The following is a 65,107-nucleotide window of genomic DNA, read 5'->3' as shown; positions in this document are numbered from 1 at the left end:
CTCGGATTCACTTCTCCGCACGTCCTACCTTCCAGTAAGTGGTCGCTTCTCTGTTCAGAGAGTTGTTGCTACTCTCCTCTTCGGTCTCCTGTTGAGTTCGTAGGTGTTCAGAATGGTTTGATCCCTATTCAGCCGAATTCCTGAGACCAGACGAAATCCAGGTCTGCTACTCCTCCGCCATCTTGCTCCACCTCCAATGCAATATTTTTCTAATCTATACATTTTATGCAATTCAATAAAATTACATGGAAATTGACAAGTTGATCATTACAATCCTGTAGAAAAATGAAGCAACAAAGTCAGCCAGGAGAAATGAAGAAACATTTCCATCTAATCAGAATTAAAGGATAAATTGTATTTTTCAAGAGCATATGTGTGTGTGGATACAGAAATAGAGATTGACAAAGTAGAGATGCTCAACAGTCCATGTATATGTGAACATTTTGAGTGAAAGATGAAATAAAAATATTCAGAAGAGCAGAATATTTTTAAAAAACAACTTTTCACTTGTGGAAAAATATAAAATTAATCATTCGATAACATCAAATAGTAAATAAGTCCCAGATGAATTAAAGATATGATTAAAATGTAAAGGTACAAATTTTCAGTAGATGACCAAAAAAATATCCATCCCACATCAGTGTAGGGTGGTACTTCTTAAATAGATCTTAAAAAACCAACATCATCCTCTCAAGTCATTGTTCATTTTGACTACGTTAACATTAAAACACTTTTGTTACAAAAGGCTCCATTAATGATAATGATAACAAACATTTATATAGTGCTTATTACGTGTCTCTCCTTGTTCTCATCACTGTGCATATATTAACCCCCTTAATCCTCAAGATATCAATTAGGTAGATAATATTGTCATCATAAATTTTCCAATGACAATTTGAGCCATACCATAATTATGTAACTTCTTCAAGATCAAATAGCTAGTAACATTAGAAGTGTACCAAAGACTTGGAACAGTCATTTAGAGGGGAGGGGGTGGGGGGATGGTGGTGATGGGTATTAAGGAGGGCAGCCACAGCACGGAGCACTGGGTGTTCTGCACAAACAAGGAATCATGGAACACTACATCAAAAACTAATGATGTAATGTATGGTGATTAACATAACGATAAAAAATTTAAAAAAACTAATGATGTACTGTATGGTGACTAACATAACATAATAAAATTAAATTTAATTTAATTTAAAAAATAAATAAATGAACAAAGAACAAACAGCACAACAGGCAAACCAAGAGAATAGTTTCCATAATATATTAAAATCCCAGCAAATTAATAAGAAACATTTAAAAATTGAAACAGTAGAGCAATAGGCAGAGGTATGCTTTTATTGTCATTTGGTGGATATAAACATGTATCAGAAACAGCGGATGTGATGTGTCATTAGGGAAAGACTAGAAACCTCCATCTGAAACAGAGCAGAAGGAGAAAGGGCGGCGTACTTGTAGTCAAGGTAGCCAGGCTTCCTCCAGGGACACACAACTACTGGTAATGTACCTGGAACCTGCTGATGATCTGGCTGGTTTCAGAAGCTCGACTCGGTGTTCTCACGGAGATTTTTATACTCTCCTGCTCATCAGCCTCTCCCCAAATGCTTTGGAGACCTTGGCTACATGTCTACTGGCTCATGGACTTAAGCAACTGGAAAAACAAAAGAAAAGAAACAACTGCACTATGTTCGTACATGTTTCCCAAAGAATACATGAACGATAAATCGCCTCTGCCATCACCCCAGCACAACCAGACTCTAGGTCTGCTCCAGTACCTTCTTGCACACAAGTGCAGGTAATTCACACAAGAATAAACTCAAGTCTCCAATAAACATAGAAACATACACGACTCTGTCTTAAAAAGGGACAATAAATTGTAACTACAATGAGATGTCATTGATAAAAAATTAAGAAGTCCGATGAGGGCATACGTGGGATGGGGTTATGGGAAATTTGCGCTACTGCTGGGAGTACATAGGGACCCAACCACTTGGGAAAACACCTGGGCAATGCCTAGTCCATGTGAAGATGTTCACACCTAAGTATGCAGCTTATTCTAAATACATATTCTATGTCAGACAGAGAATGACAAGCACTCTATGGTCTCACCTATGGAATCCCAACAGGCCAATCTCATAGAAACAGAGCAGAATGGTGGTTGCCAGGGGCTGGCAGGTGGTGAAAATGGGAAGATGTTGGTCCAAGAATACAAGCTTCTCATTGTAGGATGAATATGTTCTGGGGATCTAATGCATAGCATCAGGATCATAGATAGTACTATACTATAGGGTTGAAGGTTGCTGGGAGACTAGATCTTAGAGCTTCCCACCACAAAAATGAAATGATAATTATGTGATATTTTGTGTTAGCTGACACTATGGTGGTAATCATATTGCAGTATGGAAGTGTAGCAAGTCAACTGGTCATACACCATTGACTTACGCAATATGTCAATTATATCTCAATAAATCTGAAGAAAATTATTGAATATATATATTATAGACCACAGAAGTATGCTCACGAGGTCACATAAGAATTCTTATGGCAGCATTGTTTGTAATAATAAAAAAAATCCCAACATAAGATCTTGTGACTTTCATTTGGATAAGGATGTTTTAGATGACACCAGAAGCCCAGTTCATAAAACAAAAAATTAAAAAACAGCAAATTGTCCTTGATAAAGATTAAAAACTTCTGTTCTTCAAAAGATGTTTTTAAAGAGAATGAAAACACAATGGTAGGCTGAGTAAAATGCTTGCAAATACTATATCAATAAGAATTTTTACCAAGAACATAAACCCAGAAATGTAATAATAGGAAAACAGAAAGTTCAGTTTAAAAATGAGCAAATGAAAAAATAAAATAAAAATGAGCAAATGATGTGAGCAAACACATCACCAAAGTATGGATGGCGAATAAGCACATTAAAAATACTCAACATCATGTGTCATTAGGGAAATGCAAAATGAAACTATAGTGAGATACCACCATATCCCTGGTAGAATGATTAACATGAGAAGAAGGAAGGAAGGAAGGAAGGAGGGAAAGAAAGGAAAGAAAGAAAGAGAGAGAGAGGGAGAGGAGAGAAAGAGAGAAAGAGAGAAAGAAAAGAAAGAAAGAAAGAAAGAAAGAAAGAAAGAAAGAAAGAAAGAAAGAAAAAGAAAGAAAGAAAGAAAGAAAGACAAAGAAAAAGACTAACCTTAAAAATTTACAAAGTGTTAGAGAAGATTTGGAGGAAGTCAAACATTCAGGACTGCTGATAGGAATGTAAAATATTACAGTAACTTCGGAAAAGCGTTTGGGCTTCTACAAATGTTAAACCGGCTTCTCCCATCTGATCTAGTCATTCTGTTCCTAGAGATTTACCCTGCAGAAATGAAGGCATGTGTCCACAAAATACCCCCATGTATGTTTGTAACAGCTTTATTGGTATTAGCCAACAACAAAAACAACTCAAATGTTCATCAAAATGTGATGGATCCACTATGGTACAACCATACAATGAAATACCACTCAGCAATAAAAACAATGAACTATTTATATATGGTACCACATGGATGGTTATCAAGAGAAGTACTCTGAGTGGAAGGAAGCAGGAAAAAGTACTTATGGTATGATTCATACTTCTGTAAAATGCAAACTCATTTCTAGCAATAGCAAGTAGATCAGTGGTTGTCTAAGGAAGAGAGAGGGGGTGGAGGGTGGTTTATGAGAAAACTTGAAAATGAATGATGCATTCATTATTTTGACTGTGGGGATGGTTCCCGGGGGAAGAATTAATATATCAAAGCGTATAAAATTGAACACTTTATATATGCGCAGTCAACTGTATGTTAAATATACCTCAACAGAGCTGACTTTCAAAAACATCCTATTAAGACTATCACATCAGTGAGCTCACCACCCATTTCCGCTGCGGAAATGGATGGTGAGCTCACTGATGTGATATATATAGAAATAGATAGAAAGGACACAGATTTTTCTTTTCATTCTCTCCTGCATGCAAGTCTGCAGGAGGCTACTGAATCAGTAGTTTTGCCTTGACTCTGTTCTTGCTTTTCTACTGGCACACTATGGTGGTCTTTTCTACTGTAGAAGCCCGCCAGCGAGGAGTATGTCCACAGGCCCGCGAAGCACTGCCACATGCTTACACTTGAGGAGAACGTGGAACCAGATCAAGGGCACCAGCACATTTTATGTGGGCAAGGCGCGGAGTAACATGCAGATTGCTTGTAACTGTGTGTGTGTGTGTGTTCATTCCGATAACAAAGAGAAAGAGGCTGCTAATAGTGCAGTGGTTTCAATCTCCAAAAGGAACCTAGGCAGCATTTTTCAGAGTGGACATGTGGTTACAAAAGCAGGTTTACTCCAGAAATATGCAAAAAAAAAAAAAAAAACACTTCTGTGGGGGGTATTTTTTCCTCAGTCATCGGAGTGCCTTTTAAACATCAAATCACCTTTATGTGTTTTGCATGTTTCCAATTTGGGAAGCACCTCGGCGTTCCTTTGCTGGGTTCTGCCCGGTGGGTCTGCTGCGGGACTCCTTCCTACCTTGTCCCGCTTTGCAGCCCAGCTGATTGCCCTTAGCCACAGCTCTGCAGCACCTGGAACTTTCCTGCTCGTCAGGGCCGGCTCCTCTTGCGTTAGGGAGCCTCGCTGCTTCACGACAGTGTGGTGAGACCCGAGGAGTCATGTCCTGTTTGCAGGGCAGGGACTGCAGTTAATTGGCGGTGTGTATGCTTTCAGCTCCCCTGGCCCCAGGTCAAGACTGGTTTGAGAGTTACAACAGACAGTTCATGAGGGGGCTGCTTAAACAGTCTGAGTTGCAGCGTCCACATCTTTAAAATTGTGGGTGTTTACGCTCCAGTATTGCTGCAATGCTTAGATGGGATCTCGTGTGTACGTGCAAATATTCTGTGCAGGGCTCAGGGAATTTCTGGCTCCCCAGAAGTGTGAGTTGCCGGCTCAATAATCAGCCTTACCATCTGACTGCTAGATCAGAAGGTATTCACTTAGCAGTAATTAAGAGGAAAAGCTGATTTTTATCGGTGGCAATTGTTCAGGAAGATTTGATTCACACACAGGCAGCTGCCCAGCTCGTTAACGGGGCAAATGTTGTCTTATACCGCCACCCACTGGCTGTTCCTGGGAATCGGAGGCTGGGCTACTGTCTGAAGACCCCATGTAAACCAGATTCACCCCAACCTCTTTCGTCCCTTCACCCCAACCTCTTTCGTCCCTTAATAGTGATTGTGAAATGCATGCAACTTACAGAGAAAGTGATTCCTCTAAAAGACGTAATGGTTCTGAACATCTCTGGCCGAGAGCCAAGTTATATTTACAATGGCAAAACAGGCAAGGGAAGAAAATGGAATGTTCCTTGCGTTTATGTATCATTATTAGATACATTTCAGAAGATAGGTTTTAACTAAACCCCTGAGCAGGGATGAGCTGACAGATTTTCTTTTTTTTTAAATTCTATTCATCAATAAAAGTTAAATGTAAAGCAATATGTTTCAAGGAAATCGTGAATCACGAGAGTATTGGAGGGTTAGTTTTTCTTCAATTACAACGGCTAAAATAAGCAGTAAAAGAACTGCGTTGGACATTTTCATTTCATCGTGTTAGTTCCACTTTCTCCATTGAAATATAGGAATATCATGCCACTCAAAGGAAAATTAAGACAAGAAAAGATACACTAGGAAAAACCCTTCAAAATACTCTGAAACACCTAATAAAACCAAAGAAATTGCTCTTTAATAGGCCATGGAAAATGTTGCAATTATTACCCAGTGAACCACATAAATTCTTTCAAGTTACATTTTAACTGTAGAGTTTCATTTCCATTCCCTAGCAATAGGGGAGGGAAACAATCCAGCTTAATGCTTAAACTGAAGGGGAAAAAAGGTTTTCCTTGATTCAGCTGCCTCCCAGAACTGTACCAGTGAAAGAGTCTGACTTCAACATAACCCGTGTGTGCCTCATCCTGAAATAGGAGTTTGGAAAAACCCTCAAACCTTCTTTCCGTATTTCCTGCTGAAGAACACCGCAGCTCAGAGGAGCTGATACTGCATGCAGGCAGATTATGCAGCGGGGAAGTGAGGAGACCCAGGTCCCTAGTCCAGTGGTCTTTCCCCTTCACCAAACTCCTCTCAAACAAATAATAATATTGATGTGCTCGTTTTCATGAGCATATTATAATTTATGCAAAGTAAAACATACTCTTTACAATAATTTTTGGAGAAAATTAATGTTCTGATGAAATCAAAGGTAAATAAAATATTTGGGGTTATAAAATTTAGTTCTAGATTTACAGTGGTCTGTTTACATCACTCTACAAATGATATTTTTCTAAAATCTTTTAAAATGAATGGACTTCTTGTCTCTGACTGATGGATTTCAAACTCCTAGCACTCAGAGGTTTAGCACTATTGTTCACCAAAGGAATTACAGGATACTAGAATAAAGTGCACTGTGACAAACGATTAATTGATTCCTATTCTCACGATGATAGCAATACCTGTTCACTGAAATATATTTAGTAGGCAAAAATACTAAAAAGTGTAAAAAAAATAACAAAAGCAATCCATAATTCTGTGAGCATATCCAAATGAACAATAATTCCAATTTTGAAGTACCTCCCCCCATCTCTAGATAGATGATACATAGAAAAATAGGTACATAGATGGATAAACAGGTAGATGATAAATAGATGATAGAGATCTCGATAGATAGCTCTTTCTCCATATCCCCCATATTGCTTTTCTCATAGGAAATAAAATAAGCTTATGGTGACGGTTCCTGAAAACCTTATTTCAGAGTTTCTCCTCTCTTAACATAGGACCGTTAAAAGCAAATAGACACAGTCTCCAAACAAAAGGGCATGAGAGGGGACAGTCTCACACATTTCCTGGTCAGGCACAGACTGTGGATTTGAAGGGAGTGGGATTCTCAGAGTCTCTTCACTTAAATAATCTCAAGAGCAAGAGAGATCTTTACGGGCATGGGGTGCGTGTGTGTGTGTGTGTGTGTGTGTGTGTGTGTCCAAGTGTGCGGTAGGGGGTCTCAGACCCGAGGACTCAGGATTTACTAAAGTCTTTAACAAGAGATTCTTTGCATTTTCCTTTTTTAGTTTGCATAATATTTTATATAGTACTGATTTTATCTTTGATTTATTCTTTTGTGTAAATATTGATGCTGACTTTTGACTACAATGTCTTTTTTGAGGTTCAGAAATTAAAAGTTGTATAGACAAATCTATCAAAATATTTTCATCTTTTTTTTTTTCCTTTGGCTTTTGGATTAGCAAATTCCTCTTGACCCTGGTTGCTGTGTATGCATCTGTCCTTGTGGCTAATTAATAATTGTATTAAATATACATTACAGCTGAAACTTATTTTGGGGAACTATAAAAACAAATAATCTAAACTTATTTTTTCTAAAGAGTTAACCTGTTTTTTTCAGTGCAAATTTTTCACTGCATTGTTAGAAAACCATAAACAAGCATAAAAATAGATTTAAAAGTATTAAAATGGTAAGAATATATTTTTTGTTTTGTTTCACTGATTTCTTCTGTTCCCTCCACTGTTTTTTCTTATATCAGTTATCTACTATTTGATAAGTACCATACTGTCAAGAGCTCTTGATGGTCATTTGTATTTTATTTTTAATTTTTTTAGTATAGTTGGCACACAATGGCACATTAGTTTCAGACATACACATGGTTGATTGTTATTTTTAAAATGTTGCTTTCTGACAGTCTATTTTACAGATGTTTTATATAGTCACATCTAAATGGACAACAATAAAAAAAGGTTTTGTTGGAAATTGTATCTATATACAAACCTATATAAACCTATATAACATTTTGAAGCATATTTTTTAATATTTTAAAGCACGTCATGCCTATCTATTTAAACCATACATAGCCTTCAGATAAGATTTGAAATTGTCTTCAGGCAGACCTTATGCAATTTTTGGTTAAATATATTTATGAGTATTTTTTTAATTTATGGGTATTTTCTACTTTCGTGGCTATTATAAGGGGATTATGACCACTGCTTTATTTGCATAAATTGTAATATCCAGTATTAAAGAATGTTCAATTTTGTCAAATTATTTTGCACAATAGATCATCTGGTTGAATTTTACATTATTTTGAATTTTGTGGGGCCATTTTTCTTTTCTTTTTGTAGATTTGAAGAATCTCAAGGTATCTGCATGCACTGACATGCTCTTTTCATCTGTATGGAAAGTTGCGCTTTATTTGCTTTTTGGATCGTATATGGTTATCTAAAAAAATTCGAAAAGTGATCAGTGATAAAGAGGACAGTTGACATTCTTAGTTTTTGCTTTCATAGAAAGTAACCAAATTCTGCAGTAAGATGTTGGTACTTTGCATAAATGGAGGTGATTTACAGTTTTGAGGAACTGTCGTCTTCTAGCTTCATAGACGATTTTCATTTGTTTGTTGCTTGTTTTAATCATGAAGGAATATTGAATATGATCAACTGTCTTCTTGAGCTTCATCGGGATGGTCTCGGGCAAGCATGGAGTCACATAAGGGGCTTTTTGACTATTGACTCATCTCATGGTTGGTACTGTGTCTACAGGGTTAGAATGTCCTTCCTTTTTCAATTTTTATACATATGTTTTAATCTCTTGACTTTACTCTATCAGTGTTTTAGTTGAGCATTTTAGATCAGTATTATAAATCTATTATCATTTATATTTTACTTCACTTTTTCCTGAAACTGGCCTTGTTAAATGTATCTCATTCCCTCTTTAGGTTTGTCTTCTCCAATAGAAATTCTTTGTACATTTCATTTAATTATTTCTTGTTTAATCATGAAACTAATACAAACTGTAAGTTTGCCTCTGATACAACAACAACTATGAGTTTGGTTTTTATAAGACATTTGTGTCTGGAAAAAATGTTGCCTCTGTATTCTATATTAGCCACATCTTATAAAGATATTTCGTAGATAGAATTTTTCTTGTTTTAAATGTAATTAATAGATGTTATATAAGTTTTAGAAAATGGATAATTCGGGTGATTCCAGCATGTGTTTTGCCAGAGAGTCCCAGCAATAAAATTATTTGCATTTGGGGTGTGTGATGCTACATAAGAAAGTCAGTGACTTAATCACTACAATATGCTTGTTTTCTGGGTTGACTGAGCTCGGCTGGATAGTTCTCTGCTCCAAGTGATGTTGGCTGGAGTCAGAATCATCAAGAGAACCACTTGGCACTGCCTTGTATATTTACACTCCCTACCACAATACGGTATCATTTCTTATTTCTAGAGAAACATCTCACATGAGGACCAGGAAATATGCACAAAGATGTTTATAGGCGTAATATCTGACAGGTACAACCAGTGAGAATGCAAGTGCCCAGTTAAGGAGAATGGATAACCGTATGTTCTGACGATGGAAAATCAAATAACAGCATAGTGCACGAACGACAATTACATGCAAAAATATGCATGAATATTAGTAATGTAATTTGAGTGAAAAACAAGTCCCATGGCATAATGTTTAATATATATTTCCATTAAGTCCAAAATGAGGTATAGAGTAATATGGAATAAAACTTTTTTAAAGTGAGGGAATGACGAACCCAATGTTCAGGACAGGGTTGATTTGACTAGTTGGGGAGTTTAAGTGGGTAGATGGGGAACACCTTCAGAGCTGCTATATTATTGCTGATGTTCTACTGGTTGAGTTGAGCAGTGGGCTCATGATATTATTAAATCAACTGATTACTTAATTTCAGAGAGAGTCACGAATCATGTGCCAAGGAAGACTCTGTGCCACCTTATTGGATACCTGTCAGGTTTCCCCTCACATACTCTCCATCCAGATTTTCACTGTAGCTGGACCTACAACAACCAGGTGGACACACTCATCCATCCCTTTCCACAGGCGCATCTCTGCCCTTCCTCCGTGGGACTCTGTCTACTCACTCAGCCATTCTAATGCATGAACAACCTGGAAGAGCAAGGGAGTCGACACCTTATAGAGCATCCCTGGACCAAGAGAGGGTGGATGAATATGGAGCTCCTGATGTCTCCTTTTCACGTGGCTCTCAGTACTCCGTGGGAATTGAGCTCCTCTTGTCTCTATGGTGGTGGTCAGCTCCCCAACACACACTCAGTTTAACCTCACTTGCCTCCCGGTTTCTTGCTTCTTGGTGCCCAAGCATACAAGTTCTTTTTCTAGGCTATGCTTTTGGGAGAAAAATAAATGAACCAGTTAAAGATAAAATTATTAATCCAATCATATACACATGAGGGACCCAATTTTTTTCTACATCTTCTCAGTTTATAGTATATATTTTTCAGCATATTTGATACACAATAAACTACACATAAAGTACACAGTCTAATGAGTGGTGGCATATGAATACAACAATGAAACTGTAATCACAACCAAGAATATGAACCCCCAAATTTTCATCTTCCTTTGCCCCCACTGGAACCACTGATCTCCTCTCTGTTGTTGTAGATTAGTTTACATTTTCTATAATTTTTATATTAGTGGATTTGTACCATATATACTTTTTTGGGGGGCTGTCCTCTTTCACTTTGTATAATTATTTAGAGATTCATCCTGTTGATCTCTATTCTATCTCTTTATCAGTATCACACCGCGTTAGTTTTTGCAGCTTTATAGTAGATCTTGAAGCCAAGTCATACGAGTCATCCAATTCTGTATTTCTTTTTCAAAATTGTTTGGCTTTTCTTTTTTTTTTTTAAGATTTTATTTATTCGACAGACAGACACAGTGAGAGAGGAAATGCAAGCAGGGGAGTAGGAGAGGGAGAAGCAGACTCCTGGCTGAGCAGGGAGCCCGATGCTGGGCTCAATCCCAGGACCCTGGGATCATGACCTGAGCCGAAGGCAGACACTCAACGACTGAGCCACCCAGGAGCCCCTGTTTGAATTTTCTAATCTTTCATATTCCTATGTAAATTTTAGAATCAGCTTGGTCATTTCAACAAAAGGAAGTCTCCTGGAATTTTGGTTGGGATTTTATTGAACCTATATATGAGTTTGATAAGAGTGGAAATCGTAATATTACTCAGCATATCTAATACAGCATATCTCTCCATTTATGTCTTCTTTGATTTATTTCAACACTCTATTTTCACTTTCAATATAAAGATCTTGCACATAGTTTTTTAGATTTATATCTACATATTTAAGATTTTTTGTAAATGATGTAAATATCACTTTTAAATTTAAATTCAAATTTGATTTTTTTAGTACATTGATCAGCGTTCTTTGACTTTACTAAACCCTATTATTAATTTCATCAGTTTTTATATTCTTTGGAATTGTCCACATAGATGATCATATCACCTGTGAATAGATACAGGTTAATTACTTATTTTACAATATTTGTACTGTTTTCTCCCTTACCTTACTCTGCTGGCTTGGACCTTAATTAGGATATTGAACAAAAGGGTGAGAATAGACACCATTTTTTTTTCCAGTCTTAGGGGAAAGCTTCATACTGTAATTTAAATAAAAATGTAGGGCTCCTCAGTAGCTCAGTCAGTTAAGCGTCTGCCTTCGGCTCAGGTCATGATCCCAGGGTCCTGGGATCGAGCCCCACATCGGGCTCCCTGCTCGGCAGGGAGTCTGTTTCTCCCTCTGCCCTTCCGCCTACTTGTGATCTCTCTCACTCTCTCCATCTAATTCAAATAAATAAATAAAACCACAAATAAATAAATAAGTTTAATTGTAGGTTTTATATGAATGCTTATATCAGTTTAAGGAAATTCCTTTATATTCCCAGTTTTCTAAGAGATTTCAGCATGAACAGACTTTAATTTGGTCAGTTTGAAGTTTGTTTGTTGTTGTTTTGGGGTTTTTTTTGCATTTACTGAGATGTTTATATTGTTTGAATTCTTTGGTTTGATGATATGATAAAGTGCAGCGACTGATTTTCAAATGTTGAATAGACTCTGTGTTCTTAGATTTTTCTTTATTTATTCATTTGAGACACACAGATACAGAGAGAGAGAGAGCATGAGCAGAGGGAGAGGCAGAGGGAGAGGGAGACGCAGGCTCCCTGCGGAGCCAGGAGCCCGATGCGGGGCTTGATTCCAGGACCCCGGGATCAGGACCCCAGCCGAAGGCAGATGCTTAACCATCTGAGCCACCCAGGCGCCCCCAGGCTGTGTGTTCTTAAGGTAAAGCAACATGTATGTGTTGTATTATCCTTATTAGATATTTCTGGCTTTGATTTGTGAATATTTTGTTGAATATTTTTGCATCTATGTTCATGAGAGATATTGGTTTGTAGTATTTTTTTGCAACGTCTTTTTCTGGTTTACATATTAGGATGATATTCTCATAAATCATTTAGGAAATGTTCCCTCCTCATTTTTTGTGTGAGAGTTTGTGTAGCATTGATATTATTTTTTCATTAAATTGTAGAACTTTCCAATGAACACCTGGCCTTGGAGTTCTCATGCTGGAGGTTTGTAAATTGCCAATTCCATTTTTTTTTAAATCTGTGACTAATATTTATCTATTTCATTTTTAATTATCATGATAATTTATTTGTGGAAGATATTCTGTTTATGTAGTCTAAGCTGGCCCATTCTTAGGCATAAAGTTTCCTGTAATACTTCTTTGCTGGCATCTCAGTGCCTGTAGGGTCTATGACGGCTTTTCTTCATTCCTGGTCTTGGGAGTTTGTGGCTCTTCTCTCATTTCCCTGATCAATCTACCTAGAGACTTCTCCAAGAACCAGGCTTTTGCTTCATTGATTGTCTCTATTGCTTTCCTTTTCGCAGTTTAACTGAGTTCTCATCTTTATTATTTCTTTGCTTTAGCTGGTTTTGGCTTTAATTTGCACTACTTTGTCTGGTTTCTTAGGGTGGAATAGGCCCGCGGTCAGACTAGAAAAGAGTGAATGTTGTCACATGTTCCCAGGTGGCCAACAAAAGATTCTCCTGCTATCCCTTTAACCAAGGCTGAGGATTTAATGAGCTCAAGCTTTTAGAAGAATGCTTTACTCAAAGAGAGGACTGCATTACCATTTCTCTTATACTTATTTTTACTTTGTCTGTAGAATTTTTACTTTGTAAAATTAAAAATTAAATTTTAATTTTCCCTTCTTTTTATGGTTGAAATAATACAAATCCTTTTATACTCTTGCTTTCATTTTTTTTTCCAGTTCTCTGATTCCACAATATGTATCTCATGAATTAACAATTTACTTGATGTCTTTCCTGCCCATTCTAGAATAGATTGGTCTATATTATCAACTCAACATATAATTCTGAGTCAATTTCTTGTTATCCTTGAAATTATAACATAAACTTCTGCTGCTAACAGCACAGTAACATATCCACATACATTGGAATTTCAAAATCCTCCTTCATTCCGGGTATTTGATAAGGGCTTTTCATCTGCACGTTAGTTCTGTCTTCAAATGGAGAAACTATAGTGTGTAACTTTATATTTTTAACTTTATTTGAATGTTGTTCCTAAAGAAACCAATCTGTCATTCATGGATCTGCATCTCTACCTTCCAACTGCAAACCTCTCGTTCATCATGGTTCCCACGCTTTACTACCCAACGTATGTGTCACCATTTCAATGTTCTGCAATGTGGATTCTACTCTTCCCTACACCTATTAAGTTATTTTAATTCCATCAGCAAATTTTAATCTCTTTTTAGACTCTTACATGTTCTCTGTGATTCTTGCCTTCTCTTCAGCTAGGTCGCATTACTCTTTTTTGTTGTTTTGTTTTTTAATTTTATTTTCTTATGTTATGTTCAACACATCATTAGTTTTTGATGTAGTCATCCACGATTCATTGTTTTCATATACCACCCAGTGCTCCATGCAGTACGTGCCCTCCTTAGTACCCATCACCGGGCTAACCCATCCCCCCTCCCCCCTCCCCTCTAGAACCCTCAGTTTGTTTCTCAGAGTCCATCGTCTCTCATGGTTCATCTCTCCCTCCAATTCCCCCCCTTCATTTTCCCCTTCCTTCTCCTAACGTCCTCCATGGTATTCCTTATGTTCCACAAATAAGTGAAACCATATGATAATTGACTTTCTCTGCTTGACTTATTTCACTTAGCATCATCTCCTCCAGTCCCATCCATGTTGATGTAAAAGCTGGGTATTCATCCTTTCTGATGGCTGAGTCATATTCCATTGTAGATATGGACCACATCTTCTTTATCCATTCATCTGCTGAAGGGCATCTCGGCGGACATTGCTGCTATGAACATTGGGGTGCATATGGCCCTTCTTTTCACTACATCTGTGCCACATCTAAGCCACATGCAGAAGAATGAATCTCGACCATTCTCTAGGTCACTTTACTCATGGTCTTCTATTTTGTTATTCACTGAGTCAATATTTCTATGTATTTTCAAGTTCCTGGTATTTTCAGTTGGTCTTTTATTCTTAAAAAAATTTCTTCTTTTGAAATTTTTAAATTTAAGAAGTAATGCCTATTTATTGTACAGATAAGATAATACAAATAAATATAAAGGAAAAACTAACGTTCTTTTTTATCCCCATCTAAGGAAAATCAGGTTAGCGACCTGGTATGTTCGGATGTAGGAGACTGTATTTTCCCCTAAGCAACCACTGCAATATATCTGGTCCTATATGTCCTTCCAGAATGTTGCTGATCTCTGTACGAGATCATTTTACTTTACTCTCTCTGTAAGAAGCCATTTACCATGGCTTCCATTTTACCTTTTTTTTTTTTTTAATTTGGCAGGTATTTGTGATTGCTTCAATTATTAGAATGTGGTAAAAGGAATGAACTTGACTTCCAGGTTTAGCTCATGGAGCAATATGATTTCCACACAGTGTGTTCTCTCTCTCTCTCTCTCTCTCTCTCTCTCTCTCCCTCCCTTTCCTGCCTTTGGAACCCACCCACATAAAGAAAAAGTGAAAAGTAGCCCCAGACAGTAGCCAGAAGCCAGAAGCCAGACATGTGAATAAATGAGACTTTTGATGATTCTAGAATCCAGACTTCTAGTCTCTAGCTGAGATTCCAATCATCATGGAACAGAGATGAGATTGCAGCTTTGCCATGTCTACATTCCTCAGTCCGTAAATCCATGAAAGTAAAAAATGGTTGTTACGTCACTATTTGGGGATGATTTGAGGGAGATTTATGAATTTAGTTTAGTCTTTTGTTTTCTTTTAACTAAAGCCATACTGATCATATTTCTCCACGGTTTACCTTTTTTTTCCTGAACAAAGTCTCAAAGGCCACTAATATGGATGCAATTCTGATTTAAGAACCCCAGGAGGCACCATTTTCATAGTCCCTCCACAAAATTATCCTGGGGCAGGTGAGCCCAGAATCAATCACTGACAACTAATCACTTTCTTCTTTACTTTTCTCCATGTTCATATATGCACAAATGCAATACATTCATTGATATGAAGACATTTTTGTGCCATTGTCCATTTTATAAAAACAAGGTCATATTTTATTTATTTTTCACATTTTATGTTTTACTTTTCATTATAATTTTATTGCCTAGTGTAGCGCTAGGAAACATTACATCTTTACTATATAACTGTGCACTTATGAAAGCACAAAGACAGAGAGTACTATTACCAAAGGCATTATTCGAGCAAGTTTATCTGGTAAGAGAAACACAACTCTGATATTTGCAATGGTAGAGATTTCTGAAATAGCAAAGATAACCCCACAACAAGAACAACGATAGAAATATGGTTCAGAGAATTTGTGCCACTGGGGTCAAAGATACTGTGTAATCCCCAAGATAAATTCTGTATGACTTCGTTGACCAAACTGAGGAACAAGTGCCAGCCACATGGATAAGTCCCTCTGAAATAAGCTTATAGTTCCAGTTTGGGAAGGAGACCATCAGCTCCTTCCCTGAGCAAACAGCAGTGAGGCAGGACCAGAATAATGAGCCAGAATGAGAACCACAAATTATCCCAGCCTCACCGACAACTGACTACGCAGTGATCATCTTGTCCATGTATTGGCATGGTCATTGTCATCATGATTATGCCTCTTATTTGATGTTAGACCATGCCCAAGGCATCAAGGAAAATGTAACAATGTTGATGTGTCTCTTCACGTTACCATGCTTCTCCTTTGCGATGGAATGCCAGGGAATTGGTGTTCCAAGATGGCCATGTTTTGCCAACATCCTGCATAGCTGTTGAACGCCTTGCACAGTTTTGTGAGCAATGCAATCAGGTTGAAGCAATGGATATGCTACCGAAACCTAAATTTTCTTCAGTCCCAAATGATTTTATGAAGCCTCTTTGAATCTCTCGCTGCCACAGCTAAACAAAACAAACCACACGCAGAGAATCGTTTGTGTAGACACATGTTCTGGGGGGCATGCCTTGTTTTGCGTCTGAGAGCAAAGAAAGGAGATGGAAATAGCAAACTGGCCAGCCCAACCCCACCCCTTTCACTTCCTATCTTTCTACTCAACTAAATTCTTCTCGGTTGCATTTTGCAAGAAATCATGTTAAGTTTTGGTTTTTCATTCTTTCTTCCCATATCAGAACATATGGTTCATGAGGCTATTCAAAGCAAGCATTTTCTTTTTCATCATTATATCTTCAGTATCTAGAACCTCTTAGACACTTAGCAAATGTTTCTTAAATAAATAAATGAGTGACCCAAGAAGTCGGGGCCACTGCTGAATGATGAAGTGAGTTATAATACCATCGACATCTCTACTAATTCCTGGTAGCAGGTCACAGGACAAATGACAGCAATATCACTTCCCTCCAGGTTATGACTGAGAAGACTGTTGAGTTGAGTGGACCGACTCCTGCTTTTCATTTATTAAAGAAACTCAAGTGGCATCAAAGACAAATTCTTATATTTTGAAAAGTTCACATATGTTAATATCTTACAAACTAAGAAAAGTTTTTTCGCCAGGAAAATATCAGGTTAGTGAAAAATCAAGCTACTCGAAGCCTCAATACAGAGCCAAGGGTGTCTACCACAGACTCCTAGATTTGCCTCTTTGGTGAGGATAGATGCCTCACACCCTACAGCAAATCTTTGCCTGCTACATCCACACATGTTGTTGAGAAGGACTCGGCCAGAAATCTCCAAAGCGGTGCTTTTAATGTTGTATAAAAATAGTGAACTTCATCAAAGCGAGTACGTCAAGCCACCACTTTTTGAAGACACTTACTGAGAGAATGGAACATCCCAGAGAATGTCTTCAAGCGTTTGACTGAAATTCTAAGCAATAAAAAGAATAGAAAAAAAAAAATTGTGAACAATTGAACAGGCAAGAGGCCATTCACAAACTGAGATACTTCAAGTATTTATTTCTGGATGAATGAATACAGTAAACACTTAGATCCAAAGGCTCTGCAGTCTAATCATACACAAACTTTGGCCTAGATGACAATTTAGGAGATATTTGGAAGAAGATAACCATGTGAACTCTTCAGGCCTCAGGACAATCCTGCTTGAAAAAGGAAAGATTTGATCATTTTTCTGGTGGTGGAAATCTTCAGCCTCTTTGAAACTATGGAGACTTATTTTCTAAATCTGTCTCCTTGTAGAAGATTTATTTTTGATTATAATGTGAGTCTGCATTAAAGACAAAACATCACCAAAGGTAAACAAATGAAGTTGAGGACAAAGGAAATGACATGACATGGTTTACTCCAGAGTCTTAGAAAATTCAGATATTGCTTGAGTTAGCTTACCACTTTCTGGCCAAGAAATTTACACATTTATAGCTTCATAAAATATGACCTTAGGAATTTACCTGTGTGTTACCATCAAAAAGAAAATTTGAAATTGATTGGATGACACAGAGAACACTCAGAGATCTTTCTAAAGCATTGCTACATTTTAATCTTATTTAATCCAAATATCAGCATTCTTCTTATTTATTTGGACATAACTTTATGCAGAAGTAAATTTAATTCGGGTTTTTACGGCACAATTTGTTTTTAGTATTTTTTAATTAAGGAAGACTGCATTACATTTTCTCATGAAAAAGTGGCACCTAATTTATATAATTACGTTTATTTCCACTTAAGGACTCAAAATAATACTGTTCAAATTAGTTGAGAATAGAAACATTCTGTATTTTCCCACAGTTTTTATACATATGTATATAAAATAAGTTTATCATAGCTTATTGCAAAATCTAAGCTCAGTTCTGTTCAGGAATTTGTTTTATTATTTCTACAAAGAACAAAGTGTAAAGGTCTTTTTTACATATTGTTGAAAAAAGGTATCTGACCCAGAGGAATTTAGTGAATGTTCAATTAGTGAAAATCTTCATGCCAAATGTTGCATATGCTAGATACTGTGAAGCAAGATTCAGTGAAAAATGCTATTCTAATTTATATGCACCGTCCCGAGTACAGTGAAGCTTGGGACCACAGTTTAATGAGTCAGATGCACTCACTAAGTAACTACTGTTTCAAGCATTGCCTTACATCACCTGTTTAAGAATCTCCATTTAAGTTCTCATTGTGAGCTGGGCTTTCCCTTTGCATTTGCAACAGATGATAGATAGACCGTCATCCAGCCACATGCAAAAACAGGCCGACAGTAACACAGGAAGGTCATCGTGATTGTTTCTTCCCACTTAAGCATTTTCTTATTTCTTGGTTCATTTTAGTTTAAAATCGACGCCGAGGACTCAAGGCACAAGCAATCTTTTGCCTTTGCACCAGCAGACATCAGTCCTACTTCTGAGCCATACAAAGCAGCAGTGCTTAATGAAAAAATATAAAAAAATATAAAAATGAAAAAAATATAAAGAACCCATTTAAAAATATAAAGAAGACGGGCGCAAATACTGGTGATAAAAATCTGTTAAAGAACAGAAAGGAGAGCATGTGTGTTTTCTTAGGTACCTGACTGAAAGTACAGATGAGTCAGAGGCTGGGAGGAAGCAGAGACTGGATGATATTCATCACAGAAAAAAATGAGTTTCTTTGGCTGCGCTCAGCAGGGAAAACACAAATTACACATTTAGGTCAGTCTTGAGGGACTTCTGAGATTGTTTCAGGCTTAATATTTCTCCCTCTAACTCAACATTATACTGAATTAATCTGCCCTTGTCCAGAAGTAGAGAGAGATCTTAAACAGTCTCATTGTTTCTTGCTGTGAGGAACTTTTTCCTTGGAGAATACGGCACACAAATTGCAAGATTAAACCTTCTCTTTTGGCTTTGAAACCTAAGCTAATATAGTAAGACCTTGCAACATGTTACAGAGGAAAATAGGTAGAGTAAGATCAGGAAACATAAATTATAGTGACTGAAAGAGCATTCACAGTCGATCCACAGGGCTTGGTGAGACGTTTCCTACTTAAGAGAACTTACCAAGAAGAACAGGTCCTGTGAATTCAATGCCAGCATGGTCTAGGAAAAGAATAACAAGCTTGAGGACGGTTAACATATCGACAGTTCCAAACACCGCTGGTCTTAGAAGTCGTAATCAGAACTCCCCAATGTCCCAGACAACTTATCTTTCTCTGGACTCTGACCACTAGGGGCAAGTGTATTGGTTGAAAGACACAGAGTAACTACACACATCAGGGTGAACAATTTGAAATGTATACAGCTGTGGAAACATGCTGTTATTCGCCTGAAACTAATATAATATTGCATGTCAATTACACTCCCACAAAAATAAACACATAAATTTTTAAAAACTCCAATAAGAAAAGGAAAGCAACAGAACAAAGAGTACTGAAAAAAATAAAGAACCAATTAAAAAAGACAAAGCTAAAAATTCCCCTGGATAAGTGCTCAGAAGTGATTGATACAAAAGCATATACAGAAGGAAATACCAAGAACAAAGAGCAACACTTAAAAAGAAGGTGTAAGCCTCATAAACAATCAAAAATGAAAATGGAAACAAGTTTGGAAGGCTATCACATGCCCATGAAATTGGCAGAAACAAATTTAAAAGAAAGATACACGTGAGTCTTAGTACTGACCTTTGACAGTAGCCAACTGCAAGGGAAATTTTTGCTGGGCTTTGTAGCCTTTATCTGCACCAATGCTTTCCACAAACGGTGACCTTCAATGTATCAAATGTGCAGTTGCCACACAATGTCAGATGTTGGGGATTCTCAGGGTTTGTAGCAGCAGGAAACAGAAGAATTCTGCAGAGGCTCTTGACTGTTTCATTCAACAATAATAAAAGAAAAAGAAGTGAATTCTATTGTTCCATGCTCCTACTCATAAAGACTTTCATTTTGCAAATGCACCAATCCCTTCACTGGTCACTTGCAGTTTATTCGCCATGGATTTCCTCTAATAGTCAAATGAGAGTTTAGAACACTGAAATGATCCACTTTCCTTCTGTTTTCTAGGCTTTCAAACCCCCTGTACCTGGCATCACTCAATAAAGGTGGACTCTCTTTCTCATGACTAGCTTCTAGCGAGGTTTCTAAGTAAAGGGAGCCAGGAATTATGACCAAGTGCAGGTAGGAGACAGCCACATGCTCACCGAGTGATGTGACGTGCTTCAGGGTACTTTCAGCTCCCACGGTAATGTCTGTAGCACAAGACTCTGAGCTTTTAGTCAAAAATCCAAAAACTGAATAAAGCTTAAATGGTTGCCAAATTGCTAACACATTTTTCCAAATGTAACAAAAAATGTGAATGTACTGAATAATAGAATATCTGTGTTTGAAATCCACATAGTTCTCATACAAAATAATCACATAGGAAACTCATATTTGTAGTTGCCATGGAGAAAAATTCCAGAAAGCTTAAATAAATTGTTATTTAACAAGTTGGTAGGCTTGACAGCAAGAAAGGTCAGGGTTTTTCTTTGTCCTTTTTTTTTTTTCATAAATGAAATTAAATAAAAACCAAAACCTCACATTGTGATCATATTATTAGTGGTAATAAAAGCAATAAGCATGTAAGTTAATAATACTAATAAATCACATTTGGAGCAGACTGGAATAATTCTGATAGCTGAAAAGTCTTGACTGAGAATTTTATTCAGTTTAAGCCTTTAAACAAAGATCTTGTAAGAGTAAATATTCATAGGGTCCTATCAGAAAGAAACCTGGGAGCTCCAGGAGTTTAGATAGTTGAGTTCCATTTATTAATAGGTAAGAAAAGAATGTATATGAGAACCTAATACATACCCAAGATCCACACCCATCTTCACAAGATTACTACTGGGGATATTATGCCCCCTTAACTATGTTCGTCATGTATATGTATAGCTGAATCTAGGAATGGCCACCCATAAGTTCTTTCAAGATGTTTTGAAATATGTATTTTAATTATATTTAAACTGGGGGGTGGGGAGTCACTTCTTTTTACAAGCTACTTCACCAACATGCCCAAGCTTATCATGTGCATTTGTTTCTGTGGGTTTTTTTTTTTTTGTATTTATTTATGCTGTTTTATTTTCCTGTTTCATTATCCCCAATTTCATCTCAAACCAGTAACTTGAGGAGTATTTATCTTCTCACATAGGTTGTGCAGTTAAAAGTTTGTTCTTACTGATTTCCAAGAGACAAGTGAAGTGGTTTTTAAACATTCTCTCACTGGGGGACGCCTGGGTGGCTCAGTAAGCATCTGCCTTCGGCTCGGGTCATGATCCCCGGCTCCGGGATCGAGCCCCACATTGGGCTCCCTGCTCCGCGGGAAGCCCGCTTCTCCTTCTCCCACACCCCCCACCCCGCTTGTGTTCCCCCTCTCACTGTGTCTCGCTTTGTCAAATAAATAAATAAAATATTTTTAAAAAAAATTCTCTCATTGGCATCATGGAGTTCTCTCTCTGAGCTCACAATAATGTATTCCTGCAGGCGAACCCAGGCACAGCTCTCTCAGGAGTTACGGAGAGGGGAAAACGTTCTCTTCTGACAGCACACGAAGGACCCACGCTACGGATGTATGGAGACTTGTGACCCCGGTGGGGCTGGAGCGGAGGTGACTGTTCATCTCACAGCCGTCCCCACATGCGGCAGGGTGCATCAAGCACAGTGAATTTATTTCTTCTGAGCTTTAAAGCATTAGTAAAATAAGCTAACAGATTGCGGGGTATTGGAATTGGAGTACTGGGGGGAAAAAAGCCAATACATTAAATTTATAAAATATAAACTAAAATATTTAAACTGTGACATTGAACACATACCGGACAATAGCAGTAATTATTGGAGTCCGCAGTCCATCGGATGGTAACACGAAAGTTGATAGAAAATATGTCTCAGTATAAAATCATGTACTCAGTAAAGTTGAGCAAAATAAGGGCATCTTTTCTTTATTTTTATTTATTTTTTTTAAAGATTTTATTTATTTATTCATGAGAGACAGAGAGAGAGAGAGAGGCAGAGGGAGAAGCAGGCTCCCAAGGAGCAGGGAGCCCGATGCGGGACTCGATCCCAGGACCCTGGGATCATGACCTGAGCCGAAGGCAGACGCTTAACCATCTGAGCCACCCAGGTGCCCTAAGGGCATCTTTTAAACAAAGGAAGCATCCAGGCCATACATTTTTTTCTGTAGGAATTTCTAAAGGATGAATTTTGAGGAAATTGAATAAAGATAGACGAGTAAGAATATGAGAAATGAAAATAATCAAATAAACAAAGACCTTTTTTCCCCCAATAAATCTAAGTAACCATTATCTTGGAAAAAAAAAACACAATAATAACATGAAGTTATTTCCCAATTTTTTTAAAAGCTGAAAATAAAATACTACACAACAATGACACCCAAAATGGGGAGGTTGTTCAGAATGACATCTTCCTATGTACCTCTCACCAATTATCAGTTAGGGGGAGATTTGCTATATTTATTTATTATATTGATTAACTTTAGACATAGTTACATGAGTATTTTAATCATTTAAGATTACTTAAAATATAAGTAATTTATAGTTTCAAACTTGTGTCTGGAAAAAAATAGATGGATAATTATATGATAGACAGATAAATGATAGATAAATGGATCCTACAGATATGAAAAAGCAGAGGAAAACAGCAAAACGGTAAGAAATAGAGTATACAGAAGACAGTGGAAGAACGTATCAGTGTGACTGAAAATGTGGGATCTCTGGCCACAATCTCACATACCCTTTCACGACTTTCACCCTGCCACCTGCAGCCCACACCCCTGCCTCCCCCACTCAGAGCCACCCTTGTGCGGAGACCAGGATGTCCTTGTGGGTGACCTCCGTCTCATCCTCCTGCCAGTAACAGGCAGCACTTTGCCAGTGAACAATAGCTGTGTGACTATACCGTGGTCTAGCTCTGGGCTCCCGACGGGACAGCTCTGAGCTCGGCTTCTCTGCTCTCCGTACGTCCCTCAAAGAACTGAGCTAAACTGACCTTCCATCCAGCTCATCCCCACGTCTGTTCAACCTCCTTCCCCTCCAGGGGCTGCTGCTGGGCATCCAACCTAAGACAGTTAGTGAGAACAATACATGTAATGGGTTGCATTTCCTGTTAAAACACGGGGATTTCCCATTAAAACAAAAAGTCAAAAATAGAGAAAATAAACAAAAACACAATCCCTCCCAAAGCCCTAATCTCCTATCAGGCAAGTAGTGACAAAACAGAAGTTGGTGAATCTATGCTAGACAAAACAGACTTTTAAGCAACAGAGCGGGCCATCGTTACATCATGATAAAAATTTCATTCCAGGTAAAAGATACAGCTTTCCTGGATCTGTACATACCTAACAGAAACTATAAAAAGCAGAACAGTAAAAAAGTTACAAGAAATGGATAAATTCACAATCAGAGTGTAGATTTTAACATAACCTCCTCAGAAACTGATACACTGAGTGAACTGACAAAATACAGAATTTCTGAATAACATGTTGAACACTTATGTCATAATGGAATATAGAATGTTCTGTATTCAATCTTTAGAGAACAATCTTGTTTTTATAGTAAGCATAGAGAATGTATGCAAATGAATACAGTGTAGCTTGTGAAAACTATCTCAATTATCAAGATATCTATAATCTACCCACCATATTCCCCGACCTTGAGCCTTTGAAATAATTACAAATCAATACCTAAATAATAACCAAAACATCTTATATTTTGTTACTATGAAAATGTTTCTAAATTTTAAACATTTATCAAAGACAAACTGATAAAGTAATAGTGAAAGTTGAAAATGGTTATTTCTACTACAATTTAGTTGACGTAAATATTATGACTCTTTTCCATAGCCAAAGTAGTTGACAATTAGAGGCAGGCTTCAATGTTTTGCCCATGGACATATTGCTAAGGAAACACCCACCCCGGAAAATGAAGTCTGATCTGATGTGAGAAACTATTCCTTTCAATGCCATTGTAAGTCATAAAATTACTTTATTTTATCTAATGAAGTTCATTCTTTGAACTGTGTATATCTGTGTGGAATATCCTGGGATTCGGCCTAGCCCATATATGCCGGCCTAAAAGAACCTAACTCCTCTCACCGTTGAGTTCCTAGGAGCTTGTGTTCATGTTTGCCTTGCAGAAGGTTAAGTGCTAGAAATGGATATTGGGTTGCTTTATGTTTACACATGTGAAAAATAGCAGGCATCATCCCAAATAAACCATATAGCTTGGTAAATTCCTTATTACATACAAATATGACTGATTTTGTGTGAATGTGTTTAGATTTGAGATCTCAAAGATGTTTCACAGGATCCACACACTTCTACACTAACTTCCATGGCGACCTCACCCTTTCTGTTGGCTTTAAATGTGCCTCTACACTCAGGACACCCAGCTGCTGCCCGCTGGAATCCGCCCCTGAACCCCAGACAGCCCAGTGCCCACTCCTCACTCCCGTCCCGATGTCTGACAGACATCTCATTCAAAATGCGCAAGACCAAAACTGAGCTTCCCAGTCCCCGCCCCACTCCCTGGGCCCAGACCTATTCTGTGGCCCTTCCTTCAGCAGAGGGCACTCCTGACTCTGAGGCTGCTCACAACAGAAAGCTTGATGGCATCCCCACCCCTCTTCCCTAGCACCGCACAACCAGGAGGTGAGGGAGCCTCTTTGGCTCAACCACCCTTATCCTCAGAATCTGACCCCTTGTCACCACCCGGAACTCTCACCCACATGGGACGCAGGCGTGGGCCATGACCACCTGCATCTGGGTGCCTGCAGCCGCTCCCAAGTGTCCTTCCTGCTTCTCTGCTGGACCCTTCACAGACAAAGCTCTGCATGTCGCTCCGTGTACATTGAAGCCCTTGCACTGGCCAGTCCGGGTGCCTCCAAAATGCCCTCAGTGCAGCCTAGCACTCAGATTTCCCTCCTACTGCTTTCCTTCATGCAGTCAGCACCCACACTGGCCCCTGACGACCCTGACCAGACCTCACACGCTGCTCTCCCATGTCTTTGCCATGGTCACCTTTTCTTGAAACATGGCTGACATTTCACCTGCTTGAAGGTTTTGCTCCCATGTCTCCCTCCCAAGCGCCTCTACCCTGACCACACTGAATTGTGTTGTCACCTGCCCACCCCACCCCAGAGTCCCCCAGCACCCTGACTGGGCTCCATGAATTCTTTTGCTTCCCGTCACTTACCACGCTCTAACATACATTAAGAGCTATTCAGTCATCTGCCTGCATTTGACTTTCTGTTTCCCGTTTCCCAAGGACGGAAGACAGTGATTAGTCTTAAAAATAATAATAATAATAACTATGATTTTCAAAAACAGGTCTAGACCCTACAACTTTACCCCAGCTTTTAGCAAAAACCAAGTGACTCTCCTCATATTAATTGCAATCTTTATAATCAATAATCAATGTTGTCTTAGCGTCCTGAGCCTCTGCCAGAGCCCGTCTCACTCCTATGAAAAACCTGTCTGATGAAAAGATGGATAGGTATCCTCCTTTCATTCAGTACCAGAATTCATGTATCAGTTACCATTTTAATTTTGTTAATAAAATATTTCACAGTAATATCCTTTTTAGATTAGGTTAATAAAAACAATGTTTTTCTTTTTTTACCTACTTCTACTGTGAGACTTTAATAGAGCATACCCCACAAATACATTAATCTACACCTCTTTTGTTTAAGCAAAGGAATAGCTAGACAGGCTTTCTCAGAAAGAAATTATTAAGTGTAGTAACTTAATTACCGCAGCCTCTTGGAAGAAACAGCACTGATGTACGAACTGCGGTATCAGTAGATACATTGTGGGCTGTGGTACCCACAGATTGAATCACAATAGGAGGTCAGAAAGCAGCAGAAAGACACAGCTATGTATCTTCCATGCTTCTCTTTAAATATCTATTTTTCATTTCAGAGTTTCTCATTCCCTTAGGTGCAGTATGAACTTAAAAGCAACCTAGATTCTTCATAGGACTTTTAGAGTATATGATAGATCAATAATTTGTTGGTTTGTTTATGAAATATGCCAACTTACTAGGACAGAGTCATTTTTAAGAGGAAGCCAAGATCAATATATATGTGCATAGATTTATGGGTGTTTTTGTTACAATCAGAATAAGTCTGTTAAAGAACTCGAAACGGCGAGCCTGGCTGTTTTCAATGTGATCTATTGGCTCATGGGTGCCACTTTAATTCCAGAGACTAAGAATATCACATCTGAGACTTTTATTCTGATAAACTCTCCTTGAATGTAATTAATTTTAACAGCCAGGATTTAAAATTGCAGACAAATAACAATCCAGCTGTAGCTTAATGGCATAATCTCTAGGATTCGCTCTCTATCTTGGGAATGTCAAATATTTGTTCATTCCAATGAATTTTAGAGCTATAGATTTCTGAATTCTCTTTCTTTTTTTATTTTTAAGTTTTTTATTGTTATGTTAATCTCCATACATTACACCATTAGTTTGTGATGTAGTGTTCCATGATTCATTGTTTGTGTGTAACACCCAGTGCTCCACGCAGAACGTGCCCTCTTTAATACCCATCACCAGGCTAACCCATCCCCACACACCCCTCCCCTCTAGAACCTTCAGTTTGTTTTTCAGAGTCCATCGTCTCTCACGGTTCGTCTCCCCCTCAGATTTTCCCCCCTTCATTCTTCCCTTCCTGCTATCTTCTTCTTTTTTTTTCCTTAACATATATTGCATTATTTGTTTCAGAGGTACAGATCTGTGATTCAACAGTCTTGCACAATTCACAGCGCTCACCATAGCACATGCCCTACCCAATGTCTATTACCCAGCAACCCCATCCCTCCCACCCTACCCCGACTCCAGCAACCCTCAGTTTGTTTCCTGAGATTAAGAATTCCTTATATCAGCGAGGTCATATGATACAGGTCTTTCTCTGATTGACTTATTTCACTCAGCATAACACCCTCCAGTTCCATCCACGTCGTTGCAAATGGCAAGATCTCATTCCTTTGGATGGCTGCATAATATTCCATTGTGTATATATACCACCTCTTCTTTATCCATTCATCTGTCGATGGGCATCTGGGCTCTTTCCACAGTTTGGCTATTGTGGACATTGCTGCTATAAACATCGGGGTGCACGCACCCCTCCGGATCCCTACATTTCTATCTTTGTGGTAAATACCCAGTAGTGCAATTCCTGGATCGTAGGGTAGCGCTATTTTCAACTGTTTGAGGAACCTCCATACTGTTTTCCAGAGTGGTTGCACCAGCTTGCATTCCCACCAACAGTGTAGGAGGGTTCCCCTTTCTCCGCATCCCCGCCAACATCTGCCGTTTCCTGACTTGTTAATTTTAACCATTCCGACTGGTGTGAGGTGGTATCTCATTGAGGTTTTGATTTGCATTTCCCTGATGCCAAGTGATGTTGAATAATTTTTCATGTGCCTGTTGGCCATTTGGATGTCTTCTTTGCAGAAATGTCTGTTCATGTCTTCTGCCCATTTCTTGATTGGATTATTTGTTCTTTGGGTGTTGAGTTGGATAAGTTCTTTATAGATTGTGGATACTAGCCCTTTATCTGATATGTCATTTGCAAATATATGCTCCCATTCTTTCGGTTGTCTTTTGGTTTTGTGGACTGTTCCTTTTGCTGGGCAAAAGCTTTTTATCTTGATGAAATCCCAATGGTTCATTTTTGCCCTGGCTTCCCTTGCCTTTGGCGATGATTCTAGGGAGAAGTTGCTGTGGCTGAGGTCAAAGAGGTTGCTACCTGTGTTCTCCTTTAGGATTTTGATCAACTCCTGTCTCACGTTTAGGTCTTACAACCATTTGGAGTCTATTTTTGTGTGTGGTGTAAGGAAACGATCCAGTTTCATTCTTCTGCATGTGGCTGTCCAATTTTCCCAACACCATTTGTTGAAGAGACTGTCTTTTTTCCATTGGACATTCTTTCCTACTTTGTCAAAGATTAGTTGGCCACAGAGTTGAGGGTCCATTTCTGGGCTCTCTATTCTGTTCCATTGATCTATGTGTCTGTTTTTGTGCCAGTACCATACTGTCTTGATGATGACAGCTTTGTAATAGAGCTGGAAGTCTGGAATTCTGATGCCGCCAGCTTTGCTTTTCTTTTTCAACATTCCTCTGGCTATTTGGGGTCTTTTCTGGTTCCATACAAATTTTAGCGTTATTTGTTCCATTTCTTTGAAAAAAGTGGATGGTATTTTGATGGGGATTGCACTGAATGTGTAGATTGCTCTAGGTAGCATTGACATCTTCACAACATTTGTTCTTCCAATCCATGAGCATGGAACGCTTTTCCATTTCTTTGTGTCTTCCTCAATTTATTTCATGAGAATTTTACAGTTTTCTGAGTACAGATCCTTTGCCTCTTTGGTTAGATTTATTCCTAGGTATCTTATGGTTTTGGGTGCAATTGTAAATGGGATCGACTCCTTGATTTGTCTCTCTTCTGTCTTGTTGTTGGTGTATAGGAATGCCACTGATTTCTGTGCATTGATTTTATATCCTGCCACTTTACTGAATTGCTGTATGAGTTCTAGCAGTATTGGAGTGGAGTCTTTTGGGTTTTCCACATACAGTATCATATCATCGGCAAATAGTGAGAGTTTGACTTCCTCTTTGCCGATTTGGATGCCTTTGATTTCTTTTCATTGTCTGATTGCTGTGGGTAGGACTTCTAATACTACGTTGAATAGCAGTGGTGATAGTGGACATCCCTGCCACGTTCCAGACCATAGGGGAAAGCTCTCAGTTTTTCCCCATTGAGAATGATATTCACTGTAGGTTTTTCATAGAAGGCTTTTATGATATTGAGCTATGAACCCTCTATCCCTATACTCTGAAGAGTTTTGATCAAGAAAGAATGCTGTACTTTGTCAAACACTTTTTCTGCTTCTATTGAGAGGATCATATGATTCTTGTTCTTTCTTTTGTTAATGTATGGTATCACGTTGATTGATTTGCAGATGTTGAACCAACCCTGCAGCCCAGGGATAAATCCCACTTGGTCATGGTGAGTAATCCTTTTAATGTACTGTTGGATCCTTTTGGATAGTATTTTGGTAAGAATTTTTGCATCCATGTTCATCAAGGATATTGGTCTGTAATTCTCCTTTTTGATGGGGTCTTTGTCTGGTTTGGGGATCAAGGTAATGCTGGCCTCATAATATGAGTTTGGATGTTTTCCTTCCATTTCTATTTTTTGGAACAGTTTCAGGAGAATAGGTATTAATTCTTCTTTAAATGTCTGATAGAATTCCCCTGGGAAGCCATCTGGCCCTGGGCTTTTGTTTCTTGGGAGATTTTTGATGACTGCCTCAATTTCCTTAGTGGTTATAGGTTTTCTATTTCTTCCTGGTTCAATATTGGTAGTTGATACATCTCTAGGAGTGCATCCATTTCTTCCAAGTTATCTAATTTGCTGGCATAGAGTTGCTCATAATATGTTCTTATAATTGTTTGTATTTCTTTGGTGTTGGTTGTGATCTCTCCTCTTTCATTCATGATTTTGTTGATTTGGGTCATTTCTCCTTTGTTTTTGATAAGTCTGGCCAGGGGTTTATCAATCTCGTTAATTTTTTCAAAGAACCAGGTCCTCGTTTCGTTGATCTGTTCTACTGTTCTTTTGGTTTCTATGTCATTGATTTCTGCTCTGATCTTTATTTTTCTCTTCTCCTGCTGGGTTTAGGCTTTACTTGGTGTTTTTTCTCTACCACCTTTAGGTGTAGGCTTAGGTTGTGTATTTGAGACCTTTCTTGTTTCTTGAGAAAGGCTTGTATTGCTATATACTTTCCTCTCAGGACTGCCTTTGCTGTATCCCAAAGATTTTGAACAGTTTTGCTTTCATTTTCATTGGTTTCCATGAATTTTTTTAATTCTTCTTTAATTTCCTGGTTGACCCATTCATTCTTTAGTAGGATGCTCTTTAGCCTCCATGTATTTGAGTTCTTTCCGACTTTCCCCTTGTGATTGAGTTCTAGTTTCAAAGCATTGTGGTCTGAAAATATGCAGGAAATGATCCCAATCTTTTGGTAGTGGTTGAGACCTGATTTGTGACCTAGGATGTGATCTAGTCTGCAGAATGTTCCATGGGCACTAGAGAAGAATGTGTATTCCATTGCTTTGGGATGGAATGTTCTGAATATGTCTGTGAAGTCCATTTGGTCCAGTGTGTCATTTAAAGTCTTTATTTCCTTGTTGATCTTTTGCTTCGATGATCTGTCCATTTCAGTCAGGGGGGTGTTAAAGTCCCCCACTATTATTGTATTGTTGTCAATGTGTTTCTTTGCTTTTGTTATTAATTGCCTTATATAATTGGCTGCTCCCATGTTAGGGGCATAGATATTTACAATTGTTAGATCTTCTTGTCGCATAGTCCCTTTAAGTAGGCTATAGTGTCCTTCCTCATCTCTTCTTACAGTCTTTGGTTTAAAATCTAATTTGTCTGTTATAAGGATTGCCACCCCAGCTTTCTTTTGGTGTCCATTAGCATGGTAAATGGTTTTCCACCCTCTCACTTTCAATCTGGGGGTGTCTTTGGGTCTAAAATGAGTCTCTTGGAGACAGCATATCGATGGGTCTTGTTTTTTAATCCAATCTGATAGTCTGTGTCTTTTGATTGGGGCATTTAGCCCATTTTCATTCAGGGTAACTATTGAAAGATATGAATTTAGTGCCATTGTATTGCCTGTAAGGTGACTGTTACTGTATATTGTCTGTGTTCCTTTCTGTTCTATGCTGTTTTTTTGGCTTTCTCTTTGCTTAGAGGACCCCTTTCATTATTTCTTGTAGGACTGGTTTCGTGTTTGCAAATTCCTTTAGTTTTTGTTTGTCCTGGAAGCTTTTTATCTCTCCTTCTGTTTTCATTGACAGCCTAGCTGGATATGGTACTCTTGGCCGCATATTTTTCTCATTTAGTGCTCTGAGGATATCATGCCAGTCCTTTCTGGCCTGCCAAGTCTCTGTGGATAGGTCTGTTGCCAATCTAATGTTTCTACCATTGTAGGTTACATATCTCTTCTCCCGAGCTGCTTTCAGGATTTTCTCTTTGTCTCTGAGACTCGTAATTTTTACTATTAGATGTCGGGGTGTTGACCTATTTTTATTGATTTTGAGAGGGGTTCTCTGTGCCTCCTGGATTTTGATGCCTGTTTCCTTCCCCACATTAGGGAAGTTCTCTGTTATATTTTGCTCCAATATACCTTCTGCGCCTCTCTCTCTTTTTTCTTCTGGGATTCCAATTATTCTAATCCTGTTTCATCTTATGGTATCGCTTATCTCTCGAATTCTGCCCTCGTGATCCAGTAGTTGTTTCTCTCTCTTTTTCTCAGCTTCTTTATTTTCCATCATTTGGTCTTCTATATTGCTTCTGCCTCATTTGTCCTAGCAGTTAGTGCCCCATTTTTGATTGCACCTCATTAATAGACTTTTTGATTTCGATTTGGTTAGATTTTAGTTCTTTTATTTCTCCAGAAGGGGTGTCTCTAATAACTTCATGCTTTTATCAAGCCCAGCTAGTATCTTTAAAATCATGATTCTGAACTCTAGGTCCGACATCGTACTTATGTCCGTATTGAGTAGGTCCCTGGCAGATGGTACTACCTCTTGTTGTTTTTGTTGAGGTGATTTTTCTGTCTTGTCATTTTGTCCAGAGGAGAATAGATGAAAGAGAGAACAAAATGCTAACAGAGTAACACGTCCCCAGCAAATATACTCTAAACAAATCAGAAAAGACCTGAAACCAAGAGGGGAAAAAGGGAAAGACTTATATTTGTACAATATAAGCATTGATACGTTGAAGGGATGGAATATGACTGTAAAGATCAAAAGTATAAACAATTTTATTAAAGGAATTGATAAGATAATAATTTGTTTAATAAAAGAAAGAAGAGAATTTAAAAAAAAAGAAAGCAAGAAGGAAAAAAGATAAAAGGGGGAGAAAATGTGATCAGGCAGGAGACTAGAACAAAGCGATACACTAGAGATTTAGGGTATATTTTGATCTGTTAAAAGAAACTATATCTCAAAATTTTAAAGAGAGAACAACTTATATATATATGCCAAAAATAAGGGTAACTACTATGAAGGGATAGAATATGACCTCTATAAATGAAAAATAAAAATATTTTTAAAAAAATGTCTTTTTAAAAAAGATCGATAAGATGTTGGTTGAAAAAGGGAAAAAGAAAAATTCAAAAAAAAAGACAGTTAAAAAAATTAACTTTGAAAAACTAATGAATCATGGTAAAAAAAAGCCATGGATTCTATGTGCAGTATTCCCCTAGCGCTGGAGTTCTCCCGTTCTCCTTGATCGGTAAACTTGATCTTGGCTTGCTGGCTGTTCGTGCTGATCTTCTGGGGGAGGGGCCTGTTGCCGTGGTTCCCAAATGTCTTTGCCGGAGGAGGAATTGCTCCACCCTTCCTGGTCTGGGCTAACTAATCGGCTCCGGTTTGCTCTTGGAAACTTTTGTTCCCTGCAAGCTTTCGGTACAGCTTTGAAGGATGAGGGTGAAAATGGTGGTCTCCCAATGTCTGCCCCAGAGGAGCCAAGAACTCGGGGCCCTGCTCCTTAGTGCACCCCAGAGAAAAGCAGTCAATCACTCCCAACTCCCAGGTCTCTGGCCGCACTCCGTGCTCACCCGGCCTGTGACCGAGCGTTTCTATCTCTGGCACCTGACTCGGTGTGGAGTCTCCAAACCCAGCAGATCTCTGCTGTGCACTCCCGCACCACCCCTCCTAGGGGAGGAAGGGGAGTCTCCCTGGATCTGCCGCTTGTTGGGTCCGTGCTGGAGGAGCAGTGGCCTGTGTCACCGATCACAGTTTATGGCAACCCCGAGCTGAGAGCCTGTTCCTTGGCTCCGTCTCTGCAGCCGGCTTCCCTGCTCCAATACCTGGGAGCTCTGCCGCACTCAGACACCCTGGTCTTTCTGTGACCCCAAGGGTCCTGAGACCACACTGTCCCACGAGGGTTCCACCCCCCGCTTAGCCACTGGAGCGATGTCCCTCCGCGGAGCCGACTTCTAAAAGGTCCGATTTTGTGCTCCGCGGCTCTAGCACTTGCCAGAAGCGGCCGATGGAGGCCCCCTCCCCCGCCATCTATCCTCCCGAATATCGCCTCGGATTCACTTCTCCGCACGTCCTACCTTCCAGAAAGTGGTCGCTTTTCTGTTCAGAGAGTTGTTGCTACTCTCCTCTTCGATCTCCTGTTGAGTTCGTAGGTGTTCAGAATGGTTTGATCCCTATTCAGCTGAATTCCCGAGACCAGACGAAATCCAGGTCTCCTACTCCTCCACCATCTTGCTCCACCTCCCAGATTTCTGAATTTTCATCCTGCATATTTCCCTTCAGAGAATTAAAGAAAGGAAACTCAGAGTTATGACCTTAAATCTGTGTGATGACTTAAATATCAAACCAAAAATTTGTTACCATATGGCCCAAAGTGTATACATTTCTTTGTATAGCTGGACTCAGCCCTACCACTCTGAGGAATGTGTTTTGGACAGAGGCAGAAGACCCAAATGAATAATCTTAATTCTGTTGATTAATTTCAGTGCTACTTTCCTTATGTCGAGCTACTGATCTCAACAAGGTGGTCTTCCCAATATTGTTAGCCCAACCACACTGATCAGCATCCAATGGTCAACTAAGTTGAAACAATAGGATGAGAAACATTTCAATGGAGCAGTTGCATTTTTAATAACCCCTTACTGATACACTGGAATCTTAGGGAGAGCTCAGGAGCAAGTTAGTATTCCCAGCTTACAAGGGGGGTGTGTGGTTGTGATCACATTATTGGCTGTTCCTAAGCATTTGCATCAGGTACTCCTAACTGTGAGTCTCACCTGACACATAAATATAATTTAGCTTCTCTCACACGTGCTCATCCTCAACTTCCTTTAGATTGCTCAACAATAAGGTAAACAGTGCTTCATTTCACTTTTCAAGTGTTAATCACAAATTAAAGGAGAAAGATTATTGTCTTTAATGCTTAGAACCTATTATGACTAATTAAATTGTGAACACATACAGGGAATATGGAATCAAGGTCATTTTAGCCATAATGATATTATATAAGCAATTAAATTATTTCTTTCCTTTCCTTTTATTCCTGCTGGTGTGATAACAGGCTGACTTGCCAATTAGACCAGCCCCTTTGGGTGCCAATGAACAGGTGCATGCCCTTTTTTGTTTATGTGAGGAAAGATGTTCAGAACCTCCTCTCCCTGGCTGTTGGCCTGAGCCCTGCTCTGTCCTTTAGGTCAGAGATTCTTACGCACCTCACCTCTTCTTCCAAAAGCAAGCAGAGCTAAAACAGGAACTTGCTCATCTAATACCTATTAGACTAAGGGATATACATACAACTATCATCAGTAACCATTCTCATCCATGTAGGTAAATAAATACATAGCACGTAGCTGGTTTCCTCCTGACCTAGTCCCTCCTCACCTACGCCTCGGCATCCTCTCATACTTCCAATGGGACATTACCTGTCATATCTCACCTGCTCCCGATTACTCACCTAAGTCCTTCCTACCTTGCTGAATACCTGTCTCCCTGACAACAGCAGTGAGCTTCAATCCTGGCTTCACTGGGCACCTGCAACACAGATTTTAGTGCAAAATGTCATGAGATATATACTGCCTTACTTCATCCATTAAGTGCTTCAAATTTTGAATCCCCCCTCTGGATCAAAAGTCCCTTAAAGGAAGAGTTCTGTCCTGAGGGTTTAAGTTTAAGAGGCAAAAACATAAAGAAAACTCCATTATTTACTTACTTGGTCATTTAATTATATCAACGTGGACTCCCGAATATTTAATTTATACTTTGCATTATAACCCAATACTCCATTCTTTATTTTGTTGGCGAATCGTTCCAGGTTAGGCACAGGGAGCAGTCAGTTGGCTCTTCTGCTGTGGCTTTTTGAACACTTTCCTCATTTCTGGCACTTTGTGATGCTCCAGGCTTGTCTGGTCTATTTATTGCTCTTTGTCTGGAACAAGCCAGGCATTTCTCCAAGAAGCCCAGGTTCCTTTCAGTGGAGAAGGGGAATTAGAAACAAAGATCTGAATGCTGGATGGGCTCAGGCTGCTGGGGCAGGATTTTGCTTTTTACCACCTATTTGTCTTTGAGTGTATGCTACTTAACTTCTCTGGGCTCTGTTTTCTTTATTTTCAAAATGAGGGTTATACTGCAATCAAATAGCTCTCTTAACCAGTTTGTTTAAAGTTGGCTCCATGTTCAACGTGGAGCTTGAACTCAATGACCCAGAGATCAAGAGTCACATGCTCTACCTGCTGAGCCAACCAGGCGCCCCTCTCTTAACCAATTTTGACTTCACAAACTGTCCAATTTAACTCACATTCTCCATTCCTCCTTTAAACCATCTGACTGATGACCACACAAATGTAAAATCTGATTAAAGCATGTCACTTTTAAAAATCCTATAAAATGAAGGATTTGAGGAACTCACACTTAGAAGGCAGATTAAGTAGACTAGAAGAATTCCATATTCAAAGTACTTTATTAAGTGTCAGCAAGGTTTCACTCCCTTGCAAAAAAACACACACCTGGAATTCATACATTCAGCCTTATGTATACATTCCAAGGAGGACTTGGAATTTCAACACACAGATCATATTCAAATAAATGATTTCTTCCCTTCTCAAGACTGGAAAATAAATGGGCATTTATAGTTTTAATTTTAAAACATGCAGTCTCTCAGTTTCATGACTGGTAGGTAAGGAATGGCTCTAACCATGCAGATGGGTTCTGCCAAGACTTGGACACAGGGATCTGCAGGGGAGGGCAGTATAGAAGGGATTGAGTGAGTATCAAGGGGCCTCAAGCGGTGGTTCGTTACCAAGGGCACGGTAGTATTTCAGTATGTAATACCCCGAATGCTATCCTGGTGCACATATATGGATTCTGCACCCAACCCATGAGTCCCATGGACAAATCCATGCCCTAACTGACCCTTTGAATAACCCTTAGGTTAACTGGCTGAGTGGCATTTACTAGTCCTGTGACATGGGGCTTGGGTGAGCCCGTGATAAGTAGGAAGGAGACTTGCCAGTATGGGACGGTGACACCTTCACGGTCACTGGCACCTCGTCATCATTGTTTGCCTTGACTACAGGATGGCCAATCTAAGCCCTTGCTCAGCTAAGCTATTTTCTTAGCATGTCTGTAATTAAATGCTTGCAGATGTTGGGGCATCATTACAAACATCAGGCCACTTGGTAATTCTTAATCTCTTGCAGACTCGTTTACTCATCTATATAAAGGAAAGTCAAATGCTGAATTTATTTGTCAAGGATTAAAAAATAAGGATTGCATGTTAGGAAATGTTTGTAAGGAACACTCGGTAGTTAGCTGTAGCCAATTGCACTCTGTGCACATCAATAAAGATGTGGATAGTGGACAAGGTAGGCAAGTAAAGGGAAGACTGAAGTGCTGTGTGGTGAGTGGCTCAAGCGGGGGATGCCCGTGGTGCTTTGGTGCTAAAGAAAAGCACTGTGTTCTTAAGCACTGTCCATTTGAATTGGACAAAGAATTGGTCAAGATGCTTTCCTGGTGGTTCTTGGCACAGCATGGTAAAGTTGCCTCCTTAGTTGGCAGAATTTGGGCAGGAAAAGGGCTGTTTCTGGCCTGGGCCTTTACTCCTTCAGTGGGGCAGCTGAAATGAGAAGCCAGGGACTGGCCTCGGGGGCCCATGTTTGAGCTGCAGGACTGAATGTGGAAACACTGCTCTTGGAAGCACAGGAAACAGCTCTCTGTGTGGGAGGAGGAGTCAGTGAAAGGAAGGGGGAAGGACCATCAGGACAGAGTTGCCCCTACAACATTGGTGCTCCATGTAGTCAGAGCCCTGTCTGGAGGGGTGGCTGTCTTTGAGGGCTCTTCTTAGGGACCCATGTGCCTGGAGTAAACAATCTGTGGCTAGTTATTAACATTAGTGAATCTGTGTACAATTCATCAAACATCTTCCATGTGGCAAAAATAAGCTAACCAGGTGCTGTAAATCAAAGTTCTCCTGAGGACTCAAGGGGTTAGGGAAAGGTCTCACTGGCATATAATTGCTACTTGTTTGTTGTTTGTTTCTGAAAAACATGAAAAGATCCCAAAAGGTGAGCAGCATGGTTGCCCTATGAGGAGGTGAGAATAGACATTTGATAGATGATGCTAACAGTAAACTCAGTTTGCTAGGGCTTCAGCAGCCAAACACCACAGTCTCCGGGGCTTACGTATCAGAAAGTTATGTTCTTCCAGGTCTGCAGGCTGGAAGTCCAAGATCAAGTATCAAAAGGACTGGTTCCTTCTGAAGCCCTGAGAGAGAATCTGATGCATGTCTCTCCCCTGGCTTCTGGAGACTCCTGGCAATCCCTGGCATTCTTCGGCCTAAAAAGGCATCAACCCATCTCTGCCTTTATGTTCACAAAGACATTCTCCTTGTGTGCATATCTGTCTGCAAATGTCCCCTTGTTATAAGGAAACCAGTCATACTGGATTAGGGCCCACACTCATGACTTCATTGTAACTTGATCACCTTTGTAAAGATTCCATCTCCATTACGGTCACATCTGGGGTGCTGTTGATTAGGATTAAACATCTGAATTTGGGGACCCAATTCAACCCATAACAGCAAGAGTAGTTAAGATCACATATTAGCTATGAATTAGAACAGTAAAATAATTCTTATTTTATTTAAAACATATGTGAAAGTTATGTACAAAAAAATCTCAGGTGAGTAGTTCAAACTTCAAACAGTTATATCCTTTTGAATATTACTTCTCTCTTAAGGTTGTTATAAAAATCATCTAAATAACTTTTTTAATATTAATCAAAAAATAACAGCACTTAAACCTATCTTTGTCATTCAGAGTGTACCTGCGATATTTTACAGTTGTTTTGTATGGTCTTTTCCTTCATGGTGTAGTGAATATATTTTTCGTGTGACATTCGCAATGTACAGAAGAAAAAATTCATATCTGAAATGCATTTCACTTTAGCTGGAAGTTGAAGGAATTAGGTTTATTCTTTTTTTTTTAATTTTTAAGTTTAATGTTAATCACCATACATTACATCATTAGTTTTTGATGTAGTGTTCCATGATTCATTGTTTGTGCATAACACCCAGTGCTCCACGCAGAACGTGCCCTCTTTAATAACCATCACCAGACTAACCCATCCCCCCACCCCCCTCTAGAACCCTCAGGTTGTTTTTCAGAGTCCATCGTCTCTCATGGTTCATCTCCCCCTTGGACTTACTCCCTTTCATTCTTCCCCTCCTGCTATCTTCTTCTTTTTCTTTTTTCTTAACATATGTTGCATTATTTGTTTCAGAAGTACATATCTGTGATTCAACAGTCTTGCACACTTCACAGCGCTCACCAAAGCACATACCCTCCCCAGTGTCTATCACCCAGGCACCCCATCCCTCCCAAACTCCACCACTCCAACAACACTCAGTTTGTTTCCTGAGATTAAGAATTCCTCATATCCGGGCGCCTGGGTGGCTCAGTTGGTTAAGCGACTGCCTTCGGCTCAGGTCATGATCTTGGAGTCCCGAGATCGAGTCCCGCATCGGACTCCCTGCTCAGCAAGGAGTCTGCTTCTCCCTCTGACTCTCTTCCCTCTCGTGCTCTCTGTCTCTCATTCTCTCTCTCTCAAATAAACAAATAAAATCTTTTAAAAAAAAAAAGAATTCCTCATATCCGTGAGGTCATGTCATAAATGTCTTTCTCTGATTGACTTATTTCACTCAGCATAACACCCTCCAGTTCCATCCACATCGTTGCAAATGACAAGATCTCATTTCTTTGGATGACTGCATAATATTCCAATGTGTATATACAAACTCTTCTTTACCCATTCATTTGTCGATGGACATCTGGGCTCTTTCCACAGTTTGGCTATTGTGGATATTGCTGCTATAAACATCGGGGTGCACGTACCCCTTCGGATCCCTACATTGGTATCTTTGGGGTAAATACCCAGTAGTGCAATTGCTGGATCGTAGGGTAGCTCTATTTTCAACTGTTTGAGGAACCTCCATACTGTTTTCCAGAGGGGTTGCACCAGCTTGCATTCCCACCAACAGTGTAGGAGGGTTCCCCTTTCTCCACATCCCCGCCAACATCTGCTGTTTCCTGACTTGTTCATTTTAGCCATTCCGACGGGTGTGAGAGGGTATCTCATTGAGGTTTTGATTTGGATTTCCCCGATGCGGAGCAATGTTGAGCACTCTTTCATGTGCCTGTTGGCCATTTGGATGTCTTCTTTGGAAAAATGTCTGTTCATGTCTTCTGCCCATTTCTTGATTGGATTATTTGTTCTTTGGGTGTTGAGTTTGATAAGTTCTTTATAGATTTTGGATACTAGCCCTTTATCTGATATGTCATTTGCAAATATTTTCTCCCATTCTGTCGGTTGTCTTTTGGTTTTGTGGACTGTTCCTTTTGCTGTGCAAAAGCTTTTTATTTTGAGGAAATGCCAATAGTTCATTTTTGCCCTTGCTTCCCTTGCCTTTGGCGATGTTTCTAGGAAGAAGTTGCTGTGGCTGAGGTCAAAGAGGTTGCTACCTGTGTTCTCCTTTAGGATTTTGATCGACTCCTGTCTCACGTTTAGGTCTTTCAACCATTTGGAGTCTATTTTTGTGTGTGGTGTAAGGAAACGATCCGGTTTCATTCTTCTGCATGTGGCTGTCCAATTTTCCCAACACCATTTGTTGAGGAGACTGTCTTTTTTCCATTGGACATTCTTTCCAGCTTTGTCAAAGATGAGTTGACCATAGATTTGAGGGTCAATTTCTGGGCTCTCATTTCTGTTCCACTGATCTATGCGTCTGTTTTTGTGCCAGTACCATACTGTCTTGATGATGACAGCTTTGTAATAGAGCTGGAAGTCCGGAATTGTGATGCCGCTAGCTTTGCTTTTCTTTTTCAACATTCCTCTGGCTATTCGGGGTCTTTTCTGGTTCCATACAAATTTTAGGACTATTTGTTCCATTTCTTTGAAAAAAGTGGATGGTATTTTGATGGGGATTGCATTGAATGTGTAGATTGCTCTAGGTAGCATTGGCATCTTCACAATGTTTGTTCATCCAAACCATGAGCATTGGAACATTTTTCCATTTCTTTGTTTCTTCTTCTATTTCTTTCATGAGTATTTTATAGTTTTCTGAGTACAGATCCTTTGCCTCTTTGGTTAAATTTATTCCTAGGTATCTAATGGTTTTGGTTGCAATTGTAAATGGGATCAACTCCTTGATTTGTCTCTCTTCTGTGTTGTTGTTGGTGTATAGGAATGCCACTGATTTCTGTGCATTGATTTTATATCCTGCTACTTTACTGAACTCCTGTATGAGCTTTGGCAGTTTTGGGGTGGAGTCTTTTGGGTTTCCCACATACAGTATCATATCATCTGCAAATAGTGAGAGTTTGACTTCCTCTTTGCCAATTTGGATGCCTTTGATTTCTTTTTGTTGTCTGATTGCTGTGGCTAGGACTTCTAATCCTATGTTGAATAGCAGTGGTGATAGTGGACATCCCTGCCATGTTCTTGACCTTAGAGGAAAAGCTCTCAGTTTTTCCCCATTGAGAATAATATTCGCTGTAGGTTTTCATAGATGGCTTTTATGATATTGAGGTATGTACCCTTTATCCCTATACTCTGAAGAGTTTTGATCAAGAAAGGATGCTGTACTTTGTCAAATGCTTTTTCTGCATCTATTGAGAGGATCATATGATTCTTCTTCTTTCTTTTGTTAATGTATTGTATCACGTTGATTGATTTGCAGATGTTGAACCAACCTTGCAGCCCAGGGATAAATCCCACTTGGTCATGGTGAATAATCCTTTTAATGTACTGTTGGATCCTATTGGCTAGTACTTTGGTGAGAATTTTTGCACCCATGTTCATCAAGGATATTGGTCTGTAATTCTCCTTTTGATGGGGTCTTTGTCTGGTTTGGGGATCAAGGTAATGCTGGCCTCATAAAATGAGTTTGGAAGTTTTCCTTCCATTTCTATTTTTTGGAACAGTTTCAGAGAATAGGTATTAATTCTTCTTTAAATGTCTGATAGAATTCCCCTGGGAAGCCATCTGGGCCTGGGCTTTTGTTTCTTGGGAGATTTTTGATGACTGCTTCAATTTCCTTAGTGGTTATAGGTCTGTTCAGGTTTTCTATTTCTTCCTGGTTCAACTTTGGGAGTTGATACATCTCTAGGAAAGCACCCATTTCTTCCAGGTTATCTAATTTGCTGGCATAGAGTTGCTCATAATATGTTCTTATAATTGTTAGTATTTCTTTGGTGTTGGTTGTGATCTCTCCTCTTTCATTCATGATTTTGTTGATTTGGGTCATTTTTCTTTTTGATAAGTCTGGCCAGGGGTTTATCAATCTCGTTAATTCTTTCAAAGAACCAGGTCCTAGTTTTTTTTGATCTGTTCTACTGTTCTTTTGGTTTCTATTTCATTGATTTCTGCTCTGATCTTTATTATTTCTCTTCTCCTGTTGGGTTTAGGCTTTATTTGGTGGTTTTTCTCTACCACCCTAGGTGTAGGCTTAGGTTGTGTATTTGAGACCTTTCTTATTTCTTGAGAAAGGCTTGTATTGCTATGTACTTTCCACTCAGGACTGCCTTTGCTGCATCCCAAAGATTTTGAACAGTTGTGTTTTCATTTTCATTGGTTTCCATGAATTTTTTTAATTCTTCTTTAATTTCCTGGTTGACCCATTCATTCTTTAGTAGGACGCTGTTTAGCCTCCATGTATTTGAGTTCTTTCCAACTTTCCTCTTGTGATTGAGTTCTAGTTTCAAAGCATTGTGGTCTGAAAATATGCAGGGAATAATCCCAATCTTTTGGTACCGGTTGAGACCTGATTTGTGACCTAGGATGTGATCAATTCTGGAGAATGTTCCATGGACACTAGAGAAGAATGTGTATTCCGTTGCTTTGGGATGGAATGTTCTGAATATATCTGTGAAGACCATTTGGTCCAGTGTGTCATTTAAAGTCTTTATTTCTTTGTTGATCTTTTGCTTAGATGATCTGTCTATTTCAGTCAGGGGGTGTTAACGTCCCCCACTATTATTGTATTGTGTCAATGTGTTTCTTTGCTTTTGTTATTAAATGCCTTATATAATTGGCTGCTCCCAAGTTAGGGCATAGTTATTTACAATTGTTAGATCTTCTTGTTGGATAGACCCTTTAAGTAGGATATAATGTCCTTCCTCATCTCTTATTACAGTCTTTGGTTTAAAATCTAATTTATCTGATATAAGAATTGCCACCCCAGCTTTCTTTGGTGTCCATTAGGCATGGTAAATGGTTTTCCAGCCACTCACTTTCAATCTGGGGGTGTCTTTGAGTCTAAAATGAGTCTCTTGCAGACAGCATATCGATGGGTCTTGTTTTTTAATCCAATCGGATAGCCTGTGTCTTTTGATTGGGACATTTAGCCCATTTACATTCAGGGTAACTATTGAAAGGTATGAATTTAGTGCCGTTGTTTTGCCTGTAAGGTGACTGTTACTGTATATTGTCTGGGTTCCTTTTTGATCTATGCTGTTTTTAGGCTCTCTCTTTGCTTAGAGGACCCCTTTCAATATTTCTTGGAGGGCTGGTTTCATGTTTGCAAATTCCTTTAGTTTTTGTTTGTCCTGGATGCTTTTTATCTCTCCTATTTTCAATGACAGCCTAGCTGGATATAGTATTCTTGGCTGCATATTTTTCTCGTTTAGTGCTCTGAAATTATCATGCCAGTCCTTTCTGGCCTGCCAGGTCTCTGTGGATAGGTCTGTTGCTAATCTAATATTTGTACCATTGGAGGTTACATATCTCTTCTCCCGAGCTGCTTTCAGGATTTTCTCTTTGTCTTTAGACTCGTAAGTTTTTCTATTAGATGGGGTGTTGACCTATTTTTATTGATTTTGAGAGGGGTTCTCTGTGCCTCCTGGATTTTGATGCCTGTTTCCTTCCTCACTTTAGGGAAGTTCTCTGCTATTATTTGCTCCAATATACCTTCTGCCCCTCTCTCTCTTTCTTCTTCTTCTGGGATCCCAATTATTCTAATATTGTTTTGTCTTATCTTATCGCTTATCTCTCAAATTCTGCCCTCGTGATCCAGTAGTTGTTTGTCTCTCTTTTTCTCAGCCTCTTTATTTTCCATCATTTGATCTTCTATATCACTGATTCTCTCTTCTGCCTCATTTATCCTAGCAGTTAGTGTCCCCATTTTTGATTGCACCTTAGTAATAGCCTTTTGATTTCGACTTGGTTAAATTTTACTTCTTTTATTTCTCCAGAAAGCATTTCTCTAATAACTTCCACGCTTTTTCAAGCCCAGCTAGTATCTTTAAAGTCATGATTCTGAAGTCTAGGTCTGACATCGTACTAATGTGCGTATTGAGTAGGTCCCTGGCTGATGGTAGTACCTCTTGTTCTTTTTGCTAAGGTGATTTTTTTCGTCTTCTCATTTTGTCCAGAGGAGACTAGATGAATGAGAGAACAAAATGCTAACAGGTTAACAATGCCCCAGCAAATATACTCTATACAATTCAGAAAAGACCTGAAACCAGGGAAAAGAAAGGGAAAGAAAGAAAAAAGAAAGGGAAAAAAAAAAGAAAAAGATAAAAACAAAAACAGAACAATAAAAAAAAGCCAGAATATGATCAAATATGATCAGGCTAGTGCGTAGATCAGTGCCACACACTAGATTTTGGGCGTATTTTTGTCTGTTAGAAAAAATTGCCTCCTAAAATTTTAAAGGAAGAAAGACATATATGTACAAAATAAGGGTTGATACAATGAAGGGATGGAAGATGATTGTAAAGATGAAAATTATAAAAGATTTTATAAAAGGAATTGATAAGATAAGAAGTTGTTTGAAAAAAGAAAGAAGATTAAAAAAAAAGAGAAAAAAGGGAGAGAATGTCATCAGACAGGAGACTAGAACAAAGCCATACACTAGTGATTTAGGGTATCTTTTGATCTGTTAGAAGAAACTGTATCTCAGAATTTTAAAGAGAGAGCAACTTACATATATATATATATATATATATGCCAAAAATAAGGGTAACTACTATGAAGGGATAGAATATGACTGTAAAAATGAAAAATAAAAGATATTTTTTTTAAAAAGGGATTGATAAGATGTTGGTTGAAAAAGGGAAAAAGAAAAATAAAAAAAAACAGTAAAAAAAATAACTTTGAAAAACTAATGAATCATGGTAAAAAAAAAAAAAAGCCATGAATTCTATGTGCAGTATTCCCCTAGCGCTGGAGTTCTCCCGTTCTCCTTGATCGGTAAACTTGGTCTTGGCTTGCTGGCTGTTCGTGCTGATCTTCTGGGGGAGGGGCCTGTTGCCGTGGTTCCCAAATGTCTTTGCTGGAGGCGGAATTGCCCCGCCCTTGTCGGTCCGGGCTAAGGAAGCTGCTCGGGTTTGCTCTCAGGAGCTTTTGTTCCCTGCAAGCTCTCAGTACAGCTCTGGAGAACCAGGGTGAAAATGGTGGCCTCCCAATCTCCACCCGGAGGAGCTGAGAACTCGGGGCCCTGCTCCTCAGTGCGCCCCCAGAGAAAAGCAGTCCCTCCCGTGTCCCCGGTCTCCGGCCGCACTCCGTGCTCACCCGGCCTGTGACCGAGCGTTTCTATCTCTGGCACCCGACCCCGTGTGGAGTCTCCAAACCCAGCAGATCCCTGCGGTGCGCTCCCGCGCCGCTCCTCCCGGGGGGAGGAAGGGGAGTCTCCCCGGATCTGCAGCCTGTTGGGTCCCTGCTGGAGGAGCAGTGGCCCGACTGGGCCGCGGATCACAGTTTATGGCCACCCCGAGCTGAGAGCCCGCGCCTCGGCTCCGTCTCTGCAGCCGGCTTCCCCGCTCCGATACCTGGGAGCTCTGCCGCACTCAGGCACCCCCGGTCTTTCTGTGACCCCGAGGGTCCTGAGACCACACTGTCGCACGAGGGTTCCACCCCCCGCTTAGCCACTAGAGCGACGTCCCTCCGCGGAGCCGGCTTCTAAAAGGTCCGATTTTGTGCTCCGCGGCTCTAGCACTTGCCAGAAGCGGCCGACGGAGGCCCCCTCCCCCGCCGTCTCTCCTCCCGAATATCGCCTCGGATTCACTTCTCCGCACGTCCTACCTTCCAGTAAGTGGTCGCTTCTCTGTTCAGAGAGTTGTTGCTACTCTCCTCTTCGATCTCCTGTTGAGTTCGTAGGTGTTCAGAATGGTCTGATCCCTATTCAGCTGAATTCCCGAGACCAGACGAAATCCAGGTCTCCTACTCCTCTGCCATCTTGCTCCACCCCTCAGGTTTATTCTTATGTCAGAGTGATTTTGCAGAGCTCTTCCTTGTAAGATTCTGAGTAAAATCATTTTTAATTTAGATAATTTAAATTTTTTATTTAACATTCATGATAGGAAGAAGTCTATTTTATAGGCCAGAATAACAAAGAAATATTGTAAAAATAAACTTTTAAAAATGGATCTTTTCCCCCAAAGAGAAACTATTCAAAATCTACCAGTGGTTGTCATTTAGAGCAAATCTTCACAAATTGTTCTGGGATTTGTGTTGGTCCCTGAGGTCCCTCTGGGTGACCCCCAGGCTAATCTCATGTAGTATTGATGCTTATAATATGAAAATGTCTATATTTTAGTTTCCAGAATGGATGGTTTATGAATAATGTATAATATTTAATAAAACCAGACATTGCCTCATTAATGTCTCATCAAAAGTAGAATGGATCCTTCCCTTAAATCTGGCATTTTTGGGTCATGTACTGCATAAGATTGGATAGATAGATATCCATCCTTTTACCCTACTAAACATATTTATAATCCAGTGAATCTCAGGATTAATTTCTGGGAGGTTTTAATCACTAATCAGATTAAACTCAACATAAGAAATCTATTGTGTTTATTAATTCATTCACTTTGCAAAGAGTCCTTTTGTTTGCCTGTTACATTCAATGCTTAGGAAGAAAGCAAAGCCTGCAGATAGGAAAGGACTTTTGCAAAAGGCACACCACACATTATGATGTTAGAAATGCTGCTTAACACATACTTGTTAAATCACCCTGTTTGAGGTTCATCACAATATTTTGGGGGACAGTGATCATTTGGCATGAGAAATAATACCAGAAAAAACCCTCCATGGACCTATAATTCTGAGTGTCGGTCTACACTCAAATCTCCAATCACCTGGAAAGTGAATGATTTCCAGTAGTTACCCTGTATATTATCTGGTAAATTATTTCTATTCTCAACAATTATAAAATCCATGGTGAACTTGTAACCTCTCTAAGTGACCGCAGTAAATCATTAGTTTTATCTAACTTTGGCATTGTATTCCTGCAGAATTCACATCAGTCTTAAACACTGACTTTTAAAAACCATAATCACTTTGTCTTTTCCCAAGATGGCATACGTATTTTTTCAGACCTGAGTGTGGCTTGCATTTCCCATACATGTATCATATGCACTCCCCTCCTCTTTCTGCATTTGCTGTGGGACATGGTGGGAGCAGACTGGGAAGGAAGCAGATTAAGAGAGAGGTAGGCTTGCCTTGCACCCAGCTGGCATGAAGGGGAGTGGGTGGAGGGGCTTGTCATTGATATGTGGACTGGTGCAGGGTGAGGCTGATGAGAGACCCCTTAAGAACCATTTCTCCTGGAAATGGGGCCAACAGGTTGTCTGAGTCAAGTAGCTGACTCCGTGAATTATAATAACTGCAGTCTGAGCCATCTGAAAAGTCAACTCCCAGACGCTGCCAGCACCCCCAATGATCCTCAAAACCTCCATCCATTTGCAATCTCTCCTGAGACAATTTGCTGAATTTAGTTGAATCATCTGAGAGAACATTATGTGCTCTCCCTGCCCCCCAAAGGAATCCTAAATAGGACCTTCCATGAATTGACCCTGCCTAACTTTATCCATCTTCATCCCCGGCTCACAAGTCAGTCCTCCTCTTGAGAATGCCCACGTGCCCTGACCCTCTGGTCCACCCCTGCCTTGCACAAGGCACCTTCTCTATTCTGTGCACCGAGGCCAGGACATCAGCTGTGGGGCTCTCCCAGACAGTCTAGGTGAGCCCCTCCACCACCATTTCCCGGAGGTCAGAGGATTGATTACCAATTTCATCTGGACTAGAAAGGTGCACCATCCATGGCAGATCCTCCAGGAGGAATGGATGACTGGTTGAGTGAAGCAATAAGGGAGGCAGAAGATAGGGCAGTTGGAGTAGATTGGGCACAGGTGGGGAAGGCGCTGGGGACGCAAGTCACTCAGTAAATATGTATTTTCTGGGCATGATGCCGCAAAGAAAGAAAAACCACATTACTTGCCTCCAGGGAAATTGCCAGACTATAAAGGAGATTATGGACTTCATCCTCAATCACAGAATTCTTGCTGATGTTAATATTTAAATTTACTTAGTTTTTAAAACCCAGGGCAATGACAGAATTCAATCTTTTATGAAGGAAATTACTCCGATAATGAGGTGGGGAGAGAAATGGGCTGGGAGTTGCAGGGGACAACTCCGAAGGAGACTGAGGCAACTTATAGATGGGTTCCCGCAGCCCCGGCAGGTGGGGATGAGCAAGACGGTGGGAGGTTGGGGAGGAAAATACATTGGCCAATGAAAGAGGTTAACATTTTCATGAAAAATTCCTGAGCCCCTCATTACATATTACAGGAACCCCATTTTTCCAAATGCATCCGTTTTGATAATGCAAATCATGAAACACTATAGAATACCTATCTTGGAGACACTGATTCCCTTAATTAAGGTGTATCTATACCAGAGTTATTTTTGACTCTCTTCTAATTTGCTGATTCTCTTATCTCCTACTCTGATTTCCCTCTGGCTCATTCTCTCCCATTGCATTTTTCCACCAAATTCTATTTGTGAAGCAATTTGTCCCTAAGAATAGAGCAGCCCTTGCAAAAATGTTTTCAGTACACAAAGAATGGAGAGTACAAGCAAGTAAATCAAAGGTGATCCAATTAGTGATTTTTTTTTTCCTAGGACAGAGATATTGAGTCTTCATTTATTGTGGGGAAAAAATACAGAGCACGAAAATAAAAACAGTTCAGTATCCTTTTTAAATAAAGAAAAGTGCAGATGCACTTAGAAAGTTTTTTCTTAATGAGCTAACAATGAGGGGCTTAGAAGCAGGTGTCTATTGAGGAAGGTATTTATAGCAGGCCTAATACTGCAGATTCTGAACTGCTTTCTCTATAACCAAATCCAGTGAGCAAAACATAGGTGAATATCACGAAAGCTGCACAAACATCATATATATCCTGGAGGGTATGAAAATAAGAGGGGTTTGTTTGATCCTGCTCTGTGGCATACCCCCCTTCAAATCCCCGTGAATAAAGGGGACCACTAGTTACCAAGAGCAAGGAGATTTCTGCCCCCCTCTTCCACCATGCAGACCTTCCCATTATTGGCCATTTGTGCTTTAAGCACCATAAAGATCTTTACAGAGCTGAAGTGATGAAGCCTTTCTCTTTTTATTTCCATTGGTCACAGCCTTTCACCAAGGTGGTTTCAGCCACCTTCTTCACTGGTAACCTACCTAGAAGTCCACCACATCCTGACATATCCCATGTCAGCCTGCACAAAGGATATTCATCTTTAAGTTGAAGAGGTTCAAGTTCATTCCTGAACTGGCCCTAGACATCGCTGGATTCAACAAAAAGATAAAACATGCCAGTAGATCTCAGAAGACACAAAAAGATTTTTGCTCACTGATTGAATCAGATCATCTATGAATCGAAGCAGAAAAACTTTAAAACAAGGTTCTTCTAATAATGCCTTGCATGGAATGAATAAGCCAAGGTTTTGAAATGGCTGGTAGCTACTGTGCAGACTGAGACGTGGGATGGAATGTTCCCCCCTCAGTTTGCCACCCAATATAGAATTTTGCTGATAAATGGGCACTTTCTTGGTGTAGGGTAGCTATTTGCACAATTTGTCGAAAAGTTCCGAGGTACCAAGTAGCACCAAGGGCAGAAGGAATTATCAATCTATTGTCCTGGCTGTGTCCTGAGGATGACTGAACCCCTGAAATCTGTGATAATGTGGAAGGTAGGGGTTCAATATCTGAGACACAGAATCCAAAGAAACGTTCAACAACAATCACAACGTCCTGGAGAATAGAGAATACAAAGCTATAATAGAGGGCATCTATTATCTAAGATCTAAGACCTTATCTAAGCATCACTGATGCCTTTATTACAGAATCCAGATCAACTAAGAGAATATTATAATCACAATTCCATCATGGCTGACGTCATTTTCATTTTTATTGCAGTTCACAAAAACAACTTTCTGAGTGAGTAAATTTTGTCATTTGTCACAAATATAATGTAAAGCAATGACAAAATAGCTATTAAACTCTACAACATCACTGCAGCCTGCAGAGATTAAGTTTATAAAATAGTTGAAGTTAAAATTGCAACTTTGGTCATAGATTTGGTATTGGTTATATGTTTTCCCCTCCTCACACATCCAAACAAGAACATTGCCCATGAGGTAAGAAAGATGTGTGATAAATATGTACTTCCTTGATTATGTGCATTATCCTTTTTATTTTATTTTTTTTTATTTTTCGGCTGCAGGGCTACAGTATCTATGGAAATACAAGATTGCTATGGACCAAGATGCTTATGTGCAGTAAATGAAGCTGGTACAGAAGTATGTGTGAAAACTCAAGCCCCCAAAATAATGTTTGCAGAAGAAAGAAATGAGGTTAAGTTTAGGATAGAAGATTGATGTCCAGAAATAATTAAAGTGAATAACAAAAGGAAGCCACTTGAAGATTAAAAACAGTTGGGTGGCTGTGGGAGCTTGAGGAGGGAAGGCTCACAGGTACCCGCCCTACGGGGCCGGAGAAGGAGTAGAATCCACTTACAGCAGCAGAGAAAACCTAGAAGATCAGGTTACACACATCGATCAATCCCACCATCAAAGTACCTGCTTTCCACATTGGGAGAAACAGTAACACTATTTTTAGCATGACGAATATCGCATATGGAAACTCTACCACATCGAACACTACAGTGAATTTAAGGACACAATGTCATAACGATATTTTTAGAATGAATTTCGGTTATATATGACTTTAACAAAATAAGCAAAATTGCAATTCTGCTGGTCCCTGGAAACATACAGATGCAGACAAAATGAGTTTGGGTAACTTTATGCAAGTTCATATTCCACAGAAGCTGTTCAGCATTTCATATTATGCAGTTTCCATCACTTGAAAACCAGAGTCTGAAAGAACCACAGGGCTCATGCCTGAAATCCTCACTTGAGGACATCTAAATCACTGAGTAAACCATTATTGTTTAGGTGGAAGTCCATGGTAAAAACAGAGGGACTGATGACAAGCATGAAACCACAGACCTGACCTTTCTCTAACTCTGCATCTTGTACCCTGAGACTCCTGTCCTGGTAGCAAGGTGATCTGGGGAAAGTTAAGATGATTTATTGAGTATGATCTTTAATCAAGGATTCCACAGACTGAAATAACACAAAATAATGGCATGATAATAGAGGAACTGGTTGTTGTAGTTATTTATGGCTGCATAAGAAATGACACCAACACAAAAGAACTTAAACCAGCTGTCTCCATTTATTATCTCACACACCTGCTGCATATCAAGACGTTAGTGGCTCTGGCAGGGGTCACTCCTGAGGCTGCAGTCGCGATGCTGGCGGGGGCTCAGGCATCTGCAGTCCCGATGGGGCTAAGGATCCACTTCAAATGCTGCTCCCCCTCAAGGCTAGCAAACCGCCACTGACTATGGGCGGGAGGCTTTAAATCCTCGCACACAGATTCCTCGAGTGAGGAATGACACAGCAACTGATGTTCCTCAGGGTACCTGATGCAAGAGAGAGCAAGTCCAAAGCCGCAATGTCTGGTATGGTGTGTAGGGTTCCCTCCATCATATCTTCAGTTTAGCACAGAATACAGAGGTCAGTCCTATTCATTGTAGGTGGGCTGCAATGGGCTAGGGGCAGCAGGAGGAGAGGATTCTTGGGACCACCTGGTAGGTTGCCCACCATACTAGGTGACATTCCTCCAAAGACATGCATGAAAAGGGGCCCTACCTGGCAACACTCACATTAAACTATCCAATAGAAGAGTTCAAACGCATGACTCTGAAGTCACGCTCACTGTAGCTACCCACACTCCTCACACCTGCTTCCTCCAGCTCCTCACTCTCTAATGTCCAGTTCCTTCCACCACTGTTTTGTTAAGAATCATATTCTCTCAAGACGATGGACTCTGAAAAACAAACCGAGGGTTCTAGAGGGGAGGGGGCGGGGGGATGGGCTAGCCTGGTGATGGGTATTAAAGAGGGCACGTTCTGCGTGGAGCACTGGGTGTTATGCACGAACAATGAATCATGGAACACTCCATCCAAAACTAATGATGTAATGTATGGTGATTAACATAACAATAAAAAATTTTAAAAAAGAATTATATTCTCTCAAAGGAGTTTGTGACCTTAACACAACACCAGAAGCCCCTGACTTTCCTGTAACTGTCCAATGCTAAATCCATAGCCCCCTGCCTTCGACATGGCATCCACACCACATAACCTCAGCGCCGAGGCATCTCATTTCCCCAAGGGTCCTCCCATCTCTTTCTCAGGATACTTTGGGGTTTCTATTATTCCATTTTTCCTTGAGATGCCCTTGAAATTCCTCCAAGTGCCTTTCTTTAAACTCACACCTGCCTTTAGTGATTCTCTCTGGGAACAGGGTCTGTTCAATAATTACATCTATTCTCCTAGAGACACCAGTGACTTTGATTCAAATAAAATCAGTATCTTTCCATCTAACGCAGGCCTCTGGGACCTCAGCCGAGCTGCAGGCCCACAGTTCACATGCCCGTTGCACATTTTCTTTTACGTGTCTCCCAGAATCCTGAGGCTCACAGGGTCCCCAACACTGCTTCTCAGCCTCTCCTGCCTGTCAACTGAATAAACTTCTGCTCCACCTGACACCCATTGAGTTCTAGATGTCTTTGCTTTTGGTACTGCCCACAAAAATCTGGCTTGTAGTTCATTTTAATTCAAAAGCCACCAGAAATCCACCTCATCCTTTGTATTTGCATTGCTCAAAATGCCTGATCAAGAACATTCAGTGCCCCTCTACTGAGAATCAATCTAGAGATTGGCCCACTTTAATTCCTCTTCTAAGTTGGTACCAGAATTGTGTTTGCTGAGAACCCATGTTTAATTGGTAGTGTCTTCATAAAGTTTGCCAATATTCCACATTGCCATCAGGATAACATTAAAACTTATTGTCAGGAATCTAGTTTGCCCCTGTTACCCAAATTACCTTTCTAAACTTACATCCTCTTAGCCTAACCTGCCTTGATGCACATTCTCAGCTCCAGAACCTCAATCACATGCATACACACACACACACACACACACACACACACAGTATAAATACTGATGGCCAGCTCTAGTCACCAGAGCCTGGAGAGACCTGGCCCCGTCCTAGATGCCTGGGAAAGGCCAGCTCAGCTAGGATGGGGCCCAGAAATTGTAGTCGAGAAAGATGATGTGTTCCTATCTCTGGTAAAAGAGCAATGGCATGCCTTTCATTTATGATTCTAAAGCAACTCCCCTAAACTTTGGGACTTGTCATTTTAAAGGCTTAGTAAACTTTGTCATAATTGAAAATATTTGGCCATTATGTCTTCAAATATATTTTTCTCCAGCCAAGCTTTCTTTTTCTCTGAGATTCCTGCTGCACGTCTGTTATACTTCTTGACATTGCCCTGAAGAGCACCTGAACTTTATTATTTTTTTCAATTTGTTTATTCTATGTTCTTCAGATTAGATAATTTATATTTACCTAACTTCTGTTTTACTGTTTTCTTCTGGTATCTTTATTCTGCCGGAGTACTCATCTACTGATATATATATTTTTTTTAATTTCAAATACTCTGTTATTCAGTCAGGTATTTTCACTTGGCTATATTTTGTAGCTTCTATTTTTCTGCTGATACTTTATGAATCTATTCTTTGTACCTTATATTCTTTCGCATCTTTGAGAATAGTTATAATAGCTCCTGTCAAATTGTCTACTAATCCCAACATCTGAGAGTTATTTACACATTGATTGATGTTTGCCTGTGTATTTTTACTTTGCATGTCTACTAATTTTTTTATTTCATCATAGACAAGGTAAAATTGTTATAGAGACTATGGATTCTGTTATATTCCTCCAGAGAGCAGTAGATTTTTGTATTAGTAGACAATTTTCTCAGCAGAAAAGAGATTCAAAACCCTGCCTCCCCTGCACAGGTTACAACTGTTATCTCTCTTGTAAACTTGGCTGAGCTCCTTGCATCGTGGTTCACATGGATGCTGCATAGCAGTTCCGTAGTTTGGGCTGCGTGTTATATGCACACCTGGACCACACCCTCTGTAATTCTTTCTCTTCTGGGACTTTCCTCTTCATTTTCTTCTGGCCATTAGAGGTCTGAAATCTATCATCTGATTTTTTAAACCGGTAGTATTGTCATTTTCTATCCAATTTCTAGTTTTTCCATAAGGTGGCACTAATGGTGGACAGGGAGGGGGAGGAGATCCTTGGGTGAAAAACTGTTAAAAAAAAAAGTGACAATTTCACTCTCAGCCATTTACCTCTTTCAAGTGTCACTCTCTTCCAGTTTCTTCCTGGTTGTCATCACTCTCCAGTGACTTCAGACAACCGGGTTTTTTTTTTCTGTTTTTTTTTTGTGTGTGTATTTCTTATAGTTTATTTTCTGTCTCCCACATGAGACGACTTACCATCTCTGACAGTGGGACTTCCTTCACTTGATATGTTTCTTGAGGATCACTTGGGAAGTGAAATATCAAGTGCTGTGTTGCACAGAATGACATTTATTTTATAGTGCAAACAATTTATCAGTTTTGGATGCAGAGTTTGTATCTAATGGAAGCAAAATGAACCACTTAGAGAATGTCAGTGTTTGGTGTCTAGGTGTCTACACTCTATCCCCACCCACTTTCGTCCTCGGCTCCATCCTCCTTGACCATCGCCAGGGCTTCACCTGTCTTCTTTCTTGTGTTATTAAGGGATGGCATCAAGAACTGAAAGGCATGCTGTGTCTGCTCTCCTAGTTCACTACACAGCTTTTAAAAAAACTGTACATTGTTTACCCCATGCCTTTCCTAAAGGGGGGGAAAGAATAGAAAAGAAAAAGAAATGTGCTACTAAGAGCATGTCCAAAAAGGAAAGGATAAAATTGTCTTACACGTCCTACCCTCCCCTTCCTTACCCCTTGTCAGGATGGGTGGCTCATAGCAGAGGACCTGGGGGTGGGTCTTCATGCCCCATAGTCAGATGCACCTGGTCCACAATCCCCAACCAGGAAAGAGCCAGGAGAGGAGGGGCAAAGAGGAGGGTCACAGGATGTGACCAGAAGCACAGGCGCACTCTGAGACCAGACAGCACTCCCGGGACCCCTCATCAACAGTCTGCGCCCTGGAGTGGAGAGCTGTGGTTTTCATTGATTCTGTTCCTCAAAGTTGTCTATCCGGCCAGTCTGAGGGAAAGCAGACTTTACAAATAACTTCCCTCTAGGACGGGACAACTCATTACTTCCTCAAGTTGTAGGGAAAGACATGTAACTTTATTTTGTCTGATTATATTAGCCAGTAGAAAACATTTTTATTCATGATATATTTTGTACTACACATGTCTGTATTCTCTCTCTAGACATTATTGTGGTGGCCTTGCCTCTGTTTTTATCCTGAAGACTTAAATCATTGACAGAGGGACTTTGGGCCCATCATTGGAAACATGCCTCATCTTTTCCATATTAAACCCTCCCTGTGTCAATCACAGCCCTGACTAAAGCTGGGACTCTCTTGGTGTCACCACGGCCAAGAGTCCAACAAATCTCATTGAAATTCCCCCCTCGGCGAAAACATGAAATTCACCCCCTCCTTTTATTTTCTTTTTCTTTGGCACATGAGGAGTTAAGCACCAGGTAACTTCAGAAAAGTCAATTAAAAAGGGATAGCGTTAGCTTAATCACAAGGCTTTTCCTATCTATTTTTTCCAGTAGTTACTTTCAAACTGCTAACTTGAAATCACAGCCCTGTGCTGTCTTCAGAAGTTCACTCAATCAAAAGCCAAGTGCTGAGTAATCAAAGATCTTAAATAACTGGAAGTTCTAACCCTAACCACAAGAGGATTAAAAATCCGGTAGCCAGAACTCAGTTCTTCGATCCAGCAAGTGCCAGTGCATAATGAGAAATCCCTAAAACCCCAGATCACAGCCGTGTCCTTGCCCACCGCAGAAATAAGTGAAAAACCTCTTTAATTCCTTAAAAGATCGTATCTGCCTGATGAAAATAGATATTGGCTTCTGTGTAGCCTGATTAGAAGAAGGGGAGCGGATTAGCAAAGATGCAAGAGATAAGCTGAGCCTCGCTCATTTACATGGCACTGCATGACAGGTGAGGTTAGCAGAAGGGAGGAGCTCAAAGGCAAGCTGCCCTGAATTAAAGCAGGCATTTATTTACTCAAGTTATAGAGAGATTAAGATCCATTTATTTTGCCATATCCAATTTTTAAAATCTATTAAACACTTTGATGCTTACTAATTTTTTTTTCTGTAGCAAACAGCCAAGCTGTTTGGAGAGATGTTTCTTTTCATTCAAAACAACCCATCGACTGATTGTAACTGAAAGGTAAGTGGTTGTAGCAGTAGTCTCTTCCTACGTGTTGGGATGAATGAAAATTATTCCTATCTATTTAGAGTATAAATATTTAAAATTCCACATTCTTTAACATTGCTTACTTATTGCCATATAATGTGTATATACAGTATACTACAGTACATACACACATATACCATGAGTCTACTAAATATGCATACTAGATATAGTGTAGCACAGCAATATTTGATATTAGAAAATTTACTGAAATGATTGCCTATTTTGAAATACCACATCTTGAATAAGCCCATATACATTTAGCATTAAAATTTGAAGTTAAAATTCTCCAGAAATAATAAACCTTCCCAAAGATCTTAGATTCTCTTAGAATCTCTTCCGTAGAACTTGGGATCATAGGATACCTTTGTCACCTCGGGATTCCTGTCATTGACTCTCTTTGAAAAGGTTTTTTTAACTGTGTCAATTATTTGAATAATTTAATAATTGTAAATTATTGTAATCATTATAAAGTACAAAATTACTTTAATAACAACATATCCTTACTGAAACATTACTTGTTCAACATCAGTATACAGACAAAATCCCTATACATTTGGGATTTCTTTTTCAACTCTATCGTTCTAAACAAAATTGATTTCTTTACCCAGACTGTTAGCTCTAAATTCAGAGTATTTCAATATAGTATAAGAATATTACGTTATATGAACATTTTGAGATATCGTGCATTTGGTGGCATATCTTTAAAAAACATCTGTGTTAATTCAACATCACAAAGGTTTTTCTCCTGTTTTCTGCTATACACGTGATAGTTTTACATGTTACACTTGAATCTGTGGTCCATTTAGAATTAGTTTTTGTGGATGGTATAAGGTGGATTGAGAGATTTTTGTTCAGTTTTTGTTTTGATTTTTGTTTGTTTTGTCTATTAATATTTTTATTCATTGGCTGGTGCTGCCATAGAAAATAACAGACTGAAGGGCTTACACAACAGAAATTGATGTTCTCACTGTTCTGGAGGCTGGAAGTTCACGATCGATGTGTCCGCAGGTTTCATTTCTTCCAGAACCTCTGTCCTTGGCATGCAAACAGCTGTGCCCTTGCTGCGTCCCCACATGTTCACCTCTTGGTCTATGTTGTCTGCATCTTGATCACCTCTTCTTATAATGACACTGGTCACAGGCTCAGGGACCACCCACATTACCTCACTTTACCTAATTACCTCTTTTTTTTTTTTTTTAAGATGTAGTTATTTATTTGAGAGAGAGAGAGGGAAAGGGAGAAGCAGATTCCCCGCTGAGCAGGGAGCTGACGTGCGGGAGGGTGGGGCTCGATCCCAGGACTCCAAGATCATGACCTGAACGGAAGAAGGCAGACGCTTAACCAACTGAGCCACCTAGGTGCCTCTACCTTAATTACCTCATTAAAGACTTCTCTTCAAATGCAGTCACATTCTGAGTTCCTAGGGTTAGAACTTTAGTATAAGAATATGCAGGGGCCACAATTCAACCCAGAACAATAGCCACTAGCGTTAGCAATACTTGTTGCAAGGCTACCTTTCTTCATTGACTCCCTATACACCTCTCCTGAAAATCAGTGTCCACATACATGTGGTCTTAATTCTGCATTCTCTATTCTGTTACCTTAAACTACCCAATCTATATTTAAACCCACAAGTTAGGTAGTATGTATTCTGCAACTTTCCTTTCATTTTGAACATTGCTGTGGCTGATTTGTAAGTTTCAGAATTCACTTGTAATTTGCACAAAATAGTGTGCTGGATTCTTGATTGGAGCCACACTGAATCTATAGATTCTTGTGGGGAGAATCGACATTTTAATAAGACCAATGACATTTGGAAAATATTAAAATACCACAGGGCTCACAAGTCCATGAGTAAGGTGTATCTTTTATCTTAGGTCTTCCTTAATTTCTCTCACTATGGTTTGATAGTTTTGAGTATTCAGGACTGGCAAACCTATAAATTTTGTTCCTAAATATTTCATATTTTACTATGCCATAAATACTATTTTTAATTTAATTTCTGATGGTTTGTGGCTAGAATGTAGAAATACAATTGCTTTTTATATATTGTCCTTTTATGCAATTACCTTGATAAAATACTTACTAGTTTTGTTACTTTTTTGTAGATTCCATCAGATTTCTACATTGACGATTCTGATACCTGAGAATATAGATGATTTACTTTTGCTTTTTCAATTCAGATGCCATCTATTATTTATTTATTTATTTATTCTTTTCTTATTGTACTACCTAAAACTTTCAGTACAAGTTTGAACAGAAGTGGTGTGAATAGGCATCTTTACTTACTCCTGATTATTTCTATAATTAATTATTTCTAGTGTTAATTTTCCCAATGTGAAGTATGATGTTAGATGTAACATTTCTGTAGATGGCATTTCAAGTTCAGGATATTGCCTTCTCTTTCTAGTTGCGGAGAATATTTATCAGTAAAGAATATTAAATATTGTCAAATAATTTTTCTGTTTCCATTGAGATGACATGGTTTCTCTAATTTAGCTTTTTAATATGGTGATTACATCAATTGATTTAGAATGTTGAAGCATTCTTGAATCCCTGCAATAAACCCCACATGGTCATGATGTATTATCATTTAAAATATTACTCATTTGATTTACCAATAATGCATTGATTTAGCTATCATTTTTCATGAGAGATATTAATATGTAGTTTTCCATTTTTGTACTTTTTTTTCTACTTTTATAATCAGAGTAATACTGACTTCTCAGAATGAATTGGGAAATATTACCTCATCTTCATATTTTGGGAAGACTCGCATTGGATTAGTAATATAAATACCACATATTTAAGGAAGACTAATACCCATCAATGAAGCAATGTGACTCTGAAATTTTCTTCATAAAAAGATTTTTAAGTAAAATTTAATTTTTCTGATATGGCTATTTAGTTTATCTATTACATCTGGAGTAGGTTTGGTGGTTTGTGTCTTTCAATAAATATTGCCATTTTATGTAAGTTGTGAAATTTAATGGTATAAATTTATTCATGCTAAACATTTACAGATGTTTATTATATTGATTTATTATCTACAGATATTTTTAATATATATAGATTTTTTTATTTAGAGAAAGAGAGAGAGAGTGAGAGCAAGCAGCGGTGAGGGGCAGAGGGAGAGAGAGAAAATCTGAAGCAGGCTCCCTGATGAGCACAGAGCCCAATGAGGGGCTTGATCTCATGACCTTGAGATCATGACCTGAGCCAAAATCAAAAGTCCGATGCTTAACCGACTGAGACATCCAGGAGCCCCCGCTATAGATCTTAAATATACTTTAATATCTGTAAAATCTAGACTGATGTCCTCTCATTCCTAATAATGGTAATTTGTGTCTTCTCTATTTTTTCCATAAAAATCGGCTACATATTAGCTCGTACTGAAGTCTGCAGCACTAATCCCTTCCAGCAGTCCCCCTTGCTCGCCTGTGAGGTCCAGCTCCAACAGTGAACATCCCGGCACTCACCATCCATTGCTCATGTATTTAATTGTGCAATTATAGTGTATCCAGACCATTATCAGAAGTGCTAACACTCACCCATGGGAAACAATTCCATCAGCCAGACTGCGGTGCTCACGTAGTTTCTTGCGCCTTTGGTTGTACAGGCTCTAGTCATTCTCAAATTAACTAGGCCAGCATTATTTCCCTGACCCCACTCAGTGAAGCTTTTTTGTATATTTGTCATACTGTGGGATAATTTTGTCACATTCTGTATTCTATTCTGGGATTCCTCGACCCAAGTGATTTCTTATAAATTTATATATATTGAGATTCACTCTTCATCTGTGAATATCTAATGTTTGACAAATACATAGATAGCATCATGCGTGTGCCATCACAGTATCATACAGAAGAGTTTCAGTGCCCTAAAATATCCCCCGTATTTCATTTATTCAATCTGCACTCCTTCTTTCTTCCAGTGACGATTGATCGTTCTTCTGTCTTGAAATGATCGTCTTTCCCAGAATGTATATAATTGGAATCACAGTGTAGAGCCTTTTCAGACTGGTTTCTTTCTTTCCCTCACACATTTAAGATGTCTCTGTGTATTTGCAAGGCTCAATAACTCATTTCTTTTTATTGCAGAATAACATTTTACAATTTGTTTATCCATCCTATGGAAAGTTGTCTTGGTTGCTTCTAGTTTTTGGTGATTATGAATAAAGATGCTACAAGCAGTCACATGGAAGTCATCATGTTGGTATAGATTCCAGACGAATTGAATAAATACCTAGGAGTGTAATTACTGGATCATATGGGAAAACTGTCTAACTTTGTAAGAAACTGCCAGATTGTCTTCCAAAGTGGCCATATAGTTTTTGTCCACTTCCAGCCAGGAATGAGAGTTCCTGTGGCTCCACATTCTCGCCAGCCAGCTGACACTGTCAGGTTTTGTTTTGTTTTGTTTTGATTTATGGCCATTCTAATAGGTATGTAGTGGTGCCTCTGCTATTTTTCATAACAAGTGATGTTTAACATCTTCCACTATGTGTATTTTCCATCTCTGGGACTTCTTTGGTGAAATTATGTGTTCAGATATTTTGCTCACTTTAAATGTTTTGCATTTTTTTGACATTTGAGAGTTTTTTAATATTTTGGATACAAATTCTTTATCAGAAATGTGTTTCACAAACATTTTCTACCTCCATGGCCTGTTGTTTCATTATTTTCACAGTGTTGTTTGCCTAAAAGAAAATATAATTTTAATAAATTACAATTACAATTATTTATCAATGTTTTATTTCATGGGTTATACTTTATATGTTGTATCTAAAGTCTCATTACCACAACAAGGTCAAACGATTTTCTCCTAAAACGTTTTGTTCTGGAAGTTTTGTAGTTTTGCCTTTTACATGTAGGTTTATGATCTATTAGGAGTTAATTTTTGTAATTGCAGCACCTTTAGATTGTGTGTGGCTGGCCTGGCCAGGATTGAGGTTTATACATTTTACCAATTTTTCAAAGAACAAAATTTTAATTTCGTTAATTTTTTGCTATTGTTTTCCAGTTTTCCATCTCAGTGATTTCTTTTCTAACTCTTATTATTCATTTTATTCCATTTGTTTTAGGCTTAAACTGGTCTTCTTTCTCTAGTTTCTCAGAGTAGAAGCTTAGAATATTGATTTTTGATCATTATGACTTATAACTTATGCATTTAATGTTATAAATTTCCCTCTGAGCACTGCTTTTACTGACTCCCACAAATTCTCCTTGTTTTCCATATTCATTCAATCTAATCTATTTTAAAATCCATTTTAAGATGTTTTCTTTAATTCATGTATTCCTTAGGAGTGTTTTGTTTAATTTCCAAGTATTCAGGAACTTTCCATCTATATTTCTATTACTGAGTTCTAGCCTAATCTCATTGCATTCTGGGAACATAATTTGATTTATGTTGTCTTGAATTTTTTAAAGTATAATTTATTGGCCAAATGTGGCCTATTTGTTGGAGTGTCCTTGAAAGCCTGAGAAGAATATGTATCTTGCTATTTGGGATGTGGTAGTCCAAAAATTTCAATTACACGAGGTTGTCAATACCACTGTTCAGGTCAACTATGACCTCACTGCCTTTTCCCCCCCCCCTTAATCTATCAGTTACAAAGAGAGATATTGAAGTCTTCAACTATAAGAGTGAAGTTGCTATTTGTCTGTTTAGTATAATGTTTTTGTCTCACATATCTTGAGACTGTTGTTAGATCTACCCATGTAAGGATTGCTATATCTTTTTGAAAACTGGCCCCTTCATCATTACATGATAACTCCCTTTATCCCTGGTCATTTTCCTGGATTTGAGATCTACTTCACTTGAAGTCAATGAAGCTCCTTAAAATTTCTTTTGAAATATCATTAGTCCAGGTTAGATAGGCTCTATTAAGTCTTTTTCCATGGAAAGCAAGGCTTTTTTGTTTTTTAATGCAGAAACCCTGGGGATTATTTCATGAGATTTATTCCTTTCTTCCCTGTCAATGTCAAGTGAGAATCTGAGAAAGAGACTGGAAGTTTCTGGAAGAGTCCCTGAAGGCAAAAGCCAAAAAGGCAGAGGGGTAGGGGTATCTCCTCCAAAGACTATAGCTCACACTCAGTCTCAGCAATTTGTCAACATTTCCATGGAATCTTTTCTACCAGTTTATGGCTCCAGCACCTGCCACTCCAGGTCAGTGGATCCCAGCTCTCTCAGATTCTTCTTCCTCTCCAGATTTCACAGTGGTGGTTTGCCCAGAAACTTTTGTTCTCTGGTGTGCCCAAGAAAAGTAGCTGCATTTACATTTTTTCAACATTTTTTGTTGGTATAAGAACCAGTGTGACAACTTTGAAACTCTATGTTTTGTGGCTAAAACCATGAATCTATAATAACTTTCTAAATTTGTTTTCTGATAAGTCTACCTTTCTTAATTCTGGATTAGTTTTAATTGATTGAATGGATTGTATTTTCTTCCTTCTTTGCATGCTGATATCATTCATGCATTATTTTTTAAAAAGATTTACTTATTTTATTTATTTGCGAGAGAGAGTGAGCCTACGAGCAAGAGGAGGGAGAGAGAATCTCTAGCAGAATCCCTGCTAAGCATGGAGCCCAACTTGGGACTTGATCTCATAACCCCTGAGATCATGACCTGAGCCCAAACCAAGAGTTGGTTTTGGTTCATTAAGAGTTGGTTAAGCATCAAGAGTTGGATGCTTAACACACTGAGCCAAACAGGTACCCCTCATTCATGTGAATTTTACCATTTTTAGGTACTGGATATTCTTATATTCTTCTATTTTTTTAATTTCCTTTGTCCAGGGTCGACTGGGTGACATAGGTGGTTGGTTAATCAACTCTTGATTTTGGCTCAGGTCATGATCTCAGGGTCCTGAGATGGGCCCCCTTCAGGCTCTACACTCAGTGCAGAGTCTGCTTGAGACTCTCTCCCTCTCCCTTTGCCCCTCCTCCCACATACCCTCTCGCACAAATATATAAACTTAAAAAAATTCCATTTTCTTTCTTAAAGATTTTATTTATTTGAGAGAGAGAATGAGAGATAGAGAGCACGAGAGGGAAGAGGGTCAGAGGGAGAAGCAGATTCCCCACCGAGCAGGGAGCCTGATGCGGGACTCGATCCCAGGACTCCAGGATCATGACCTGAGCCGAAGGCAGTCGCTTAACCAACTGAGCCACCCATGTGCCCCCCCCAAAAAAATTCCTTTTTCAAAATTTCTTGTAAATCCTTGGATTTTTTTCCAGGTCTTGCTTATAAGATTTGCTGGAATGGTCCAGAACAGTTTTGAGTATAGTGCTATTTTTTCTCCACTACAAAGGCAACATCCCTTTGATGCTCTAGCTGATGCCATTTGAATGATGATATTTCATAGTCTGTCTGTGGAAACAGGTAGTATTCCTCAACCCGTTTGGGTGTCTGGTACTTTTCCTTTTAAACCTGCCATGTGGTTCTTTCCCTCTCTCTTCTAGTTTCTTCACACATGGGCACGGGTAGTACCTGCAGAATATGTGAGGGTACCATTGCACATTACCAAACTTCCCCTAGATGCTCTCTCCTCTCAGGACTCTGAACATAAATTCTATGTGTCTTGGTTTTCCTAGGTTTTCAGGTCCATCTGTTCAACTCAGGGGTCCACCAGGTTCTTTTGGGTCTGCCATCCCTGCACTATGGTCTGGAAACTCTTACCACAGTCACTGGACTCACCTTCTTTATTTCCAGCCCTCGGGAATCACTGTATTTTGTTGCCTGTTGTCCAGTGCTTTAAAAATGGTTGCTTTATATACTTTCTCCTTTTGTAGTTGTTGTTTTGGGAGAGATTAAATCCATTTACTCCATCTGCGGTGGAAGCATGAATCCCCATTTTATGCATTTTTATCTAATTTTGAATATTACATAAAGGTCCCTTTTACTTTACTTAAGAATAAATACTAAGGGAAGGGCGGAGCAAGATGGCAGAGGAAGAGGAGACCTAGATTTCGTCTGGTCTCAGGAATTCAGCTGAATGGGGATCAGACCATTCTGAACACCTACGAACTCAACAGGAGATCGAAGCGGAGAGTAGCAACAACTCTCTGAACAGAGAAGCGACCACTTACTGGAAGGTAGGACGTGCGGAGAAGTGAATCCGAGGCGATATTCGGGAGGATAGACGGCGGGGGAGGGGGCCTCCGTCGGCCGCTTCTGGCAAGTGCTAGAGCCGCGGAGCACAAAATGGAAACTTTTAGAAGTTGGCTCCACTGAGGTACATTGCTCCAGTGGCTAAGCGGGGGGTGGAACCCTCGTGGGACAGTGGGGTCTCAGGACCCTTGGGGTCACAGAAAGACCGGGGGAGCCTGAGTGCGGCAGAGCTCCCAGGGATCGGAGCCGGGAAGCCGGCTGCAGAGACGGAGCCGAGGCGCGGGCTCTCAGCTCGGGGTGGCCATAAACTGTGATCCGCGGCCCAGTCGGGCCACTGCTCCTCCAGCAGGGACCCAACAAGCGGCAGAGCCGGGGAGACTCCCCTTCCTCCCCCGGGAGGAGCGGCGCGGGAGCGCACCGCAGGGATCTGCTGGGTTTGGAGACTCCACACGGGGTCGGGGGCCAGAGATAGAAACGCTCGGTCACAGGCCGGGTGAGCACGGAGTGCGGCCGGAGACCGGGGACACGGGAGGGACTGCTTTTCTCTGGGGGCGCACTGAGGAGCGGGGGCCCGAGTTCTCGGCTACTCCGGGTGGAGATTGGGAGGCCACCATTGTCACCCTGGTCCTCCAGAGCTGTACCGAGAGCTTGCAGGGAACAAAAGCTCCTGAGAGCAAACCCGAGCAGCTTGCTTAGCCCAGACCGACAAGGGCGGGGCAATTCCGCCTCCGGCAAAGACATTTGGGAACCACGGCAACAGGCCCCTCCCCCAGAAGATCAGCACGAACAGCCCGCAAGCCAAGACCAAGTTTACCGATCAAGGAGAACGGGAGAACTCCAGCGCTAGGGGAATACTGCACATAGAATTCATGGCTTTTTT

General features: G+C 39.6%; 1 long non-coding RNA gene across 1 annotated transcript; it reads right to left on the bottom strand.

Annotated features, from left to right (window-relative positions):
- Nucleotides 1–17,356: 17,356 nt before the first annotated feature.
- Nucleotides 17,357–23,776, bottom strand: LOC141371541 (uncharacterized). Its single transcript, XR_012376575.1, has 5 exons — nt 23,691–23,776; nt 23,342–23,411; nt 19,985–20,168; nt 19,365–19,403; nt 17,357–17,480 (listed from the first exon to the last, which is right to left on the bottom strand). It is a non-coding gene; the product is annotated as an uncharacterized lncRNA (long non-coding RNA).
- Nucleotides 23,777–65,107: the final 41,331 nt, after the last annotated feature.

This window comes from Callorhinus ursinus, unplaced genomic scaffold, assembly GCF_003265705.2.
Source record: "Callorhinus ursinus isolate GAN/ISIS: 27379988/994484 unplaced genomic scaffold, GSC_fseal_2.0 scaffold3, whole genome shotgun sequence".
Classification (NCBI taxonomy): Eukaryota; Metazoa; Chordata; class Mammalia; order Carnivora; family Otariidae; genus Callorhinus; species Callorhinus ursinus.
The sequence above is the reverse complement of the archived record's forward strand: the minus strand, read 5'-3'. Positions and strand labels throughout refer to the sequence as shown.